The sequence below is a fragment of the Gobius niger genome, assembly GCF_951799975.1.
Source record: "Gobius niger genome assembly, chromosome: 16".
Classification (NCBI taxonomy): domain Eukaryota; kingdom Metazoa; phylum Chordata; class Actinopteri; order Gobiiformes; family Gobiidae; genus Gobius; species Gobius niger.
Genome location: NC_136867.1, coordinates 12206955 through 12278316, shown reverse-complemented (window position 1 = coordinate 12278316; position 71362 = coordinate 12206955). Strand labels below are relative to the sequence as shown.

Here is a 71362-nt window from a genome sequence, read left to right as displayed (position 1 = left end):
ATTGTACACTGATACATGCTGTTTTTCTCTCATGTCATGTTTCTGTCTTTCACAGTGCTTTATAATCCAAATCACGCATTTAGAGCTCCGCTTCTGCTTCCATTCCAGCGAAAGACCACTCCAATTGTACAAGTGCGTGATTAATTCAGCTCACTTTAAAATATTCTAATTATTATGCCGTAATCCATTTTACATGAAGCACTTACTCACGGGAGGACAAGTGCCCAGTCTTGGAAGTTATAATAAATGCACTCTGAGCAAAGTGACAGTCAGTATAAAACGCAATGAATCAAATCAATGGACAAAGGTCTACTGGGGTATTTGGGAGTCAGACAAGACACTATTAATTCTCGTACAGTAATGATTTCAACTGGTATGAATGGTGCGCCAACTCAAAATTAGTCATGCCTCTGCAGAACTGTGGCACTTAACACCAGAAGCTATAAGCTACACATGACCACTCTGGAGCAGGAGGCTATCACTCACCACGATAACAAGTGAATAGTTATGCCTTGTAATGAAGCTGAGATGGATTCCATTTTATCTGCGTGAGCGCATCAGCTTAAGGGGAAGACACACAGCATTGTCCATTAGTCACATCACTATGTTTAGGTAATGCTCAAATTCCTAAAGTGCAACTATGCAACACGGAGGGACCTTAAGTTAATGTTTTGAAAAAATAGATCAGCTTTTAATGGGACTGATCAAGTTTGCTCTACTTGTGGCAGAGAGCTTCAAACAACCAAGAATCTTTTCTGATTACAGAGTTAGAAATTGGGCTGTGTAAGCGCTATCAATCAGAGAGGGAGCCCAGAGAGCAAAAGTTACATGGTGTTGCTTTAATGTATCTGATATTTAGCTAAGGGACGCGAGTGCTGGTGTGGCTTACAGAGCTGTCAGAGAGCCTTTGAGCTGAGTCCACCTTTCTGTCAGGATCCATGGCTCATTGGCTCAGAGCAGCCCTCTCCTCTCTTCTCTCCTTCCTCGTCTCCAGCTGATGGGCGATCCGTGCACATAGGGCCTGGGTGATATCACTGCTCACGCTGGACAAAAACAACATGAGCCAGATATTATTCATTAACATTTTTGTACTTGGGCCAGCACCTCCTTGTCATCCCTGCAGATGCTTTTGCTGTCCATGGTGTGCAGAGGTACACAGTAATTACATACAAATATGCAAACCAATTCTTTAGGCAGCCTGTCGACCGATACAGTGAAGACCAGATATATTCGAATGGTGTTGCTAAGTTACTATGATAAAATGTTACGACTAACTTTGATTAAAAAAATAATAATAGTAATCATTAATAAGGCCACAGCTGGCCTTATCATTGTGAGATAAGGCCAGCTGTGGGTGTCCACAATAACACAAACTTGCTTCCTGAACAAGGGTACACGTAATCAGGAATGGACTGGCAAAGGCTGTTTTTCAAGCCTTCAGCTACAGTAACATTCTGAAATATTTATAATTGTTGACTTGGGATGTTTACCGAGGGCAAATCACTTGAAACAGAAGCAAATAGTACATGGCAAGCTCTATTTAAACAGTAACAAGATAACAGGGGCAAAGAGCCAAGGCAACATTGATTTTGGATGACTTATGCTGGCTTACATCATTATTACATTTGTTAGAATGACTCATTCTGAGATGGACATAGTTGTCCAGTGAGATGTGCACATGTGTTTATGAGAGAGGCCCTTTTGTTGATCTCTGCAGTAAAATCCCAATAAATAGGTAATAAAAAGTACGTTTTGCACTACAAATCACAAATTTGGATGATTATTCAAAGAATAAGTCCTCAAATATCTGGCCACCCAATGGCAGTGACATAATAATTGAAACAGACTTAACCTTCAAATGTCCCTCTAGACACAATCTGCTTCATTTCTCTCGGCTTGGAACAAGCACAAATTTCATATTTGCCAACAACTCTCATTGTCTACCCACAATCTCATTCACTTTCAGGTTCAACTTTTTCTTTCTAAGTGATAGAGCAGTGATTGATTTACTCAAGGGTCCAATTCTAATCCTGCTCTTTGCTCTCAATTCTTTCAGGACAAACCATACCAACTAAAAAATATGAATTATTATTGCAAGCCATCACCAAAACGTGTTGTATATTTTACTTTAGTCATTGGTCACATTTTGACCCCAGTGGTCAGTCTCTCTCCTTATTGTAATGTATGTCCTCTGGGGCCTTTGCACCAGCTGTCACTGGCACTTGCACAGTTGCACCCACTGTCAAAGGGCCTCCTGGTCTTGAATTCCAGAAATGTGCTTTAGAAATTTTGGATGTTTCACAGAACAGTGGCACTTCTAACCCAAGTTTTCAGTCAGCGGATAAAATTAGGTCAAACCCGAGAGCCATGTGAAATCATTTAATACAGTCCAGCGTATCAACAGGGCAGAGGTTTGTACAATAGACTGACTGTTGGATGGTCTCTCGCATAAAGTTTTATTAAACTGTGGAGCCCATTCTTCTTAACCACATGGATATAGGGTTAATAAGATATGAAAAACTTCTCCACTCATTATGTCTCCATAAACAAATACTAACTACAGTTGTTTGTGTGAGGGCAAGCTTGTCTGTGCTTTTCTTTTTTTTCTACGAGAAAAGGTGTTCCCCAAAGGCATGTTTTGGGAACACTCCCGAGTATATGGAGCCCAATAACAGAAATGCTTTAGCAGAGGCAACAGGCTAGTCCATTTAGATGCTAGTATCTAACATCTCCACTCAGAGTAGTATTTATCCAGTTTCAGAACTGATAAAGCATTCCAGATCATCACTCTTCTAGTTACACTGTATAAAGCATTAAGCAACTGATGAAAACAGTAAAAAAAAATATATAATTTGACTGCATAAACATCTGTCTATCTTCCTATTGGCAACTCAATCCTTGTCCTTTTAAATTGTTACATTGTTTTAGCAAAACCTTCCAGATAGGATGTTCTTCCTGAAACTGAAACCCCATTGTCTCTATCGTTCCTCCTTGGATCTTCAACGCTGTGTCTGACCTTGGGGTGGACAATGCCAATGGACACGGCTACAACCGAGTGGCCTTATCCATATGTTGCCTGGCTAGTTGGTTCTATTCTTAGAGCGCCCTGAACTTGATCCCACGCTTGATCTTCATGCTGGAAGATGAGCCGCCGTAACCATGCCACACGACCCCAGAAGGCTCTCCATGATTCGCCCAATGGTTTATAGCCCCACTCCCACCTGGAGAACGAGTACAGTTGCTGGGGGAATCATTGCCATTTGAATACCGACTCAAATGTATGATCCAAGAGGGCATCAATTAAATCCTGTTTTAATTATGCAAAGTATTCTTGTATGACTACCTGTCGGCTGAGAGATGAGGGCTCTTGTGTCTCTTACCACTACTACAGCTTCAGTCAGTGCAGTTTATATAAGTTAATTACAAAGAATGTGCAGGTCTGTTTCAGGGGGTCGTGATGGGTGAAGCCCTACCTGTTACACATGACCCTCTCCTTACTGTAACCTCAACTGCCGAGGCTCCAGTCAGATCAGTGAGCGGATCAGGTTTGCGTTGCATCAGGGGAATATACGTCTTCAGAGCATGTGTGTGACATTTTGCTGTCGTGTGGCATAACATGTTAGAGGCGTTAACGCTATGAGCTCTGAGTAAAGGGTGTCATCATCACTTTACAAGAAAAGCTGTAAATGTGTAAGCGTAATGCCATCAGCCTTCCGGGGTGCTAGAGGTAAACGATTCCTAATTCAAGATAATGTTTCTCAAGTTTCAGATTCAGTTCAGTACAGTGCTTTTCTTAACACGTCATATTTATTCACAAAACCACAGTACTTCCACAACTCTTGGTATTGCCCCAAAGCTCCAGCTCCAACCATTGCAGATTGTTGTGTTATTGGGCAAGACATTTCACAAATGTGTTAAATAGACACACACGAGTCCCGTGAACTGAATCCCGCGCTAACATGGGACGTGCAGCCTGACTGGACCATAAATAATGTCAGATTTGTGTTCTTGCAAGGGAACAGGTGTCACATTACATCTGAAATCAGACGGATCTCCCCTCCCTCAGATACACATCTCATTCACAGTTTAACAGAGATGATGGAATCTCTCACTTTTGGCAGACCTGGCTGTTTTTCTTGTCTGGATGGAAGAGCCGTTTTTTATCCGGTTCTTAGAGCGGAACATGTCAGCTCACGTTATCTACTCCTTATTTAGACAAAGCGTGAGTGAGGATATATCAGGCATCAATCAAATATAAACACAGCCTTTTTCTATGGGAGAACAGTAAAGTACAAAAAGCAGCTGTTCTCAGACCTATTTTATCCGACTAAACCTTTGGAAATCATAAAAAATACTCTCAAAATAACGTGCGACCACAAAGTTCCAAGCCCCTCCTCTTTGTATTGGTATGGGGCCACATGTTTTGTGCAGTTTAAAAATACTCATATTGGACAGCTGGACTTGACCAACCCTATAGGATAGACTTAGCTTTAAATTTAGTCTTGGCCTTGCCTGGAGCCTCTCAGGGTCTAGGTCTAAGCCTGGTTTTTATGTGTATGGTGCAGATGCCATGAATACGAATGTGGGCATTATGGAGATTGGACAGAGCTGACAGCGCAGACGTATTGTCCTGAACTCCTCCTTCAGACTCCACATGAAGACAACTGTTTGGTGCCACAGTGGAATGCAGGACATGTCCCGCTGGAATTCCCATTTGCTGCTTCATAACAGTCCACACTTCAACAAAGACTAAACAAGACGACTGTCTCCTGGCAAGGCCTCGTCCCATCAATTAAGTTATAAAACTGGAATATACACAGAAGACGACAGCTATGTAGTTAGTTAAGAGCTGCTATTTTAGTGGTGGCAGCAGTAGAATTAGTAATTAGCTGCGTTCACATTTGATGATGTCATGAACTTAGATAGAGGGCAGGGGCCAATGCAACTCTATGGGAGAGATATAAGTCTTGAAAGAAATCTCCAAACAAAAGATGTACCTCATCGGCATTTGCAAGTGATTGGATTTACAAACCTGCCATGTTATTTTTCCGGCAGAGAGACCTTTCAACTGGCCAACATGACGTTTTTGTCACCACTTTTGGACACCTTTATGAGAAGTCACGCGGCCTTAGTTCATTTGTGCTGACAGAGAAGACATTTAACTTTGTGACTGTTTTTGTTTCATGTGGAGACAACAACAAAAATCTTTGTTGACAGTTAATTTGACAGTTACCATAGTTACCACCATGGAATTTTCAGTGGCAGACTTCCTCAATGTTGTGATGTCACGTGTACAAACAGTATCATAAGAGATGCACTATGAAAGGCAAACAGTGTTGTATTTGTCATAGACATCACTTCCCCCTGTAGTGACACTTTTGACCAGTGCCTGTCAGAAGCAGTGGGTGACTTTGAACCAGGAACTTTGGTCAGCAGCAGCACCTAGCCTACATGGTTAGCCTCCTGCACCTGTTGTATATAACCGGTATTAACGTGAGTATTCGTCAAAGTGTGGTTCATGTTCCCCTATTAGGTCATGGAAGCTGCCACAGTCATTTTGACCAAGTCTGTAGTTTTTGCTGTAAGTAAATTTGTCCATCACACTGCATTGGGATCTGCTAATCAAAGTAAACATGGCCAATGCTCCTGAAGCGTCTCTTAAATCAATTTTCTCGATTTTCAGGACATCGGACCTACAACAAAGACCATCGAACAAAGGAAATAAGACACATTTACTGTCAATATCTTGTATTACTGCTTATATAACAAATCCTACTCCGTGCTCTTTCTTCACCACCTACTGTAGTAACACTTTACATAGAGTCAGATGATATCACTCCCTCTTTGGATTCCTATGCCACTGGCCCAGAAATTAAAAATAAAACTTTAGAGAGCCAGATTCAACACGTGTCGCCCTTTTAGTCACTTGCATGTGCGCTATATAAGAACTGTGCCCAGGTCAACTACAGTAGTCCCATTACCCTTGTGCCTGATCATTCCCGAAATGACATTCATGCTGGACGTATTTACAAATCTCAACGCTTGTTTTACTAGGCCACGGACACTATTTAATCAGGAAATCTTAGTACTCTGACATTTGACTACTGGTGAAACTAATAGTTACCAACAGGCTGAAAGATGGGGCATATAATCTGTGTACTTCCCCACAGTGAACTGGCTGAACTTGGGCAGATAAGAGATGGACTCATGGAGCGGGGTCAGTTTGTCCCCTTCTGCCTAAACTGAGGATGCAGCGTTTGTGGCTTCTCATGAAATTGTTGATTTTTCTTCCTGGAAACCGATTAGGATTCAAAGAAAATGGTGACACGCCTCATTGAATTTCACTGCGATCTTAACTTCACTCACCACTATCACAGCGCACAAACATTCGTCATCCCGAGTGGAAATGTGTGTTTTGCTAGCCCTGCCAAGATTCTTCATAGTACATTTACAGCTAATACTAACGCTAACAGCGATAAGTGCAATGTTATATAACATACAAATTATGAATTAGGAGTAGGCTGTAGACATTATGTGAATAAAAACTGGGAAACTGTTTTCACCACACACCACAAATGTTTGATTGTTTTTTTGTATTTTGTAAGAGTATTTTCCTTGCAATAAACCAGGACTATGGCTTTGACTGATGCTTTAAACTTCAAGCAACTACAAAAATAAACTATATACGTTGATATCAGCAGCAGTTCCGTGTGACAACTATGGTTATAATACAATACAATAAATCAATGAACAATGTATTGTCAAAGTCTGCAGTTACCCCCCATCAGCTGCCCCGTATAAAACCTTCTAACTCTGTGATTAGACGTCTAAAAACAAACATGTTCTGAAAGGTACACATTTCACTATTTTCAGTAAATGTTAATGCTCCCGACCACAAGATTTAAAATGTGCACAGCGAACAGGATCTTGATTTGAATACTACATTGCAAACTTAATTACAAGAGACTAGATTTTCCTATTTTTTCCTATAGATCATTCTTTTTGACATCATTTGTAGGGTGTCTTGCATCAGGCCGAGGTCGGGGCGCTGTGACATCATCAGGGTGTTACAAGGGGATTTTTGGAGGCGGCGTTTTCTGTTTGGAATTAAAATCTTCATGTTGTCAATGTCAAAATCACAATGTCTTGCAAACTTTACTGACTTACAATTGGTATATCAAAGCAACCGTACCCGATAATTCACTTTGTACAAATTTATATTACATTTATACAAACTATACACATTTGAATCCTCCTTTTGATGCACAAAAATTATGTCCAAGAAAATGTGTGAACTTGTAAATAAATAAAGGCGCATTGTGTCACATGACTTAAGTGGGCCAGGCAATAGCAATGAAAATGCAATGAGGAAAGGCAAGGTCCAACACAAAACTATAAAGCTTGCCATAACACACTAAATGTAATCACATTTTCATTTTGCTGTATCAAAACCATACCTTTTGCTCTTGTTCCAGACAGAGGATGAGGTCCAAAAGCAGCGGGGTGGAGGCCCCGGACAATGGTGTTCTGGGGGTTCCACAGAGCGATTCAGACATCGGGCAAGAAGAAGACCTTGGCCTGTCCGTGAAGAGTCTCAAGGCCAAAGTCCAGCCGAAGGAACCCGAGGACAGACTGGAGGTGATCTCAGAGAAAGAGGTGTGCCTTCTGGATAAGAGTGAAAGCAAAAAGAGCATTGTGGATCTCTCCAAGAAGGATCTACTCAGATTGCTGGGCATTATGGAGGGAGAAGTGCAGGTAAGCAAGAGAACAAAACAACTGCAATATTATTTTGAATCCTTTTAGGGTAGTTTTGACTATATGCATTTTTTCGTAGCAGAAGTACCACTTCCCTATGGGGAGTAAAATGTTTACTTATTTCAATCTGACCTTTTAAATTGATCAGAACAGTAACATGTGTTACTATATATCTAGATGTATTTACAATAACTAAGTAGACTTTTGTAGATTTTGAGATTTTGAGGCAATACAATAGCTTGCATGTAAGCACACTGACTCGACATCTCCATCTAGTGGATATAAGGGGTAATTTAAGGTAACAAAAGGGCAACACGTGTTTCAGCCAGCTCTCTAATTCTCAAAGAAATATTTGACATCTCTTGTTACAATATACATCAAATGCCAATATTCCGAGCTGCTGTGCGAATCATATGTTGAAATGTTTGATCTTGTGTTTACTCCCAGGCCAGAGAAGATGTACTCAGTATGCTGAAGTGCAAACAGACCAGCCCAGAGGCCCTGGAGTCTCGCTATGGCTCTGCTACCCCTGCTCCAGCTCTGCAGGCTTTGCAAAGAGACAGCATCGTCACTGGCACCAAGCATCACCAACCCAGCGTCTATCAGAAACCCATGGTGGAGGTCAGGAGGGAAATCATGAACGGGAAAGCAGTATGAGTTATCAGTATTTAACTCGCCATCTTTCCTCACTTTAGCTGGAGCGTCTGCAGGAGAAGCACCAAGAAACATACAGGAGGATGTTAGGTCAGCTGCTGCTCGCAGAAAAGTGCCACCGTCGCACTGTGCACGAGTTGAACACGGAGAAGCGCAAGCACGTAGATTACATGAACAAGAGTGACGACTTCACAAACCTCTTGGAGCAAGAGAGGGAGAGGTGAGAAGTGGAGGAGGATGGAGTTGCAAAGAATGAGGTTCTGTGATGCTTTGCAGAGAAAAAAAAAAAACATTTAATGTTAAAATTCTCAGATATGTCTTTTTTTTTTAAAACCGTTGTCTAATAAGCATTGTGTTCAGCTGAGCATCAGAAGCATGTATGCAGAAGCATATTCTGTCAGTTTAGTTGCTCTCTTGACGTATAACCTGGAGTGTTCTGCGCTGTGACTTTAACTTTATACATTCTGTAGACTGGAAAAGCATCTCGTGGACAATAACTCTGTGTCATAGGATTAGGAGTAGGCCTACCAGGTTGAAGTAAACTGAACCTCTATGAATTCTGGGAGCTGTGAGTGGCATGTGAGAATCTCCCATGACATCATGTGTAGAGTGACCATTCTGTGTGGTCAGTGCACTGTGCCCCATCAGAGAAAAGCCTGGTTACATCACAAGGGCCCCACTCAGATCAAACAAGCCAAACCTATAGTCTGTATTGATGTGTATGAGAGAGGGGCCCTAACCTACTAATTAAAGCATCCACAAATGAACGCTTTTAATTGGCCATTTCTAGCTGAAGAATGTACTCGAAGTATTTCCCACAAGGCATCTCCATCATTTCTGGCAGAGACCATTTATACTCAGCTTGAACAAAATTCAAAACAATCAAAGAAGAGTCACAATACAATATTTTCTCATACAAAGATTTCTTCTTTATTTAAATGTTCAATAAGCCAGCAGTTTTCCTATTTGCATACCTCTTTCTAGATCTTATTTAGCTCTTATCCTCCTACGGAGATCAACTGTAGCCCTCACTCAACCTTTGCTTCCTTGAACCCCTGACATCATCACTCTGACCTTTGCAATTTTAGACAGCCAATCCCTAGAATGGCAATGGCATGTGGCGATGCAAGTATGAATTTTGAGATCTGGAAGCCACCCCAGTACAGTATCCAGCCAAGGTGACGCTGATCATACTTGGCCAAAGGGACACTTGTAACATGAGCCATTATCATATCTACTGTGACACTGTGCCTTAAAAATAACTAGTGTATTTTAAACCTTTTACTTTGCAAGGCTGCTGCACGTCCTGTTTTAATTTTGGTTTGTTGTGTAACTTAAACTATTATGCAGTAGTAATATGTATGCTCCAACAAATCAAATTATAAGTTGGTCTAGTTAATGATTATTTTTTTTTATTTTTTTTATTATAATGTTTTATATTTAAAACTTTCTGTTTTAGTTACTAAACTGTTATATAAATGTCAACATCCCTGTGCTCTGTTTCTACGTGTAAGGCATTCTTGTAGTGGGCCACTTGTCAGTTTTACTTTGCACAATTGGAACAGCACTCGGTAGATCCGCCTCTTCAGTGTGCACAATGTAGAGCAGAGCATCTCTCCCTCATACTCACATGAACCGCTTTCATGGGTGAGCTGACATCATTGGTTTGAGGTCGAATAGTGAGGGACATGGATTTCTACTACAAGCGTCTGACCGAGGTTTTATGGCATATTTTGGACCATTTTTTATTCTAATGCTTTAAGACTAAGGTAAAATGTATCTATGTAAGGTGCGGGACTTATGCTTGTGATCGAGTATCTTGTTTCTTCTCTCTTGTAGTTGTACATGTTTCCTTCTTTCATGACTCAAACTAATTTGTTTAGTGCATTTTGCAATGCAAAAATGTCTAGGATGCCTTCTACACTGTTGGTAGTCAGTGGGAGTGTACAATTGCAATCTGCTTTGCATGCATTTGTTGAAGATGTGATGAGCATAAGCAGCATAGAAAGAAGCTGAAAGAAAAGAAAGTGGTGAGGGGGATTTAAACTTTTACTGGTGGCCTATTTTTATTGACATGGCATACTCAGGAAGTGTAGTGTGGAGTCTGAATATTTATTCTGTAAAGCACTACTTAGTGTATCATATTTACTTGAGGTGATTTGTGAAAGAAAACCTTTTATATTTACTAGGGCACTCACACAGCTCACTCTCCTGTAACATGGCAAAGCATTGCAATATAACTGCATATTTCTGTTCTTGCAGATTGAAGAGACTCTTGGAGACTGAGAAAGCCTACCAGGTAAAGAAGGAGAAGGAGCACTCCAAGCGCCTTGCTAAAGTAAGGGAGGAGCTGGTGAAGCTGAAATCTTTTGCCCTGATGCTGGTTAATGAGCGCCAACAAAACCTGGAGCAAATGGACCAACAGAGCCAGCGGGTTCAGGAGCTGAGCCAGCAGCTGGTGCAGGGCGAGCAAGCCCTGAAAGAAGCTAAAGACCGTACACATGAGGACGGACACCGGCTGCACAATCTAGAGACTGAACTGAAGGACAAATCTGCCAAGTTGGGCCAACAACACGAGGAGATGAGTGCCAAATTAGCAAGTCAAGAGGCAAACAGCCGGCAACTCAACGCCAAAATTCTGGGACTGACACACAAAGTGGAAGAACTAGAGGCACAAAACAGCACACTGAAGAAATACGAAGATGAACTAACTGAACTTAGAGACAAGCTTAGCAAAGGGGAAGGCGGCAACTGCAGTCTGACCACTGAGTTGGAGAATTTGCGAAAGCGGGTGATGGAGATGGAAGGGAAAGACGAGGAGATCTCCAGAACTGAAAATCAATGTAAAGTCCTAAGGAAAAGACTTCAGGAGGAGGAGTGCAATAGCAAAGACCTTAGGCAGGAGGTGGAGAAGCTACAGTGCAGAATGATGGAGCTGGAGAAACTTGAGACAGCTTTCACCACGAGCAAAGCCGAATGCTCTCAGTTACATACGGCACTGGAGAAGGAGAAAGGTCTCACCAAAGAACTCTCTGATGAGGTCGTTGCACTTCGCATACGTTTAAAAGAGTTAGAGTCTTCTGAACTTAAATTAGAAAAGTCAGAGCTAAGCCTTAAGGATGACTTGAGCAAGCTAAAATCACTGACTGTTGCCTTGATGGACGAACGCAAAAGTCTCCTGGAGAAAATGAAATGTGATGAAAAACAAAAGGAGGATCTGAACAACATGGTGGAGGCGGAGCAAGGCAAAGTCATGGACGTCACAGAGAAGCTCATTGAGGAGAGCAAAAAGCTGTTAAAATTGAAATCAGAGATGGAAACCAAAATGGAGTCTCTAAATAGTGACAGGGGAGAGTTGTCGACAAAACTAGCTCACGAAATTGATGTGAACAAAGATCTAAATGCAAAGATCAGCCAATTGAAAAAGAGAATAGAAGCTCTAGAAGCACAAAAATTGTCCGTAAAGAACTCTGTCATGAGTGACCTTGGGAAATTTCCGGACACACTTAAACAGGATAACAAAGTCAAAGAGCTGACGTTTGAGATTGAGCGACTGAAAAATCGTCTAAAGCAACTTGAGGTGGTGGAGGGAGATCTGATCAAGACAGAAGACCAGTATGACATGCTAGAGAAGAGGTTTCTAAATGAACAGGATAAGGCTAACGTTTTGTCCCAGCAGGTGGAGGAGATGAGGAGTCAGATAGCACGCAACAAAGCCATAGAAAAGGGAGAAGAAGACAGCCACGAGGAGGACCTTAGGCAGAAGTGTAGGAGTGAAGAGGTAAAGAACACAGAGCTACAGGCTGATGTTGTTGCTTTGAAGGAAAAAATCCATGAACTGATGCACAAGGAAGACCAACTCTCCCAGCTACAAGTGGATTATTCTGTTTTACAGCAGAGATTTTTAGAAGAGGAGGAGAAAGCCAAGAACATGGGCACAGAAGTTTTCCATCTGACCAAAGAACTAGAGGTCGTAAAGAGGCAAAGTCGTGCACTAAGACCTGCTATGAATGGGAGGAGAATGATGGATATTGCAACAACATCTACTGGAGTACAAACAGAAGCACTATCCAATGGGGTTGCAGATGAGGATACCCCAGCAGTGTTCATAAGAAAGTCTGTCCTGGAGGAGAATCACATTATGAGCAACCTTAGACAAAGGTGTTTGAGAAAACCCTCGGAAAAATCGATTGAACGCTCCCCTTCTTCTGGCAGTGACCTGAAGAAATCATGGATTCCCTGGATGCGGAAAAAGGATAGCGTTGCCCAGGATAGCAATACGGAAAAGTCAATGCACATTAATGGAGATGCGCTAGCCTCAGAGCTAACGATGACACAGAAGCAAGGTCAGCCTTTGCATATTAGAGTAACTCCAGACCACCAAAACAAGACTGCAACTCTTGAGATCAGCAGTCCAACCTCTGAAGATGCTTTTTCTAGTTCAACCCCCCTTAGTCCTAACCCATCCCATTCCCAACCCAGATCCCGCATAACTATCATTCCCACTGCAACTCCGGGGCATAGGAAGTCTGGTTTTGGTTGCCATGTTTCAGACAGAGCCAAATCTCCAGTGTCCATCACAACCATTTCTAGAGCTAAGTCGCCTGAAAGTAGCCGGTCATCTTCCTCAGCCTCCAGCAGGCCTTTGTCCCCTGTTTCTATAATGACGGTCAGCACTGTGGTCCCTGAAGGATCCCCCTCCCCAGAGCCACAGGAGATGACCATGGGACGGGCTGTCTTTAAAGTCACGCCTGAAAAGCAGATGGTTCCAATGCCCATAAGGAAAGGCCATAGCAACAACAGTAGCATCATCACCACAGAGGACAATAAAATACATATTCACCTTGGCAACAACCCAAAGATCAGGCAGGTGGCTTCAGCATCGGAGAACAAAGAGATGACCTTATCAACTGGGACAGTCCTGCGCTCACCTCGGCAGATCACCACCAGTACAGCCACTCGCAGCGCACAGAGCAAAGTGATGAGCAGCATTACCATCACCCCAGCCTCATCGGCCACTTCCAGACACACACCAAGCCCCGTAAGTATGATACACCTTGCTTTTCACACAAACATTATAAATCTATATACCATATAATTTAAACATTGAGTTACAGTTGGAGTCTGGAGATCTCATGTAAATCCTTGTTTCAATAAAATGAAATTAAAATCCTAATTCCAAAGCCTTGTGGAGCAGAGCTACCATAATCATGTGTAGCTATATCCACTTTCTGAGTCAAGTAGTCTTGCTGGTCAGGCTAAGAATTATCAGAATTATTGAAATGTATTGCTTTGCATGCAGTCTGTAGTTATGTTTACATAAACACAGACAATATTTGTGGCTTTAAAGTGAAATAATGACTATTAGTCATGAATGAATGTTGTTTGGTCGATGTGTGTGTTTTGAATGCTTGTATATAAAAACAATTTTATATACTGTACATTATTGATATACTGTACCTCTCCTCTGTCAAACAGGCTGCACAGGACACTCAGCTGTCCCGCACTGGGCTGACTCGCATCCCGATGTCTAAGAGCCTGAAGACGGGAAAGGCAGTGTTGGGGTCTCTGGGCATCTCCAGCGGAGTAAAAATGGAAAGTCAGACTATGAAAATAGAGGTTAAAAAGTCTGTAACTAGCACAACTCTGGAAAAAGGAGGAAGGTTTTGATATTTATATACATTTGCTATTAAAGCACTGGCCCCGACAACTTTGAATGAGGCCATAACGGTAGCCATGAAACACATAACTCTAGGCTAAAGATAATATTTGTCTTATGGATTTGGTTGATATGATGGTTGATACTTCAAGTTATGTTTTTTTCTTTACAGTGATTGCGGTGGTTTTATTTTTACTCTGTGCTGCTACTAACTGCATATAGCTTTGTGTTTCCTATGTAATGTGTTCATATGTTTTATAAGATTGTAAGACAAACAAGTATTTGTGTTAATAAATTATGGATTTTATGTAAAGGATTTGTACTGAAAATGTATTTTTGAATAAAAACTTTTTAAGTTATGTAAATAATAAATGAAAAATTGTTTAGTCCAATCTGTATATACCATTTTTTGAAAACAATAATGTATGCTAGTCACAAAAGCCAGAACTGTGCCTAGTGTTCAGATTAGAAACATTTTACATAAACATATATCGCTTAAATATCTCTACAATGCTATTTGTCTGGCAACAATTTAAAACAGTCTTATACTGGACATGGATCCATCAATTTTTTTGTCCTCAACACCACTCGATACGGACGGTCAATTGTTTGGGCGTAGGCTTTGCATTTTGCGCTGTGACGTAATACTCATATGCTTGAATCTGATTGGCTGGGAATCTTCCGGGTTCTTCTTGGGATGGGATTAACAACACGTAGAGAACAACATTACATAAAATAGGTTGATGTTTGGGCTAGAGGAGGACGACGCTGCCTCGCTGATACATTTTTACTTTTTTTGAATGTTGTTTCTACTTCTATTTGCACTTTCCAACAACGACGAAGTCTAGAGACGAACTAAAGTGGATTACTACGCCCGAATCAGATGATCACAGCCATGATGGCGTCAAGCTACAACGCGAAGGAGGAAGACGGACACCACTCGGGAGCTGCAGGTCACGCTGGAGCAGGCGCTGTCAAAAGTAGAAAACCGGACAATACTGCTTTTAAACAGCAGAGACTCCCAGCCTGGCAGCCCATCCTGACAGCGGGCACAGTGCTGCCTGCTTTCTTCGTGATCGGCCTCATCTTTATCCCCATTGGCATTGGCCTGTACGTCACTTCAAACAACATCAAAGAGTTCGAGGTAAACCTAAAACAATAACTGGATATTACGTTGTATTTTTCTACCATTACAATGTGATATTTGTAATGTGTATTTCTAATATGCCTAATCCTTTTAGCCCGGACACCTGTTGAAATGTATATTTTAATTCTAAAGCCGCCTTAATAGTAGCAACATTTGACTAAAACACGGCTATTCATGTGGCGTTACACCATCACTTAACAAAGTTCTTGTGTTATTATTTTGTTTCTGTGTCTATAAATGCATCCAAAACGGATGTAGTATTGCATTTATTACTAATGAGAATACATTTTTGTGCAGATTGACTACACTGGTGTTGACAGTAACAGTCCCTGTTATAGCTGTGCCCGGAATTTCAGCTGGAACAGCACTACACCATGCACATGCTCCCTGAACTTCACATTGGAGCAGCCATTTGAGGTGAGCCAGGACCTTCCTGACAATATGCGGTACAGATGAATAATAGATGCCCTCTCCATCAAAATTGATAGACCTGCACCTTTGTGTTCAGTGCAGCATGAGGGGAAAGATATCTCCCTGGTGCAACTCGGCCATTAGGATCTATTTATGTCCAAGAAATGGGGCATTAAACGTTTGGCAAGCGTTCATTACTATCGATTCTCCTTGTTTTAAAATATACCACACAAGTGCTTCCAGAAAGGCTGGATTCATGCTAAAAAAAAACTTCAGTCAACATACATCTTAAAAACCTTCTTTTATAAAAGATGATAAATAAAAATAAAATACCGAGACATAATTATCTACATAAAACTTAGATATGTGTATGTATTATAATGTAATGGGCCAAATTGTAGTTTATACTATGTTGGTGACAAATTACTTCCTTTCCTTACAGAGTAATGTATTTATGTACTACGGCCTGTCCAATTTCTACCAAAATCACAGACGATATGTCAAATCCAGGGATGACAGCCAGTTGAATGGAGATCTGTCCGCTTTAAAGGTAGATATATTCTCTTACACTTCGCAGTATATACAAATAAAACCCAAGTCATTGCAAACCATATATGGAATTCCGCTTTATTACAGGAACCAAGCAAAGAATGTGAACCATATCGCACAAGTGAGGGCTTTCCTATTGCCCCGTGTGGAGCCATTGCAAACAGCCTTTTTAATGGTAAGTGGTTTTGTTTTACTTTTGTCAGACCAAAAACTTAATTATGCTTTTTTAATTTTCTCTCCTTTTCAGATACTTTGGACTTGTATTATGTTGAATCCAATGGCACAAGAAATCTCGTTCCACTGGTAAAGAAGGGCATTGCTTGGTGGACGGACAAGCATGTGAAGTTTAGAAATCCCAATGGAAACTCCAACCTCACTCTTGCTTTCCAAGGTAATGCACCTGTGCTTTTTACTAGATGAAAGAACGCACTGTGTAGTAACTTGATCTGTGTTTGGACTCAGGAACTTCTAAACCAGTGAACTGGAGGAAGCCAGTGTTTGAGCTGGACCCATTAGACTCGGAGAACAATGGGTTCACCAATGAGGACTTCATAGTGTGGATGAGAACCGCCGCTTTGCCCACTTTCCGCAAACTCTACCGCATCATCCAGAAGAAGTCGAGCACAACCCCCACTCTCCCCAGTGGGAGATATATTCTCACCGTCACTTACAGTATCCTTTATCAACAAGAAGTGGGTGAAAATAATTTAACTGACACAAACCTGAGTGAATATAACAGTCATTGATGCAGTCTGTTAGAACTGAGAATTTAGAGAATCTGCACGACTGGTTTATTTTGTTGATACAGTAGATGTATGCAGGATCAAGGATGTCCATTTTGTATTTCACTCAATTTTTCACATTTTAAAATTTAAAGGGTGTTAAATCATGTTAAATGTAATTTTCTAACTTTTAATAGGATTGTTCCCTTCTTGAAAACATGCCAGGAGGACTATACTGCTTCACTCATGCTGGTTTGAGTAATCCTGCTAACTTTGGTCGTCTCTTCTTCAACATAACAAAGTTTTATCAGAATCATTTTGTGTGATAGGTAGAACCTGAAAGTGTCTTCACATACAAGACACAAAAGAGTTTTGCGTCTCACGTATTTCTTTTAAATCAAATTCTCTTAACCAACTCAACTCAGATTACCCTGTGCTCAGCTTTGACGGCCGCAAACGCATGATTCTGAGCACGATCTCTTGGATGGGGGGGAAGAATCCTTTCCTTGGAATTGCCTACATCACGGTTGGCTCCATCTGCTTCTTCCTGGGAGTAGTTCTACTCATCATTCACCACAAATATGACAACCGCAACACCAGCGCTGATATTCCTAGCTAAGTTGAAAGTGGCGCACTGTTCTGCATGCTTGGCTGGACCATTATAGGACCTTTATATTCAGCTGAATGTGGATACACTGGTTTCTGTAAATGTAAGACGTTTTTGGTGAACGCAGCTCAACTTAACTTTTGTAAATGCTATTTTCAGCTAAATAATGATGCTATGTTGGATGCTAAGAATGTTAATGCCTGCTTACTTTTCTCTCAGAAGGTGTAGATTTTATTTTTGAAACAACTCAGTCATTGAAGGATATTTGTATTTGAATTGTTTTTTTGTTAAATACTGTACTGTCCTGCTGATGGTTATGTCATATAAAAAAGTACCTCCCTGGGATTGACTAAGGACTAATGTCTACATACAGTCATACCCAAAGTGAACATAATCCAGTTAGGGACGCCTGCTTATAGCTGGAAAGCAGTACATACTATACTTGAGCTTGATGCAGCACGCTGGGTACATAGTAAAATGTATTACAATTCTATAATAATGTCAGGTTGAACTGAATGTTGACCAAAATACATGCACTTAAAGTGTCAGATTACACGTGCATGTCTGGAAGTTATTACAAAAGAACATTGAATAAAGGTTAATTTCCATCCATCCATTTTCTTCCGCTTTATCCAGGGCCGGGTCGCGGGAAAAAAAAAAGGTTAATTTATTTTAGTAATTCAAAGTGAGATGGATTGCATGAGTGGTGGCCAACCATGACAAATAAGACAGTTGGTTCAGAATGCCATGCTACTGTGTGCACAACATCTATGTTACACGTAATCTAATTTGACGTTGTTAGTTACATATTTCTTTAAGATAGACCCGGACTTCTACCCCATTACCTCCTGTGTTAGGTTGAACTGACCAGAACACTGTTTTACATTTGTGTATTTATAATTTTTAATTGAAAGATGTGTGATATTGGTTGACCTGTTCTGTTGATTAAAGCAATTATACACAGTAAACAGTTGAAAAGTGTTCTGATTATCTCAAAGACATACTACATACCATTGAAAGTATGCCATCCAAAGGTGTACTATGCATAAAATCATTTTAGAGTGGCCAGTGTGGCCACATGGGTGTAATGTAAGATACTAACCACACGAGGGCAGTATTTCTTCAGAAATAACAGCTTATTGCCAAGAAATATGAATTCCTACTTCTTATCCATCCATTCTTGTTTATTTCCGCCACTGATCCAGGATTGATTACTTCTTCTGCAACTAAACGCAACAACCAAATAGAGTTTCAAAGGTTGTGATTGGACAGCCATAAACCTGCCTCCTTGACAAAAAGCTGTTTGTGTGTGACTGGCGGATTCTTCTCCGGTACCCGCAGCCTGGAGCCCGTGTCCGTTTGGTTCCATCTCCAGGCAAAAATAGCAGCTGACTCTGTAGCACCTGAAGAAGCCCTGGTGTTTGTGAATCACTGGACTTGCAAAAACAAGGACGTTGACTCTCTGTGTCTCACAACTACATATGAACCTGTTATGACCAGACCGCTGTAATGTAATAGTGGTACAACTGAAAAAACAAACTCCTCTGTCTCTCATTTGGGCAAAATCTGGACTGTTTATAATACTGTACTTGCAACAACTCCCCAATTCTTTTTAAATAAGCTATGAACAAAAGAGACAATACAAATCATCATTCTTATTTACTTACGTTTATTTATCACTGCTCAAAGTGTTCTACAGGTGGCGCTGCACAGTCAGGGGGACACATCATGAGGACACGGCTGCAGCGCCGTCTCACCTCTGCCGGAGCTCCTCTTCGGGCAGGTCAGTGACATGTGACTTCCCACAAGAAAGGAAGACCGTGGTGCAGATGGTAGAGCGGGTCGTCTTGTGACCGGAGGGTCGGCGGTTCGAATTCCGCAGATGCACACCGTCATTGTGTCCTTGGGCAAGACACGTCACCCTCCTTGCCTCCGGTGTCTGTGTACACTGGTGAATGAATGAGAGAGTGAATGGGTGAGTGGTTCCTTGATGTAAAGGCGCTATATAAATGTGACCATTTACCATTTAGAGCGGGTGGTCTCGTGATCAGAAGGTGGGATTCCTGGCTCCTGAGCGTTGTGTCCTTGGGCATGTGGTCCACCTGGCCTCCAGTACCTGTGCACATCGGTGTATGAATGAGAGTGTGAACGGGTGAGCGGCTCCTTCTATATATATATACATATATAAACATACATATAATGTTGAGACAATTTACCATTTAGAAAGAGCAGCGGCCTCCTGAGAAATCACAGGTCACTCCTAGGTCGTGTGGTGTCGGGTCAGGACGTCCTCTGCTGGTGCGGCGATCACTCCCAGTTGTTTCCCCTGTAAACAAACAAAACAAAAACACACAACCCTACCGACGAATACACAGTCCTATTCACCTTTAATACTAATATATCAGTCATTAATGGAAGGCCCATTTGAAATTAACTTTTTATTGTAATATTTTTATGAAATGATAATAAGCTCCTTCTCTGTCACACATTTAAATATTGGTTTTGTTTCTTTTGACAAACCAAAAAAAGTGCAACGAGACAAGTCAATTTTTAATGTTAATACAGTTAACACAATACCAAACAAAAACATGAGAAACGGGGGAAGTAGGGAGTGTCCCACAAACTGCTGAGTTCATGGACAAACCCAAATCTCCTCCTTACAGTTCATTACAGTCAGCAAGTGTGAATGGACAGGCTCCAAACACACACTTACCTTACAGTACAGCAGTCAGTCATTCACCCACACACGCTCTCCACTCACACGTCTACACTGGGGGCAATGCGGGTCAAGTGTCTTGCCCAAGGACACAACGACAGTGTGCGCTGCCAGTATTAGAGATCGAACCACCAACCTTTGAATTAGAGGTCGAACTCTACCAGCTGAGCCACTGCTGCCCCATAACAACGTTCAGTTTACAACACACACACACAGCTAAGGCAGAAATCAGATCTGCAAGTTTTACTGAAAACACAGAGAAGCAGTCGCACCAACAACCCTCTGGTTATGGGGCGATCCTGTCTAACCCTGCTATGCCCAGAGTGGAAAAGGGCCGACACAGAGAGATGAAACTTTCTTCACTCATTTTGTCTTAAAGTGAACACAGTTATGACTATGAGTAGAATAAATAGTCATTTTTAAACAGCTACTTTTACATTTAGAAAACTAGAAACACAGATACTTACCACATTGTTTTTAGAGCACACACAAAATATTACTACGACTACTACAAGAAATAGTTTTTTTGTTGTTTTGTTTATAGAGCACACAAGAATACTATTACTACTACAACTACTACAACTACTACAACTACTACTACTACTACTACTACTACTACTACTAAAGAAATGTGTTTTTTGGTCTTTTTGTTTATAGAGCACACAAGAATACTACTACTACTATTACTACTACTACTATAGAAAAATAGTTTGGTGAACTTTTGGTGTTTTTAAGCACACACAGACACGACTAAGGTAAGGTTATATACAGGCAAGCGTAACGGCGTGGACGGTGGTAAATGTCGCCATTACGGATTTCCAGGTCTGGAATTCAGAGGCTAAAATTTAGTCCGAGTCTGAATCCGGGTCCTGGAGCAGGTGGGGGTGGAGGAAGTAGCGGGTGAAACCCCAGGACGTCCCAGCTGAAGTGGAGGGGCCGTCGGAGCCGTCTTCAGAGAAGGAGAGGCGAAGGCGCTTGGCGTCGTCTTCCTCGTCTTCATCATCTTCATCCCTGCTGCGCTTGGATCCGCCGAGGGGCAGGAAGTCCGGAGCAGGGCCTGAAGACAAAGCCGGGACGGGACGGGAGGGTGCAGGGAGAGAGAGCTGACCGAGGTCCTGACCGTGAAGCGCTTCCTCTTCCATCCTCTGCAGGGCGCTGAAGGCTGGAGACGGGCTCTCTGCTCGCTGCTGTGGGGCAGGGATCTGGGGAAGACCCACCGGCTCCACAGCTTGAGCAGGAGGGGCCCGGAGCTCCTCTCCAGGAACGCGCTGGTCTTCCTCTTCCTCTTCCATCCTCTGCAGGGCGCTGAAGGCTGGAGACGGGCTCTCTGCTCGCTGCTGTGGGGCAGGGATCTGGGGAAGACCCACCGGCTCCACAGCTTGAGCAGGAGGGGCCCGGAGCTCCTCTCCAGGAACGCGCTGGTCTTCATCTTCCTCTTCCTCTTCCTCTTCAAAACTTCCATAACCAGAGTCCCCGTCGTCCCAGTCCTCCTCTTCCTCCTCCTCCTCCTCCTCCTCTTCCTCTTCATCAGAAAGCAAAATCACCTGCAACAAAACAGGAGCCCAATGGACATGAACCTCACCTCCGTCGTCTGAGTCTGAGTCGACCGCCTCCTCTGGAGCGTCCCACGGGTCGTCCCACGGAGGGTACCACGGAGCGTCCACAGGGTCTGAAAAGTACAAACATGAGCAACTCGCACCAACCAGTGTTCATTTTGACAACATGTTTTTAGTTCTAGTCTTTGGATGGAAATGCAATTCAATTTTAGACACGATTAAGTCAAATAGTTCTCTTCAATTTCAGTCTAGTTTTAGTCGACGAAAATTGCAGGTAAAATTTTGTCGACCGAATCTAAGACAAACCTTTTATTTTTTATGATCATATTTAATCAAGGTCCTCGGCTTCAAGGAGCTTCTCCTCATGAACAAAGCACAGAGCTGTTCCTTTGGCACTGATTGTAAATGACATGAGGCTCTTTCAAATTGTCATTGGAAGTTTGGATGATTTTAGTTTCTTCTTTACATTTTTATTTACTATCTGGACATTTTAGTCATAGTTTTAGTCTCATTAACAACTTTTAACTTAGTTTTAGTCCAATTTTAGTTGACAAAAATATACATTGAATAAAATTATGACTAAATATTTTAGTCAACAAAATTAACACTGGCACCAACACATGTAATAACCAATTCATGTTAATAATTCAATATGACTGACCTCAGGCTGGCATCTCTTGTGTAAGTTTACAGGGCACCTGGTAATGCCATCCAAACCTAAAATCGAAAAGTTAACTCATATTAATCTACTTTTAAGCAAAGCAAATGCATTTCCGAGAAATAATCTAGAATGTTGGACTGGAAAGGTTTACATCAAACAACAATGATTTTCGATGCCCAGAAACTAAACTATCTCAGTTTTCCATTAAATTCCTTGATGACGTTTTACTTAGGACTCCTACTGATAAATGTAAACCATTTTTATCAGGTATTAACAATGCCCAAAATAGAAATCGTCGAGTGACAGTTACCAAGTACTCTCAAGACTGACCGTTCCGTTAGCTTGACCACTTTTGACAAAAAGACGTCGTGAAACTAAACTACCTCATGTTTCCAACAAATTCCTGGATAACTTTTTACTTAGGACTCCTACTGATAAATGTAAACCATTTTTATCAGGTATTAACAATGCCCAAAATAGAAATCGTCGAGTGAAAGTTACCAAGTACTCTCAAGACTGTCTGTTCCTTTAGCTTGACCACTTTTGACTACAACAAGACGTCGTGAAACTAAACTACCATATATTTCCAACCAATTCCTGGATAACTTTTTACTTAGGACTCCTACTGATAAATGTAAGCCATTTTTATCAGGTATTAACCATGCTCAAAAAAGAAATCGTCGAGTGAAAGTTACTAAACCTGACCAATTTCATTAGCTTTAACCTGACCACTTTTGACAAAAACATTAGCATTAGCAAAAGCCGCACTGCCCCCACACGGACAAAACGGGTACTAACATTGAAAATTCAAGCTATTTTTGCAATATTTGTTGATATAGAGTATTATAAAGACACTTACCACCAGGGAAGGGGTGCAGATTCGGAGCCATGATCGATCTCAGTTGAGCGTTTGTTCGTAAATCTGGGGGGAAAAACACATACAAGCACAGAAACAAGTGTTAGAAAGCGTTTTGAATGTGTCTATGAGCAAGAACTGACATAAACTTGGTGAGAAATGACGATACAGACCTCTCGAAGTCTCTCAATCGAGCGTCAAAGTGACAGTGAAAAATGACATTCCAGTTGCGGTTTATATAGCGCGCCTGTTGCCAGTGGCAACGACGCCAACGACGCCGACGCCATGACACAGACGTGAGATTTATTAAAATAATAATAATTATTATTATTATTATTATATTTTTTAAAACAAGATGGAGAGCATCTGTCTTCTTCATCCTGTCATTTAAATAAATAAATAAAAATATTTCAATTTTAGACCAATACCAACAGTCCATTCCAGCAACAGCACTGCATAAAATCAAAATGCAGACTTGCATGCATAGGGTATGGCGGGTGGACAAATATGGGCAAAAAGGGGCGAGGGAGGAATGAGCTCTGCTCCATTGTACTAAGAGGTGGTCCCAGGTCTTATTGTACTTTGGAGACTGATTGTGCTCACTAAAGTTGCATGATCTGTTAGCAGATTGTGCCATTGATTGGCGTTGGTCATCTTTGGCCAAGCAACTTTTTAACTGGGTTGTTGGCCAGAGTAGGCTGGCTAAAATATTGACTCAAGTAACTTTGCTTTGAGACAACAGTAGTGACAAAAGTACTTGGGGAAAATGCTACTTTGGTATTGTGAGTAGCCTATTTGTGTCTGATTTATTATAATTGAAACAGGAAATGATCGATGAATGCATCGCCGGCAGTAAGTCTGACCTGTTCCCGGTGCGTGTTGGTCTCTGCCAGGGCTGCCCTTTGTCACCGGTTCTGTTAATTAACTTTATGTACAGAATTTCTAGGCGCAGCCAGGGGCCGCAGGGTGTCCTATTTGGGAGCCTCAGGATCTCATCTCTGCTTTTTGCAGACGATGTTGTTCTGTTGGCTTCAACAAATCAGGACCTTCAGCACGCTCTGGGGCGGTTTGCAGCCGAGTGTTTAGCGGCCAGGATGAGGGTCAGCACCTCGAGGCCATGGTTCTCCACTGGAAAAAGGTGTCTTCCCCTCTACAGGTCGGTGGGGAGTCCTTGCCTCAAGTGGAGGAGTCTCTGGGTCTTGTTCACGAGTGAGAGACGGATGGAGCGTGAGATCGATAGACGGATCGGTGCGGCGTCAGCAGTGATGCGGTCGCTGTATCGGTCTGTCGTGGTGAAGAGGGAGCTGAGTCGAGGGAGCTCTCGATTTACCGATCGATCTACGTTCCCACCCTCACCTATGGTCATGAGATTTGGGTAATGACCAAAAGGACAAGATCGCGGATACAAGCGGCCGAAATGAGCTTCCTTCAAAGGGTGGCTGGGCGCACCCTTCGAGATCGGGTGAGGAGCTCAGTTACCCGGGAGGAGCTCGGAGTAGAGTCGCTTTTCCTTCACGTTGAAAGGAGCCAGCTGAGGTGGCTAGGGCATCTGTTCCAGATGCCTCCTGGTTGGCTCCCGCGGGAGGTGTTCCAGGCATGTAGTGGGAAGAGGCCTCGTGGAAGGCCCAAGGCACGCTGGTGGGACTATGTCTCCGAGCTGGCCTGGTGTCGCCTCGGGGTCCCCCCAGAACAGCTGGAGGAGGTGTGTGTGGATCGGGAAGTCTGGGCATCTCTGCTGAGACTGCTGCCCCCGCGACCCGGCCCTGGATAAAGCGGAAGAAAATGGATGGATGGAAATGATGTAGCCTAAAAATCCTAGTATTTCCACAGGAAATGCTAGGGGAGAACGGGATAGTGTGGGACAGCGGGCAATGTGAGACACCCCTTGTATGTAAGGCCATTATATTTTCAAGCTTTCAAGATTTTCAAGATTAGCCTGAATTGCTAGAATTGCTTGTTCTTTCTAAAATGGTGGCTATGGGGTAAAGTGAGACAAATGCTATGGGGTAAAGTGAGTCCAGGTGGGTCCAGCCTGTGTCCTGAGTCCCAAGCTCTTCTAACTGGTTCTGATGGTCCTATGTTCTGGGCCCCAGACAGGGGCGGACTGGGACTGAAAAACAGCCCTGGACTCTGGCCAGCCTGGCCCAAATAAGCGCAAATGTGACACTTCCACAAATACATATGTTAACCTCTTACCCCCCGCCTTAACCGAGAGCATTTTCTCCAGTTCGGCTTTACCCAAATCAAAAGGCTTCTTAACTGGAGAGCAACACTGTAACGTCTCATTTGAAAGCTAAAATCTAGAAAAGTGATGGTAACTTTTTGTCACGTTGTCGCTGCCTTTTTGTTATGTTTTTGATGCTTTTTGCGGCGTTTTCATTCCTTTTTTTTTCATGTTGTTTTTTCATCGCTCTTTTCATTGCTTTGTCGTCAAGTTTTCGTCACATTTTGTTGTGTTTTTGTCACTTTTTTGTTGCTTTTCCAGCACATTTACTTTTTTGGATGCTTTTCTTTTAAGCTTTTAGATTTGGGTAAAGCTCGGTTACGCCCGGGGGTAAGGGTAAGGTAAAGTGAGAGGCCAGACCGGTGGCCCTAGAGCCAGTGGCCCTTCTGTGCTCTTCCAGAATGGACATATGGCCAGTCCGCCCCTGGCCCCAGACTTTGTACTAGCTAGTTCTGATTATGGGTCCATGTTCTGATAACCGAGGCTGTGTGTAGGCTATAGCTGCTTCTGATCGCCCTTCACTCTGACCCCCAGACACCAGCTGTTCTGACACCCACATTGTGAATGTTAGTTAATACATTTTGAGTCAAATTATGTTGTATTTGAATTACTTTTAAAGTAGCCTACTTTGGATCACTTTCAAGTGTTTAAAAAAATAGTTTATTTGACCCCGAGATTGTGAACTATAGCAACAATAGCACCTACAATATTGTCCTGTTCTGACCTCCAGACACTAACTGTTCTGACCCCCACACTGTGATTGTTTATTAAAATATTTTGAATGAATGATGTTGTATTTGATTGACTTTTAAAGTAGCCAACTTTTGATCACTTTCAAACATTTAAAAAAAATTACTTATTTGACCAATCCCCATGATTCTGTTACTAGTCCAACATTAGTTTGGGAATGTGTGGTTGTCAGTCTAGCTTTTATTGTTACAACATTATGGTATTTCTAAAGTGGTTCACTTTACCCCGTTGATCTGTCTCACAATCATATTTTCATTGCCCTTTGACCTGAAAACATGCTCATCATTTCCATAGCTGGGCAACATCCTGAATTAATGGGAAATGTGTTAATTTTACTGATATAAAATTTTAGCTCAGCTCGAGGGGAGCAAATGTGAAAACTGTATCACACTACCCCGCTCTCCCCTAGAACTTCTTCCTCCTGCGCAGCTCCCTCCGCTCCACAACGGTCTTTCACCATCTTCTCCTTTGTCCCTACCTTGTTTCCTGTAGCACCTCTTGTGATGCCATCATTGTGCTGCAGGTGTGGGGGGGCTCTCGGTGCCACTTCAGTGTTTCAGAAGAAGAAATGTGTAGGTCTCATATGCCCTTAGCTCATATAAACCAAAATAATTTACCTGAAGAATAAAGTATATAAACACAAACTACATCTATTTTATGTGTCAAAGTGAAGTTTTTTGGAATGAGTAACTATCATTTTTGCTCATGTAAAAGTACACACACTTCATTAAAATATTACTCAAGTAGAAGTAGAAAGTAGGCCTACCATATTTTAAAACTACTCAGGGCAATGACTTGAAGAAGTACCTTGAGTACTACTGGCTTTTGATATGGGCTATAACACCATGTGAGCAACAAGCTATTTTGAAATGGATGGATTGCGACTTTGAATGGTTACAATCATCATGTAGGCTATATATATATATATGTTTTTACATTGAATATTTTAGCCATACATCAATGACGAAGCACATCTGCCTCCACAGTGTGTAACCTGATGTGTTAAGATAAGATAAGACACACAACGAAGAAATTCACTTCAATCAGCTCTAAAGAAACACTCAGTGGGTGTAAAATAGGCAGGAAATATGCAATAAAGTAATAGTAGACGTATTACTTGATAAATCCTGTGAGTTTTGATCCCCAATTTCTGCACACTAAGTATAATTAACAATATTTGAACATAATTATCATTGCCGAGTGTAACCATCATGTCAATTTCATACTGTAGCCTACTTTCAATCCAACACTAGGTGGCGCCAAAGTAAAACAAACTGAGCCATTTAGTGAACGGAGAGGAATCAGAAACTGCTGGAATGGATCATCATCGGAAACAAATATGACTTTGGCTAAATTACACTAGAAAACTATGTCAAATATCTTGTTTCTTTCCCTCACTTTATTATTACTACAAACTAGTTTAACTGATTTGGGAAATGTGTGATTTTGGGGGAAAAGCGTGTCAAATTTTCGACATTTTGGTTCTTTGGCGTTCCAGGTCTCGCAAGCTGCTGGCCATTTGACAAAGACCTAGAGAATGTAGTCTAATAAAACTGCAGCTCATTTCCAAAGATGGCATGGCTGGTTTTTTTTTCTTTTTTTTTTTTTTTTTTGGCATAGCAGGCCAGGGGGGCGCATCCACTGACAGGAAAAGGGTTCGCACATGCCACGGTAAATTGAGAGCTTGGGATCTGCCCCCTATTAAGTAGCCGCCGGTGGAAAGATTCTTCCCACTTGCAAAGAGGCTTTTCCTTCTTGGACATCTGTGGCGGAGCTTCCAGTAGCAGTGAGTGAGGCAGAGAGGGGTCCCGCCGCAGCTCCTGACACCACACCACTCTGCACCAGGGGCAGGCACCGAGCAGCAAGCGAACCACTCTGCTCCGTTCATTTTAGGGGGTACCGGTGAGTAGAGTGTCTAAATTTATTCTTTTCTTTTTTGGGGGAGATTGTAATTTCTACTTCATCTTGTTCTCCCTGTTACACATTTTATTTAGCCAACTTTGAATGGAAACTTTTTGTAGATTGATTTCATTATTCAGCCTAAATTATTTCCCCATCTTCAATCTTGCTATGGCGAATCGCATTTAATAGTAAAGAAGTGTTATAGTTGTTAGAGGGAAATGTATTTTTAAGCCTAAAATCTTCGTCTGGATTTATAATGAGTTATGCACTGTGAGAAAGAGAGGGGGACATGGGCTCCTCTAGTTCTCCTTTTGTGCGCTAGGCGGAGCACTCAGTCTACTGTATTATAGATAGAAATTGCTCTTTGAATGAGGTTGAATGGAAAAAGTTACAGTGGGATGGCATTTACAAAAAGCCCAAACTCTGGCAATATTTAGCAGTTGAATATAATTGTCAAGTTTAAGCAGATGGCAGATTTTGAAGCATTTTTTTTTTCATCATGCTTGTAATCCTTCACAGTGTGATCATGCTCTAATGATGCTCCAAAAGGGATGAAGGAAATAGGATAGAGGATGATTGTGAAAGATTGCTTTGGGAAGCAAGGTCACTAATTATGTCAATTTTATTGTAAAGGTTTTTTGTGGTTATGCTTTACTTTTCATTGGCATCAGCTGGCCGCAAGGTGTGGTATGTGTTATGTAAGTCTGTCTGAGGTCTGGAGTTTCTTTAATGTGGCAACAACGGTATTTAATAATCTGGTCTAACTGAGTGCAGATCTTTTGGTGGGACACATTCAGAGGCGTTGCCTGTTAGCTCTTGTTGGTGCTGAAGTGGCTTATTGTCTTGTCTCGTGCCTTTCATGTAGCTCCAGTTGATCCCGTGGCACTCGGGCCGGTGTTTAGACTCTAAAGCCACAGCAGGGCCCTAACACATCTCTCTTTTATCCTCAGACTGATTGATGCACTGCTGACGATATAAAGGGCTAAACATGAAGATAAGGCTGTCACTAGCCACAGCTGCCTTCTTTGCAGCTCTGCTCTCCTCCATAGACGCTCAAGGTAAATGAAACCACCTGGCCTCTGCACACACACACACACATCCACACACCCACACTTCCTTCTGCCTTTCCCCTGTCTCTCATCTGCTGTTTTTCAACTCATCAGGTGTTCGATGTTGTCTTTAGAGAAACTGAAAATATTTGTATGCGGTAAGAAAATAAAAGTGTTTTCATGTGTGTAATTATTGTGACTGATATAGATTAAAAAAAACAGATCTTATCACAAGGAAACCACATATGGGTAGTTAAAATATTATGTACATGCTATATACCTATAAAATATTTAGAAAAAACGATGAAGTAAACCAAGCATTAATGCACTCATTTTGTTTATTTGACTGTTGTTCCACAATAAGAACAGGCTACTGATGTATTACAGTCACTAGAGCCTCTGTCCAAAATGTTTCCTTGTCGGTAACGCATTGGTGTTTTCGAGTAAAACTAGATGATGTGTTCGTCACTTATACGGTGTAATATGTTTTGTGTTTTTCTACATGTCACCAGAGCTATTTGGAAATGTATATTGTTTAACACCTGATTGTCACCTGAGCTGTGGCGCGGTGACTGAATTTGCAAACTTTCAAAGCTAAAATCATGGAAAATGACCAGTAATAAATGTGGAAGCCTTTTGATTTTTCTTCCTTGAGCGCGCTTTGGCAAGATGCGACTGCCTCTCACGTATCTCCACTGCTGGAAATGGAAAGATGAAATACGAGAGAAGCAAATTAATAGTCAGACAGCACAAAGACAAAGAGCCTTTCTACTGCCTCTTGTGGGCTTGAGCAAAAGCGCTGAGTTGCAATACGTATGGAAAGTAATATGCCGTAATGTTTAATGTCAGCACATGTTGTGGAATTACTTTGGCATCTCTCCTGCCTCTTTGGGAGGGTTGGTGTTCTTTCCTCCTCCTCTGGTCTCTCCTCTGGCAGTCGATCAGGCCTGGACTGCTGTTGGCTGCTGTGCTGGAGACTTAGGCTCTAACTCAACAGTAGCCAGGCCCTGGAGCTGGAGGGGACCTTTATTAGCAACTGATGGAGCAGAGGCCAATAAGACCTGTTCAAAAACATCATAAAAGCAACATACCAACGATTACAATGTGGACAAACCATAAAAGTACCAACTTGAATCCCCAATCTGTCACCTTCAATAACTGGATGTAGTTTCTCATAAAGTGTTTCAAACCGTGTGCTCTTTGAGTCGGACGTGTGGAAAGAGACTGGGAATGCAGTCCATCGGGACTCCTTGAGTTGATATGCCAGGTTGGTGATTCTCCAATCCCACTAATAGAGTTTGTGGTGGGCTGTTGTTTGTCGTCTGCCTGTGCACTCATTGTGTCAAAAACAATGGCTTCTTCCAGAAGTACTATTTTACAGTGATATTCTTCTCTCCTCAGCTGTGCCTGCTTTAGAGCACAGTCATTCTCACTGATACCTTAAACACCTCTGCATGTTATCTACTCTGTTATTATTCTCTTTGAGATAACATAGATTTACATACGCATTAACTATCAGTCCTGAATAGAGCATCTCTACAACAAAAGAAGAAATATAGCAGCTTTTATGTTTTGTCTTTGTATCACACAAAGTTCTTTCTCACAATAAACTAAATAATAGCTCAAAGATATAAGTTAAAGTTATTGAAAAACCTCCATTAACACTTTCCCTGTCACTCTAACACTGTTGACTTTCATCAGAAATGTTGATACCAGCATGTTCAGTCCTGGGATTCACAATGGTCAGAAGAATATCATTTTAAAATATATTGTCCGCTCTGTGTCTGTGTGGTCTCAACTGTACATGGAAACTACTGGAATCAGTCAAAGTTGTTGAGCCAAACAACTTTCTCATGTACATGATGCATGATGTTGTGATCAATTGCTCAGTGAAAACCTGTTTTTTTTTTGTCATATGGACTTTTCTTTATATCCTTTTATGCGTGAATAGTCATGTTCTGTCATGTCTCTGTATGCATTATCCTGTACCCATGAAAAAAGTACACAAGAGTCTACAGTGACACATTGTGTATTATTTTTACAATATAATGTTTGCACTGGATGTTTGTCATTCCCCTATGTGAGGAGTGTTAACAATTTAAATAACCAGCTGGTAATCCTCTGTGAAATATGTTTATATACGATGTATATAGAACATATCCTGTTCACTTTTGTCTGGATGTAAAAGGCAGCTTCCCCTTGTATAATCAGTCCAGTGAAAGTGAAGTCACTATTTATGCGATGCAGAGATCCACCTCATGGTAAACAGACTGGTTCTGTGAAGGGGCATGTGACTGTATTGACTGCACTCAGCATGTGTTGGATGGTTCACTCATTGTTTGCTCTTTGGTACGGTCTGTTTGGACTTATGCACATGTTGCATTGTGCCGGTGCTTGAGCTGCAGACCAACAAAGTCAAGCAACTCAAACAAATGCCATTTTATCCCAAAATGGCTTCTCACACTTCACTGTTGTCATGTGTTCTCACAAATACATGTACTTAACCTACCCAACAACAAGAGCAGTTCACTTCTACAATGAAGTGTTTGTTGTTGGCCTCAATGTTTCATTGAAAACATCACAAATATATGACTTTGAATATGTGTCTGAGATTCTAAACTGCCATGTTTTATCTTGCAGTGGAGCCTCCATCAAACATGAAATTTAAAATTCTAAATGAGAACACGGTGGAAATGACATGGACAAGACCCTCATCAACAATAGAGGGCTTTAGAATACAGGTTGTATCAGATGCAGGTAAGCTACTTAAGCAACTCGCATTTCATTACCTCAACTTTTATATCAAATTAAAGTATGTTTGTATGATCATTTCTTTTCTCCTTCAAGATGAGCCAGTCCGGGATTTTAACCTTGATGCATATGCCACTATGACCTCGCTCACAAACCTGACTCCTGACTTGGATTACTCTGTCTCTATAAACTCATTTTATGGGTCAGAAGAAAGCATACCAATCTTTGGCCAAGTCACCAGTAAGTTCACCTCTCATGGGTCTGCAGTTTTGATGCACAGGGTCTTAATAACTTTGTCACTGAGACTTTAGGTTTTCCCCCAGTTTTTGCGTAGTATAGTGGGGTCATCAGATATCACGTATTGAATGTCATCAATATTGTTTTGTTAATACAATAGTAATTAATATACTGTGTGCTATAATAAATGTTTTCCTTGTCTCTACTTAGTCCAGTCTGGTAACACCAGTGACCGTGTCAGAAAGCCACAGTCTGATGCTCTGAGTAAGTATATTTACCGTAGTGTCAACTCCAATCTATCCCTGTCTTCCATGTGGTTTTCAAATTGCCTTTTTCATTTACCTTTCCCCCACATGACTGTCATCTTAATATTTTTTTCCCTGTGTGGAATCATTTGCTCAGACTAGCATTATACGTCCTGCCATAGCAGACAGAGCCCAACAGTGCAAAAGCCACATATGGTTTTCTTTAATTAGAACCAGGTTGTGCATCAAGAAAGGGGTTTCGAGCTTGTTACTGTTTTGCGTCATAGAAAAAAAGAGAGAAAAAAAAGGAGGGCTGAGTATTGACGTATGGGCTCGCCACGTATACATATGTCAGTTACGGAAGAGTTAAAAGACCCTTAAAAGAGACTGGCTTTAAATCAGTTTTCCCTTTTAGTTGTTGGTGGTCCATGTGTTTCAGGGAATATTCAATTTCAATTTTTACCTCAACTGTCCCTTGAAATGGAACTTTTCCTAATGCAGCCAGAGCCTCCCTAAACCCTAAATTAAGGGTAAACAGTCACATTTTGGTCGAAAACCTCACATTAGAGCTATAATATTTACTGGTACGTCATGTTTTTTCATGTATAGAATATCTTTAGGGAATAAAGATTGAGGTTCATCCCCATAATCCCGGACTATTACCATGATAGACTCATCCGCAAGCCAAGTTCATGATTTAAAAAAAACCCATAGGATTAGGAATCTGAAAAATGAGGTGGAACTTCTGCTCAATGTTTAGTCTATAAAGCCAGAATTAAACGCCTCTGCCTGCCCAAATGACAAAACCGGACCACTGTTTGGCTTGGGGAATATATTTCCTTTGATGCGAGAATGTGGGTCTCTGGTCCAAATATCTGTCACAAATTTGATTTTATTTAGACAGACGGATCAAGGAACGGAGCAGTAGAAAACCTCTTCCCAGCAAACAAATCTGTGTTGGAAGTCACTTAGAATAAATCCAACCTGCTTCTTTATTTATCATATTTGCCATTAATTTTGTCGACTCCTCTGTTCCGCCGTAATACTCCAACATATTACTTTTGCTAACTGAAACTGAACAAAATTTGCTAAAAGTTCTATTGAGCCCTCTACAGTATATGAATGTTTTGTTTGCCTAAATTTGTACAACTCTTTCTCCGTAGAGTGTTCTATCAGCGCCATCGCAGATTTGGTGTTCCTGGTGGATGGCTCATGGAGCGTGGGAAGGGAGAACTTCCAGCACATCCGCGCTTTCATCGGCGCCCTGGCTGGAGCCTTTGACATCGGGGTGGACAAGACACGAGTCGCCGTGGTCCAATACAGCACAGACACGCGCACCGAGTTCACCCTCACCCAGTACACCAGAAGAGGGGAAGTGCTCCAGGCCATAAGCTCCCTGCCGTACAAGGGCGGAAACACGATGACAGGTAAAACGTTGGATTTTATACTCTGCGTCTGTGCCTATCCTTGAGTACTTCCCTGACATGCAATCTTGGATTTGATTGACTTATATAATAGCTGAGGTTTTTGGTTTCGCCCAGAGATGCATTATGCTAAATTAATGGCATCAGTGGCTAAAAAGTAACTCTGAGTTATTTCTGCAAATGCAACAGTTAGCAGCATATAGTGTCAAATTTCAAGTGATCTGATCAATTGTTTTGTATATGATCTGTTTCTGTATAGGCGAGGCCATTGAATATCTACTCAATAACATCTTCACCGAGGCGGCTGGATCCCGAGATGGCTTCCCAAAAGTGGCCATGATCATAACCGACGGAAAGTCCCAGGACCCTGTGGAGGAGCATGCTAGAAGACTTAGGAACATCGGAGTGGAAACATTTGTCCTAGGTATGTTTTATTATTCTCTGTTCTGTTCGATAGTTCTTCCATTTGAAAGTCACGGAAAATATGTTATTTTCCTTTCGAGTTGTTCTCTGCAAGGTCGATTTTAACTCAAAGTCGTGTAGCTTTCCAGAACTGTTAAAAAACAGGCTTTTGAACGGCATCTGTATCAAAAAAAAAAAGTGAAAAACATATGGGTTGTCATTGATGTGTGTTCTTTCCAATGCGTTTCGTTTAAGGCATCAAAGGAGCAGATGAGGATGAGCTGAAGGAAATAGCTTCCACACCTCACAGCAAACACGTGTACAATGTGCCGAATTTCAACCAGATCCAAAACGTGCAGAAGAAAATCATCTCCGAGGTGTGCTCCGGGGTGGATGAGCAGCTCAGCGCTCTGGTCAGTGGAGAAGAACGTGAGTGGAAATTACTCGTATTGCAGTAACAAGTTGTTCCTTCCAAGGCTGCAACGTGATATGCCAAACAATGTGTGGTGTTGTCCAACATGATCTAAACCACAAATAAAAAACAGGACTAAACAAGGGCTAAACTAAATTAATTTCTAAGTCCTTATAATGGTCTTTTCGTCTCAGTGGTCGAGCCTCCCTCCAACCTCCTGGTGACTGAAATAGCGTCCAAGTCGATGCGGGTGACTTGGGACCAATCCCCTGGGGACATCACAGGGTACAAGCTCACCCTGATTCCCATGGTGCCTGGGATGAAGCGGCAGGAGCTGTACATCAGTCACACTCAGACGTCCATCAACGTCCGCGACCTCTCCCCCGAGACCGATTATGAGGTCAGCCTGTTCGCCCTCAAAGGTCTGACCCCCAGTGAACCCCTCATCGCAATGGAGAAAACTCAGCCTGTCAAAGTGTCAACAGGCAAGTCTCGTTCCACTGCTCTTCTGCAATTACGTATTGAATATTTCAAGCAGATATACTATGTTAAATAGATCAGATTAAACCGATGTGTGTATGATATGCTCAACATTGCTTTATCAGGAAGTTTTGGAGGTATTTTTATTACTACTTTTGAATTCTACCTAAGAAACATTACTGCAGCGTAACAATACTCCAAATGAACCACAATTGTTGACTATCCCTTCAACATTTATAGTTGCCTTCATGTGATTTCTGCCTCTTCTTTCAGAATGTTCTCTGGGAGTGGACGTCCAGGCTGACGTGGTCCTCCTCGTAGACGGCTCGTACAGTATTGGATTACAAAACTTTGCCAAGGTCCGTGCCTTTTTGGAGGTTCTCGTCACGTCTTTTGACATCGGACCCAACAAAGTTCAGATCAGCTTGGTGCAGTACAGCCGCGACCCACACACCGAGTTCGCCCTCAACACTCACCATGACCTGAGCGCCGTGGTCAAAGCTGTGCGCACCTTCCCCTACCGCGGGGGCTCCACCAACACCGGCAAGGCCATGAAATATGTCAAAGAGAAGATCTTTATCGACTCCCGCGGGGCCAGGACAAACGTTCCCCGCGTCATGGTGCTTATCACGGATGGAAAGTCCTCGGATTCTTTTAAGGACGCTGCCACCAAATTGAGGAATTCCGATGTAGAGATTTTTGCTGTGGGCGTAAAGGATGCTGTACGGTCCGAGCTGGAGGCCATCGCTAATCCCCCATCGGACTCTCACGTCTTCGAGGTGGAGGACTTTGATGCTTTCCAGAGGATTTCCAAAGAGCTGACTCAGTCCATCTGCCTGCGGATCGAACAGGAGCTGCTCAACATCATCAAGAAGAGTGAGTAGAAAAATGCATGTCTTTATAAAACCAACTGTTGATTTGTAAGAAATACAGATATGATGGCAATGTAGATTCAGTTTTCTGGTTTCTTGCTCTTACTGTTGCATGAAGAGTATTTCATTTTGCAATCATCCAATCTTTTTAAGAGTAGTTTGAATTTTGTGGTGCACTCGTCTGAGCTGTATTACGATGAAACATGTCACAAGTACAAAAGAACCAACCCTCTTCCACGTTTTGTAGGTCTTCTAGCACCTACCGACTTGCAGTTCTCTGATGTAACATCCAGGAGTTTCCGTACGACCTGGACAGCCCCGGAAGCCAAAGTGCTGTCCTACCTGCTGCGTTTCCGAAAGGCCGAAGACGTCACCGGAGATTTTGTTTCTATGGCTGTGCCCAGCGATACCACTTCGGCCGTTCTGCCCCACCTCACTCCCGTCACCGCCTATGAAGTCTTAGTGTTTGCCCAGTATGACAAAGGTGACAGTTTCCCATTGAGCGGGCAAGAAACAACATTAGAAGGTATGAGCGCTGTCCATTGGGAACACCATTGTTTTTTTGTTTTATACATGTGCTAATCGTTATCATATTTTTCAGAGCAAGGCACCGTCTCAAACATCCAAATCACAGAGGAGACGACCAACAGTTTCCGAGTGTCTTGGGACGCTGCACCCGGTGCGGTTATTAGGTACCACATCGCCTATGTCCCGGTGCGAGGGGATTATGCCTTATCAAACGCCCAGACTATTGGACCAGAGACCACCATTGTTCTTCAAGGACTACTTCCTGCCACTACCTACAGAGTGGCTGTATCTGCTGAATATGTTGGCGGTGTGGGAGAAGAGATGAAGGAACAGGGCACAACCAAAGAAGGTAAAAATGGCTACTCACTAGGCAAAACATTATGACCACGGACAGGAGTTTTGATATACAAAGATCATTTCCCCATTTTTTTTTCTTCCTACTAGGTCGTGAGGTTATATAGTCTGTTTATTAAAGCAGGGGGAAAAAAGGCCAAATGGTCATGTCCAGACAATTGGGTCAAACATTGTAGCCCTTTAGTTTAGTGGGTGCAAGTCATGTCTATCCCTGCTCTTCAACCCATTTCACCCAAAAATCATTTAACAAAAGGAAAACTATCGCTCTTGTAAGGTGTTCCCAGTCTAAAGTCATCATGAAAGTCATAAGTGAAATGGTGGATGTCGATTTAGGGCAGCACATTTAAGCAAGTGGTCATAATGTTATGCCTGATCGTTGTGTAATACTCAACCTGGCTCTTTCATGAAACACTAATATACCTTTTACGTTAAAGTGAGAGGATCACCTCGTAACCTGCGCGTGTTCGATGAAACCATAACGACCATGAACGCGGCGTGGGAGGCGGCCCCGGGAAATGTCCTCCAGTACCAGATTGCATACAAACCCGCCGACGGTGGCGACAGGACGGAAATATCTGTCAAAGGAGACACTACCCAGGCCACGCTAAAGGACCTTACACCCTCCACGGAGTACGAACTGTTTGTCACCGCAGTCTACGGCTCAGGCGGCGGTGACCCTCTGCTGGGCACGGGAACCACTTTGGATGGTAAAGTTTGACACATTTGAAGCTTGTGCATCATGTTTTTGCGGTCATGCGTAGGATGTGGCAGTTTTCTCATGCAATTACATACATGAGAAGGAAGTTTAGATCTGAATTTGCAAGGGTGGTGGCGCAGTATAGGTTGCGGTTAAAGAGACGAGAATGCGGTAGTTGATGTAATTGTTGGCACTGGCTATAGGGTAGCTTGGTTTGCCGCCCATGAAGGCAGTGTTAAATGGGTGGGGGAGGCTTGTAAACCGGAGAGCGAGAGAGGGAGGAATGGGCTGGAACAGGAGTTGAGAGCCATATGTCTGACTGGTACATACGTCCATGATTACCGCAGCTGGTTGGACTGAACGCGTGTACGAACTGAAGGTGTTATGAGACTTAACAGTGGCAAGTTCAAAGCACTTTTTGGTTTGCATCAGAGTTGAGCTTTTTCAGTGTCACATAGAAAAGAAGTTCCAAGATGCAGTGAAATGTTAAGATTGTGCTTACGGGTAATGTTTGCTCATGGTTTCTTGTCGTCTTGAGTTGGGCTGCAGTTGATATAGGAAAAGCAATTTGATAACTGCCTGTGATCATGGCTAAAACGGAACTTTTGCACATTTCTAAGTTATAGTTGCAGAAATCAGAAAGAAGTGATTATTGTTGTACAGTAATATGAATCATGTGTTCATTGGCTATGGTGGAGAACTGTTTGCAAGTGCATGTGAAGTGAATGACATTTTCCCCATTGACCAAATGTTTCTGAGCTGCAGTAGTTTCCACCAGTGCTGTCATCAAACTGATCAAAGAAAAAAGGGCTCCCTGACAAAGCAGTTTGTTTAGTCACAACGTCGAAATTGTCATGACATCAGCACGTCCAAACATTGATCTCATTGTTTTCTTTGCAACTCGCTTTTGAGTGACCCTCTCTGGGAAGACTGTGTAGGCGCGGACTGACGCAGTGGTTTAAACAAAGTCATTCATTGTGGCACCGACGAGGGCGGCCAATACAGAAGCCTACATGAGGATGAGTTATAACTCTCTGACCAGGCTGACCGTCATGGCAAATGCTTAGATAATCATCCCACATCTGGTTATTAGACACAAACACGAAAAATATTTACTTTACTGGGCTGGAACTTTGGCAAAGGGCTTTGAAGAAAAATAGTGATGCACAGCGGGAACTGTCTGCTCATCTGCCTGCTGGGTGTGGTGGAGACAGGCAGGGCACGGTGTGGGTTGGGGTGAAACAGAAATGCTTTCTCTAAACACAAGGATAACATTTGTTTGTGCAAATGAAAAGGAAATCACCCATTACACTATACTTGATATGCTAAATATGGATAACACGAGAAGCAGTATGCGCCTAGAAGAAGTGATGCAATGCTTTAGGCTTGCTGGTCAAAATTATAGCTAAATTGTAGCTGTAAAACAAGCAGTTTTGTGGCACCTCCATCGTGGCCTGAATGAATGCTCTCTTTTAACAGTGTGATCAGTGGCAGTTGGATTGTTAGATTATTTTGAGGGGATTTAGGACCCTGACATTATAAATTTCCTATTACAGCAGACTCTTGTGATTTGCATAATTGCGTTTCTCCCATATTAAAATAACAGCACATTTGTAATACATTGTGCAGACCATGTTGAAAGACTTTTCTCCCACAATCTCACCTTTGGGATTTTTTAGTTGCTGTGCCAGTGTCCTTGCTGCCAGAAGGTTTTCTCAGGTCTGGGCTTGATACATGTCTTTTGGAGGCGCATGGCGCGTTGCATGTCTTGTGCATGTGTGCCGGACTTCCTGCAGTGGCCCCTCCGTCTGCAGAAGTCATTACTGAAAGCTCCATGTTGGCCTCAGTTCACACAAAGCACAAAAAGAGTCACTTAAGTTCATCCTTTTTGGCCAAGATAACCCTTTTGATGGAACAATCTGGGTACTTATAAGTGGTTATTTTATATCCACACTGCTCCGAAGCTTGGAACTTTTCATTAAGCCGCGGCCATCACTCTTCATATCTGGCCCTGAGGCGCAGATTGCAGGGGCTGGCAACTATGGATATTATTTCTGTTGAGATCATTTTCCAATTCATCTGCCTCGGATGGTTTCTGCAAAAGGCTCATCGGCTGACAAACCCACTCTCGTTCAACGCACTTCTAACATTGTACAGATCGCTGCTGTATTTCATCCTGTGTCGTTCGGCGTTTGCTGGTGATTGATGAGTTGTAGAGAGACCACCCTGCAGCCACACATTTCTTCCAGTGATTATTCTGTCATTAGCTGCGTGCATATCGGGGGCTTAGGGGAGCTTGAGGTTGCGCGGGAGGCAGCGCTCGGACCCAACGTACGCGCTGACTACTTCAAATAAAAGGCTACTGCTGTTATTCCACACTTCACCTATGCACCGGCCTCTGGGGAAAACAAGAAGTGACGGACAGAGCTAAGCGGCGTCTGCGATGGTGGCGAGCACTGAGCAAGACTCCTTCTTTTTTTCTTTTTTTCTCTCTCCAGCTTTTCCCCAATTTCAGTGGAAAATAGAAGTGTTGCGGAGGGGGCGAGGGTGATATGTGATTAGTTTTCCAGAGGTCTTTGATTATGAAAGGAAAGTCATGTTGTTCTAAGGGACCTATAGGGATTCGAGTGCAGACAGATGAGTGATTTCTGCTGCTTTATCGCCGTCTGCGCACGTCTCAGTTACTTCCTCAATATCCACGCACGCTATCTGTAGTTCAGATCAACACCATCTGCACGTAGTCATATCATATCAACATCGACATTTTTTCTGCACCAGTGTCAGACAACACAAATGTAATAGTTGTTCTCAAGCTGTGGCTTACGTGCTGCCGCTGGTGCTCAGAATTCTGATTTAAGGTTAAGATGTTAGTACTTTGTCCCATCTTTTGACCGATCTTTTAATCATCAACCTGTCAGGAGGGCTGCGTGTCCACATCCTCAGCCTTGAGCTTGGACAGGGCTGCTTAATTGGAAGTTTTCGCCTATTGTTAGTGTTTTGGGTTGATGAGAGAAAGCTGGAGAACTCGAAAGGGGACCCACCCAGACAGAGGAGGTAACTCCACATGGTCCTGAAATCCAAACCTGTGATCTTCTTACTGTGTGGCAAGAGAACAAAGAGAACAAAGAGCACAGTGGCTGATTGTTGTTTAGTTTTTGTTTAGACTGTGTTGTTCCTGTTAAGTCCTGGTTTCCTTTCTAAGTCTAGTCCTATTTTAGATACAGAATAGTCTCTGTCTCGTGCTGGATTGGTGCTCGTTCAGCCTGGTTTCATCGATTAATTCTTGCTTAGCTAGCTTGGTTTTAATGGCTTAGATAGTAATTTCCAGTAATAGTAGTATTAGTGGTGGTTGGGTAATAGAGGTAGTAATGTAGTATATTATTGTGAAACACACATTTGTATTCTATTATATGTTCTGTACTTTTATGATCATTGTAGCCCTGGCCCAATATGAACTTAATTGCGGCCGTTGCTAGGGCTGAACATTGGGGATGACTGACGTTATTTTGATCTCCCTCTCCAGAACTCGGCTCCCCCAGAGACTTGGTGACCTCGGACGTGACAGACACCAGTTTCGCGGTTTCCTGGGCTGCAGCTCCCGGGAAGGTCCGTCAGTATCGGGTCACGTGGAAGTCCCTGTATTCGGATGAGAGCGGAGAGAAGACGCTGCAGGGGAGACTCACCGAGACCGTGCTGGAGGGATTGACCCCAGAGACGCGCTACCAAGTCTCTGTCTACGCTGTGTACGGCCATGGAGAGGGCCAGCCGCTGGTGGGGGAGGAGACCACAGACAGTGAGTTCTGGCTTTCAGTCTTGTCATCTGGTTCTGGTGTAGCTATTGAATACAATTAGTCATTTTGTGTTATTATATCCAATACCAAAAATCGTTTGTGTTGCTTATGTAGCACATGTGTGGGACAAATGCACATTTTCCCTTATTTAAGAGTTTTCTATCAGTTTAAATCTGCTACAAGGGATACCACATTGCCTTTCTTTTCATTCGAAGTGACAGAAAGATTGATACCATGCCTTAGTTTGACTGTTGTGCTGCCTGGAAAAGCACAGTGGGTAGCACTGAAGAAACATTTCCATTTTGGAACTTGTTGTAATCACCGATTTTTATTGTGATTGGCAACCAGAGTGATTTGTGCCATACAGCGGCTTGTATTTTGTTACTTTCTTTTGGAACTTTATTGCTTTTCCTTTGGTCGAAGCATGTTGTGTTTATGTGCCATGGTAAAAAAAGGAGCCCCGTACAAAATGCTTGATCTCACTTAAAAATCTGCCAGCTGTGATTGTCTTTAAATCTAACTTTTGTTCTTCTCTCCTATTTCCAATGCAGTCTCAGCCAATGCCCGCACCATAGCTGTGTCAGAAGAGACCGAGAAAAGCATGAAAGTGACATGGCAGCCCGCACCTGGGAATGTGCTCAACTACCGTGTTACCTACAAACCCAAGGCGGGAGGACGCCAGCTGGCCGCCAAGGCTCCCGGTGGCAATACCTCCACCGTGCTCAGACGCCTCACCCCCCTCACCACATACGAAATACAAGTGGTCCCAGTCTACCGGTCCGGAGAGGGCAAAGCAAGGCAGGGCGAGGGAACCACATGTACGTTGTTCTTGCATTCTTGATCATGGATGGAGATATTATAACTGTATAATAATTCATACATTAAAGAGTCCGTTTAGAAGGACTAAGGGGTGTGACCTCTTGATATTTTTACTTTCATGCCAGAAAGGTCATTGTAAACCTCACTTATCAACAATAACTAGTCCTCGCAGTAAAATATATATCTTTTTTATGGCAGTGTCACCTTACAAAGCCCCAAGAAACCTTCAGACATCAGAGCCCACCAGGACCAGTTTCCGTGTAACCTGGGACCATGCCCCTGGAGATGTTAAAGGCTATAAAGTCGTTTTCCATCCATTAGGAGAAGACATTGACTTGGGTGAACTTATGGTTGGCCCCTATGACAACACAGTAGTGCTGGAGGAGCTGAGGTCAGTTTGTGAGATACATTGTAATAGCCATAAGAAGTTGTTTTGCGATGTTTCATCTTTTTCTCTCTTTTTTTGCTCTATAGGGCTCTGACTACATATTCAGTGAATGTTTTTGGCATGTTTGAGGGAGGAGAGAGCATGCCATTAGCTGGGAAGGAGACAACCACTCTGTCTGATGGACCAGAGCTTCCTCCATACTCTGGAGGTACAACTTACAGCGTAACAATGCACTATATGTTTACAGAATTGTTTATATTTATTTAGATTACTACACTTTTTATTAGTAACCTGTCATAACAATATAATTGCAACATGCCAAGTTAAAACAGGACCAAAACATGGCTAAAATTGAACATTACAAAAATCATGACTGAAATTTTACTTTAACTTAAAGGGGCTAGATGCAAGTTAGCTATTTTATACTCACTACTGCCACCTCAGGTCATGCGTGTAACTGCACCTTCTATATTAAGCTCGTGCAACACCTTTTTTAGTGACAGTGCAGGATTTTAGAGGCAGTTGTGGTAAATATGTCTGGGCTCATTCTACACCTTAGGACATTGTTGAAACACGTAGGGGGAGGAAAATACTTCATTTTAACATTTTTAAACTCTGTGTAGTTTAAGTTTAGCCTGTTAACTAAGCAGGTGTAAATCCAAGCCAGTTATACGTTATAATATGTTATAGCTTCTTGTCATTATGGAGATCACATCATCTAATATCGTGATATGTATTTTGCAGCCCTACTGCCCCCCCCCCTTGAAATCAGAATATGTTTGCTTCTTTGTCTCTTAGCAACCGCAGTTAACGCCACAAATCACCAATCACTTAGCAAATGACTACGTACCTTGTAAAAATCAAAGTTTCTCTAAAAGCCTTCAGTCCGAGAGCGCATTGTCTCGTAAAGCCGTTCTAATGGGAATTCCATCTGCCTGACTTTCTCAGTGGCAGTGTCACACCGGGCATTGCTTTTGATTCTCTGGCCAAGCGCAGCCAGTGCACACTTAATCCACGCAAATAAAGTAAATGCTTGGGGACATAGGATATTTTACTGCTTAAGTACACAACAGGAACTAATCGTGAGAAGAGGTTTAAGAAAAGAAACTAGAAAGGCCAGGCCGACTGCTCTGCTGCTGTACTGGTCCTAATAAGGAGAGGCTATCTTTTGAAGAGATAAAAGGAAAGATGAATTTTTCAGATAAATTTTCCTAGATCCCCTTTGTAATTCAAGTCACTTTTATCTGGTGCAAAAGATTATTCCAATACACTGGATAGACTAAATACCATAAATATTTGGGACAGCGCTGAAGACATGAGTTACAGACCGCATAAGCCTCTTCTTCACGCACACACATAGCAGGCATAGCTTTGCTGCGCCTCTTCTATTGTCTTTGACAGCTCTATTGATTTATTGTGTTACACTTGTGGTTTTTGGCTCTCATCAAACCTTTGTGTAAATCAAGCCCCATGTAACCTGCTCTCAGCTGCAGACAGTGGCAGTTAGTGCAACATCTGCAGACCCTCTTTTTAGGTGCCAATAATGCCTTTCCAGGTTTTGGGAAAAAAATGGATGCAAGTCCAGGAATTGTCAGAAGTGGCTTAGTTTTCTTGAGTCAATAACTCTGCCAACCTGCCAATGGAATAACTCAAGGATCATCGAATGGCCTACAGACTGTCAAGAAGACTTCAATAATTTACAGCTTGTGTCGATGTTTTATGATGTTTCTCCTCATCTATCTTCTGATTCTGAAATCTTCTCAACTTTTTTTTCCTTTCCACATACATTTTGTCAACATAATTTTGAGTGCACAGTTTTCAAAGGCCTGAGAATGATTTAAACATTTTGACCAAATCTAACTAAACTAATAATGTGCACAGATGTTCAGTGCAGGACCACTGCACAGGCTGACATTGTGCTCTTGGTGGATGGCTCTTGGAGTATTGGGCGACTCAACTTCAAGACCATTCGTGCCTTTATTGCTCGTATGGTGGGAGTGTTTGACATCAGCCCTGAGAGAGTCCAGATAGGTCAGTGTATTTCTACATAAGAAGTATGCAAAGAGTTTAATTAATATTAATGCAAGGGAAATCTATATTTGTAAAGGTCTTGCCCAGTACAGTGGAGACCCGAAAACCGAATGGCATTTGGATGCGCACAGAACTCGCGAGTCACTCCTGGATGCTGTGGCTAACCTTCCTTATAAAGGAGGCAACACCCTCACTGGTACGTACATAATTACAAACAAAACATTCCTCTTTCATTTGAAGAGATAGTTGATCCTTCCGGTGAAGCAAAGATTCAAGCCAAAGATACAGAGATAGATCTTGGGTCATTTTGCAGGTTTGGCCCTCAACTACATTCTGCAGAACAATTTCAAGGAGAACGTCGGAATGAGACCAAAAGCAAGAAAAATTGGTGTGTTGATCACTGATGGCAAGTCTCAAGATGATGTCAATTTCAACTCTCAAAGCCTGCGTGATCAGGGTGTGGAGCTCTATGCTATTGGTAAGTGAAACATGATACTCCCTTACTATTTTACTTTCCTTTTCAATTTAACTACTAAAAATGATTGATTGATGTTAAAGGTGTGAAGAACGCTGATGAAAACGAGCTGAGGTCCATTGCTACCGACCCAGATGATATTCACATGTACAACGTGGCTGACTTCTCCTTCCTGTTGGACATTGTGGACGGCCTGACAGAAAACCTCTGTAACAGTGTCAAGGGGCCAGGTACCTTTCAACATTTTAACATCGGTGTTAACAGTGTTTCACTGTTTAAAAAGTCTATTAATGTATTTGTATGGATAACAACTCAAAGTAATTCAGCCCTAACTTCTGAATTTACACACCTGGATTCATCGTCCTGCGGAGCAAATGAGAGTGAAGGCAGTTTCAATAAAGCAAAAAAATTAGATTAGGCAATTTGAGTGCTGACATCATCAGAGGATGTATTGGACATTTAAAAAAGCGTTTCTACCTAAATCATATATTTCTGTTGAGCCTTAAGGTTTACCATTTCATTAATTTCTCCCCTGTAAAAGGAGGTGCACCTGACTCCCCCACTAACCTGGTGACCTCTGAGGTGACCCACCGGTCGTTCCGTGCCTCCTGGACTGGTCCTGAAGGCCCAGTGGAGAAGTACCGCGTGGAGTACATGACTGTGTCCGGACGCCCACAAGAGGTACACCACGTCACAACACGCAACAGCATCCTATTTTCTGCAGTAGATCAGAGCCTAAATTGATCCTGACTGATTTGGAGTCCAGTGGGAAACTCCCAACTAAAGTCTATTTCCAGCCAGTTGTTTACGTTGGCCTCTTGCTCTATGGGTGTCTAATTACATCACAAACTGACTCCGGGGCAGGGAAACAAAAACATTCAGCTCTCACTAGGGGATTAGAAAGTAGAGAATTAATTCTATTCTGATAGCTCTTTTGGCTTCTAATAAACTGGAGGCAGATTGCAGTTTTTGGCGTTTGTGTCTGAATAAATGTTTGCTTTAGACTACAGATGTTTTCTTTAATAGTAAACCAATTTCTGATTTTGTTGTGGCTGATGCCTGTGGAATTGGAGGCCATGCTACATTTCCGATAAATGGAAATCCGATTTAATCCTTGACTTAAGACAACCCCAGACATGCATGTTTTCCCCAATAGACCTGCACGATTTGGCAAAAATATCTAATTATGATTTTCCTGACAATTATTGTGATTTGATTCGCGATTTATTATGAAAAATACAAAATTAAGTGCACATTTAAACATGCCCCGAAGCATCAACATCAATGAGAAGACTGATATTTGATCTGAAGGCTAATGCAAGTAAAGAACAGGGCTCAAAACTACAGCTTTAGCAGGTTTTACTGTGTTAAGAAGGTATTTCAGAAAAGATTGTTTTGTTGCTTGCAGAGGACTTTGTTGTGATGAATCTCGCATTGCTCTTCCCTGAAACATCCAGCCTCCACGTACACCTATTCACACTATATTATATATAAGAGTTCTGGATCTTATGTTATCAATTGAACATTACTGTAGAAATCTGTCATTTTGTGGGGAAACATTGTGCATAGACTAACATCAGCTACAAGCGTTATAAAAAAGTAGAGAAAAGAGCCGGGGAACAACTTTGTTAGCTGCCAGATCACTACTGGTAATTACATTTAAAGAAGAACTAAGTAACTTGTTTACCTTAATAAATCATTTCCAGTTCCTCTGGGGGTAATACAAGTGTTAATGGGATGATTGGGGGGTCTTTCATCTCTCCCGGTGTCTCTGTCCAGAAAACCACAATTGCAACAATCCAACATTCCTGCCTCCGGCCCGGAGGTGCAATACACACTAATAGAATCACGAAGAAGAAGCTAACAGGCTCACGGGCAAAGCTGTGGGCTAGCGCCACTTAAACAGTATTTACAGCCATGTTTGAGTGAAAAAGTTATTATATTTGATCTCCCTTTGTCTTTTTTGTCAGCGTAGTATATACTCTCATGGACAGTTAATCAGTAAAAAAACGCAACATGCTATGACACATGCAGTGGCACTTATGGCCTCTCGGGACATGAGTTACTTAGTACTGCTTTAACACACTAGTGTCCTAATGGGTTTATGGAAATGATCCCCATTGGTTATAGTTATGCCTCCCTTTTCCCAGAAACACTTACCAGTTCAGACATCACAATCCTGAGCCCTGATGAAGTGTGTTGTAAATATGTCCACTACTGCCTAACTGCTTCACATGAATCTTTACTCACAATACTTACTGTGTGTGCTGTGTTTTGTAGGTGTTCGTGGACGGCACAGAGACCACTACAGTTCTCCAGGGCCTTAACCCTTTGACACAGTACCTGGTGAATGTCTATGCCATTGTGGGAGAGGACAGCAGCGAGCCCCTGAAAGGAACTGAAACCACATGTAAGCCCCTGTCTCACTCGGCCTTTCATGACGCTGTAAATTATTTGCTTTTAGACGAGTCACCAGTAAACAGTTGCATGAATGGTGAAAAACTGGCTGCGAGAATGTAAACCAACAGCTGAATAATGGACCGCTTTGAAATAAACTATGTAAACACACAAAATGTACTTAGCAGTTATTTAATCGTACTTTGGTGCGGATGTTTCCATTTGAGCTATGACTAATATTTAGTCACATCAAATGACTCTGTCTAGTCTGGGTCTTTTTATTTACAATTCCAGCTTTCAGGTAGATTTAAATGTTTTCAAAAATGTGGCTGCAAAAGTTAATGTGCTTCGGTTTGCCTTTCGGGACTCCCTAAAGCCAGCATTTTGTAGCTAAATCACATTGCCACTACCTATGTATCAACAACAGTTAACAAATCCAAACCTTGTTCCAAGTTTACACTTTTATTTTGTTTCCGAAAGAAGGGACATGTCTTGAAACAGCTTCTTCTTTTTAACAATTGTTTAAATTTTACAATCTGTTTAAATATAGCCCCATTCCTAACATTAACCCTGCATCAAATACAAACTCAAGCCTTAACAAGTTTTACAATTACGACAAGTGTATTTGCTTTTCAGTGCCGCTGACTGCTGTGAGGAACATGGACATTTATGACGAGCAGACCACCACCATGCGTGTTCGATGGGAGGCGGCCGAGGGAGCCACTGGGTACATGCTGCTTTACAGTGCCATCAACGCGACGCGGCCCACCACAGAGCTGGAGGTAAGAGCTTTCCTCTGCTGGTCACAGGCAAACGGCGCTTAACACCAGAAGTGAGAAGATAATTCAGAGTTGTGACAGCAGCTGATGAAACCCAGATGTGTCAAGCAGAAACAATCGACAACGGCGCTAGTGTTGGGCTCATTATTCACTAGAGGAGGCAACAGGGAAATAAGTGGGACATACTGATGGTCACAAAGGAGTGGGTTAGCAGCTCTGAGCTCACTCCGTCAAGGGAATGTCATCATTTGTTCATGAGGTGTCAAATCCATGAGGGTCAAAGCTGAGTTTAGCAGATGTTTGGAGAAATTGTAATATTATTCATCCAAATGTCACTAAATGTCACTCTCGTCTCTCCCATGGCCTCATTGTAGCTGAGAGTTGGAGGCGATAAAACGGATGTCCAGCTGCAGAGGTTACTGCCCAACACAGCCTATACCCTGTCCCTGTTCGCTTTGCACGGGGAGGCAGCCAGCGAGCCCCTAACCAAGCAGGGAGTCACCTGTACGTACAATATATGCAAAATCCCGTCATAGATATAATGATGCCTGCACATATTCTACAATAATTTATCAGCATGCACATGTATAGTATCTTTGTAATGGTGTTCTTTTCCCCGTTAGTGCCTCTGCCTCCAGCTGGTGAGCTGAAAGTGCGGGACGTCACCCACAGCACCATGAGGCTGATTTGGGACGCTGCTCCTGGTGCGGTCCGCAGATACACCATCACCTACACTCCTGAGGATGGAGACCCTAAAGAAGTAAGTCTGACCTTTTACTCTGTGTCACTCATCTTATGTCGATACTAATATGAACTATTGTGACTCTTCCTGGCCATCTGGATTAGGTTCTACATCCTCTTGTTGTATAAGGAGTTGTTCCGAGTTCTTTCTTTGCCAGCAATTGTACTACAGCTAATATTTAAAATGTGTGGAGAGGATGTGCTCAAAGATCTTTAGAATCCATGACATGCCTCTGAGCAACAACATCCATGTGCTTTTGATATACATTTATTGCTTCAATTTATTGCCTTTAAATAATTGTTTCAATTTGACTCGTAAAACGGAATGCTTTTAACAAGTAATTTCCCTTTCACCAGTTTCCTGAAGCTGTTGTTGTAAACATTGCTTTTCTGTTTTTCAGCTTGAAGTGGATGGAAGTGTTACTAGCAAAGTGCTAGATAACCTGATGTCTCAGACAGAGTATGCATTGGCTGTTACCCCAATTTATGATGAGGGGGCAAGTCCACCAATGTTAGGATCGGGAATTACAGGTGAGAGTCAAAACAGTACATAAAGTAAAACATTGATTGCTGTTTTTGTTGTTGTTGATAACACATTTAATTTCTTTGAATCCAAAGAACCTGTCCCTGCACCAAAGAACCTGCGTTTCTCAGAAGTCACTCAGACCAGCTTCAAAGCGCACTGGGAGCACGGAGCTCCAGATGTAGCTTTGTATCGTATTGGATGGACAAAGAAGGGGGAAAACAACTTCCAATATGTGAGTAAAGAATTCTGATTTCCTCAGTAATGCTCCATTAAATTGTGGGTTTTAAATACCATTTCTGATTGATGGCAGGACATTCTGAACAATGATCAAACCACTCATCTTCTGGAGAACCTGGAGCCAGACACTCCGTATGACGTGTCCGTTACTGCCATCTATCCTGACGAGTCCGAGAGCGAGGACCTGCTGGGCACTGAGAGAACATGTAAGAATCCTCTTCACTTGACTTTAACAACAGGCTTTGGTTAATTTGCTAGAATTTCTTCGTAGGACCTTTACTAAGAGTTGGCCCAATAATTGTTCTCCCAATAATTGTTGTCATTTTGTGTTGAAATTATATGTATTATATATTTCTATTTTTGCCTTGTAGTGAAGAAAGGAGCTGTTCCGAGCAGTGAGTATATGTGGTTAAAGCAAGATGAACTTTTTTTTAAGGAAATGGACGCATGTTTTATTGTTTTGCCTTGACACCAGTAATGCGTTGGACAATCATCATCTCATCATGAACCCAGCCACTGTGGTGGCTCTGTGTCCCTGTCGACACAGCTTGTTTGTCTTTGTCATCGTCCTTGTCATTTATTGCAAAGCTATTTGTGAATATGTTTTGCCAACTTAAATGGCTGAAGTTGGAATTCATTCATGCATGTTTGCAATATGAGCAAATGAATCCACAGTGTAAAAGCTAGTTATGTCATCTGCTCATCCCTCCATCCGTCATCCATCCATCATCTCCATTGCAATGTTGGATGCATTTTTCATTCCATCATCTAATCATTCATTCATCATCCATCCATGTTAGAAAAGATCAAATGAAGATTTATCTTTTCTACTACCACTTTAAAGTTGCCGTCCTCGATAAATCCAGTTCTGTAACATTAGCATCTAGGCTTGATGTTAACGTTTTGCTCACGGGCCTAATTTCACCTCTATCTTGCGCAATAAATGCAGGCAAATTTATTTTTATTTTTACCCTCTAGTGATCTAGTGTGCAGGCAAAATACAGTCAGGGCCCAAGAGTCCCCTGAAACATATATTTTCACATCTCAAAGGGAAAAATAACATACCATGGGATCAGAAGAAATAATTTAAAATATAAGCACTTAAAATTCAGCTGGCCAAAGTGCGAGTAGAGTAAAAGTGCTTTAGCCAATACCCAAATTAGAAATCTGACTTCATGACTAGTGTTAATGTCAAATGTGATTAGCATCTTTGTCTAAAACATTACATTTATCAAAGACGCTCTCTTTAAAGTGGAAATACCATCACTAAGAACTGCTTTGTTCATGACCATATCACGTCAAAGTGTGGATTTTAAGTTGGCTGTCTATGTCCTTGTACATTTACAGCTCCAAACGCTCCTCCAACAAACTTGGTCGTGTTTAATGAGACGACGACCACTCTAAACGCCAGGTGGAACCCCGCCCCCGGCCGCGTCCAGAACTACAAGATCACCTTTGTCCCCACAGCTGGCGGCAGGAGCCAGACAGTGAGTCCAATTAACACAATATACCAAAACAACTTTGTTAAGCTGATATTGATTTTAGGCTTTGTTCTGCAACTAACAATTCATTTTGAGCCTGTTGCTGTTTAGTTATAGCGTCAGCTGGTGTTTATACAACACTACTATTAAAAGCAGTCTCTTTGTGTCTAATAGTTTTCTTCCACTTCTGGTAGTGCATTTAGCCTTATTCTGGGTTTAACATTTTGAAATCTCAGTGTAGCTCTACTGGTCAAATAAAGGTAAAAAAAAAGAAAAAAAACACACTAAATGTTGGAAATGGTTTTCATTATTATCTGATTTTTTGGCCATTGCTTAAAAATAACTTCACAAACAGCACCACTGACAGCAGAAGAGTAATCACTTTTTTGAGATCTGCCAAATAGACTTTTAAGATAATGTTGGCTTGTGACAGTGACAGAGCAGACTTGTGATTTTGAAGAATTTTTCCTCAACGTGGAATTCTGCCGCTGGGTCAGTGTGTCCTCATATAATGAGAGAGTGCTGTGTCATATATTACAGAGCAGATTGTCTTTAGGAGGCAACACAGACGTGACTTGGCGAATGCAGTGCAACCATTGGCTATTATTAAAGTTTTTAAAGCAACAATTGTCAAATTACAATAGGCTTTTTAAGGACATGTCTTTTGTTCCGTGGTTGTTTCTTTGGGCTTTTGTGGTCACATAGCTATAGTTATAAATTTCCCTTGCTGAACTATTTTTTTATAGTATGTTTGTCAAAACCCCAACCTTATACAACATTGCCAATCATATTACAATGTATCAAGATACTGTTATTTAGACAAATCTGTCTTTTATTGCTAGTACACATGTTGTGTACAAGTATTGCTTTTTGCTATTATATTGGCCAGAACACAGTAAAAAGGCAGTGAGTGATGAAACTTTAGATGATAAGCGGATGTCGGCACTCAAGCTTGTGAATGGTTATCCATTCTCTCTCACAAGCTTCTTTGAATTATGCCCCATTCTTTGCTTAGGCCAAAAGCATTGTAGTAAATCCATCACCTGCTATGAGTGTTATGACAAGAAATCCAACTGCTTCAGCCATCAAAGAGCAAGTTTACTTTGGCCAGTGCATAGACAGTTTGTCCAAAGCCCCTCAAAACAGCACTCAGATACGATGTTGACAGCTCAGAAGCTTCTCATCTGACATACTATTTTCATAAGCACTCCAAGAATTGGAAAACATTTTGTATCACTCTAATCGGCATGGTAACTTTATTTTCATATCCTTTTTCACTAGACCCAGGTTGGAGGAAAGAAGACGACTGTGCTGCTTCCCAAGCTCACCCCTGACACTGAGTACTCCATCAGCGTGGTGGCGGTCTATGCCAGAGGAGTCAGTGGAGAGCTCAACGGCCTGGGCAAGACAAGTAAGTGCTACTCATGTGCAGATGTTGTAGCAATATCTGCCATATTGAATGCTACAATCTCACTGTCCTATTTTAGAACCTTTGGGTGGAGTGAGGAACCTACGTGTCACAGATCCCACCACCAGCACCCTGAATGTCCTGTGGGAGGCAGCCGAGGGTCCAGTGCGCCAGTATCGAGTCTACTATGTCCCAGAAGCCGGAGGAGAAGAAGAAATGGTTTGCAAAATTACTCATTTCAAAATGAACCCTTGTTGAACTGAAAGCTACAGTGGTATATCTCAACATTCCTGCGTCTCTAGGTCCAGGTGTCAGGCAGCACTTACAGCACAGTCCTGAAGAACCTCCAGCAAGATACAGTCTACAAAGCAACTGTTGTTCCTATCTACTCAGCGGGAGAGGGCCAACGCATGTCTGAGAATGGCAAAACATGTAAGCAAATTTTAAATGTGCTTCTATGCTTTTGGAGGTTCTTGTCTCCAAGTTTTTTTTTTTACCTATGTAAAGCATACTTGTTTTCAGAGGGTAATTCTTGTCCATCCAGAGTGCACTCTGTGGCCCTTCTTTTACTTTATGCCACCATTTACTGCGACAACCAGCTAAAGCCGATTTTTACAACTTTTATGACCAGTGAGACCTATCAAATCCCACTGTATTCCCATTTGCAGAACAGTTTCTCACCGGGTTCACACTGACATTATTACACATACGAAAGTGTAATACAAAAAAGTGAGCTCAAGCATTTCTCTTCGCTTGACCTTTGTATTAGCATGTCAAGCTCGGATTTTCCATCTTCCTCCACCAATGTAAACCACTAGCCACTGCGAGGAATGAATCAGCATTTTGTGGGGTGATTGTGTAGGAAGGAATTTCATCAGCTTTGCAACGCTATAATGGTGTCTTCTCTGTCTTTACTGTAATATTGTCCATTTATAGGCTGGAATGAAGGCCGGTGGTTAGGATAATGATGGGGAGGGAGGGAGGGGGCAACGGGGTGGAGGGAATATGTTGAGTAATTGGCTTTCCTTTGAGGAAAAAGAAGCAGGGTGCACAAGGGGGCTTCGAAATGAATAGAGTGCATTATGTGTTTAATGGTTCTCAACTTACTCCAAGGTCACATTCACGGTTGTTGCTGGTTTCCCTTTGGAAGTCATCATTTCTTATGTAACAAATTTATTAACAATTCAAGTCGTGTGTATGTCTTGCCATTAGTGCAGTTTGCTCAGAGCGTTTGGCCGACCTTGACTTTTAAAAGGGCAGAATCCAGGTTGTTTCTATTGTGATGTTCCCAGTAGTTACAAGGTTATAAGAAGTGGCAGCACAAAGCGTCTAAACATCTGCTTTTGAGAAGTACCCCATACTTCCATGAACCTTTATGGAGCGGAGGGGAAGTGTCCTGTAGGTTGTATTGTTAAAGCCGTCTTAAACTGGTTTGCGCTTCATGCTGGGCACTTTTGTTACTAAAACATTCTCATTAGTCGCTAGTGGCATCTTCTGCAAACTGTCTAGACTCTAGACTTTACAATGAGGGGATGCATGACGACTTTGAGTCACCCTCGCCTCACAATTTTCATGTTCACATTTCATGCGTCTTAGGCCTTACTCTAGGTACTCCGACTTCCCACATCAACCTACCCAAAACACAATGGGCCAGATCTTGTGGCGGCGCACGGGGCGGCGCAGGCTCTTGGCGAATTATTTTCCGAGTGGCGGCGCTATATGTGCCATTCGCCTCCGCCACCTGTGAGGGGGCGTCACAAGAGGAGGTGACTGCACTGATGGAAACACGGCTGACATTCACTTCCTCGTTTACATTGCGCTGTCTTGCGTTCTTTCTTAAGCCTTAGGCTCTCACAGGTCAAACTAAAAACTTTATTTACCCCATCGTGAGCTAAACCATGTTCACGTCTCCAGAGAAAAAGAGCTACAGCGTCCGCTGTGGCGCGGATCGGCCCGCGCTTGGCGTGAACGTGAAGCAAAACAAAAGCACATGTTCACCCCCCACTCCCACACAACCACTCTCCTGGACGCGGAGTCGATCTGGTTGGAGGAAAATGTGTGTGTCTCAACCCACTTAAATGAGCCAAGTCTGGAGTGGCAAGATCACAAAGTGCGCTCCTACTGAGCGCAAAATGTCACGCTATCGTCTCCGTTTTGATGCACAAGATCAGGCCCCATAGGTTAAATTCCCCCACTTGGAAGTCCTGACTAAAACAATTTGGAGATAGTGTTGGCCCAGCGGCACTGAAGAGTGGGTCAAATGCAGAGGACAACATTCCTGTTGGGAACTACTAATTTATGTATTTACTAGTTTATTTGAACAGGAATGAAGTATACCATAAATTATCTACTATCTTGTAATGCTTTTTTGTGTGTTTCTCTTAGTGGCAAGAGGCCCAGTCAGGAACATCCAGGTTTTCAACCCTACCACCAACACTCTGAATGTGCGCTGGGAGGCAGCCACAGGACCAGTCCAGCAGTACCGGGTGGTCTACACGCCTGTGAACGGTGCCAGGCCAACTGAATCTGTAAGTCCAAATATTTGACCTTAAAAAGACACACCCATCATCATTTGCTTCTGCAGTATGTTCTTCAGGGTGATTTTTTGTGTGTGTTGTAGGATAGTTGTATTAGCAGTAGCAGTGTGATCTTGAAAGTGTTAAATGGGTGAAACAAATGTCACTGTAGTAGAGCCTTTCTTTGGAACTGCTAAATTTGTTTATTCTTCTTCACACAAACAGTTTTCCTTCCTTTGTATACCACTACACTAGTCACACTCCAGTAAGGGTTATGGCCAGGTCATGGCTATTGAAGCAGTTTGCCTTGTTCCTAAACCAACTAATTAGGCTTCTTAGAGTGCGAGGTCTCAATGTTATCAGCTGTCTTTATTGTGAGCAAGGCTTGTTCAGCTGTTCCAGTTGTCAGAACTCACACATTCTACAACATGGGGTTGTTAAGTAGAAATGAGGCGGTAAACATCATAATAAGCAGCTGCCATTAGTGAACTGTGTGTCTGTTGTAGGTTGTAGTACCAGGCACCACCACCACTACCATGCTCCAGCAGCTGGTCCCAGACACAGACTACAACGTAGGAGTGGTGGCCCTCTATGCGGACGGAGAAGGACCTGCTGTCAGTGATGCTGGAAAGACACGTAAGCAAAACTCAATGGCAGCATAGATTTTGTGGTTGATGTCCAAAAACATGCTTGTGTCGGCTGAATTGAACTTAAACGTTAGAATGCACATGGTCTGCCTATATATCTATGAGACAGCCTTCTGATTAAAATGTAAGCTTCCAGTCAAAGCAGTAGTTCTTAAACCTCCCTGGATGTTTTAGCTCTCCTTAGTACCACCTGAAAAAGCCCAAGTAGTCCCGCTTGTGGTACGTTACGTTTGAGAACCACTGCTCTTGTCGATCTAGTCCATTTACATGTTGGAGGAGAATGACTACATCAAAGGATTAATTGTTTTAAGCGCTTTTCTGCACAGAATATAATCACTTTTATATAATCTTTTTCTTCCAAAGTTCCCCGAAGTGGTCCCAGAAACCTCCAAGTGTACGACCCCACCACCAGCACTCTGTCTGTGTCCTGGGAGCATGCTGCAGGTCCTGTTATGCAGTACCGCATCACCTACGCACAGAAGACAGGAGATCCCATTGAGGAATTTGTAAGCCCCTCCTATCAAATTAAAATAATCGTCCTATATTTCAGGTTTACCTTGACTTGTTTTGTAATCTCTCGTAACTGTTGTGTAGACGACAGTGCCAGGAAACAGAAACAATGTGGTGCTCCAAAACCTTGACCCAGACACCCCTTATGACATTAAAGTGACTGCGATCTACGCTGACGGCCCAGGAGGAGAGCTGGAGGGAGAGGGACGCACAGGTACATATACAGTATGATTCAGTCAAAACAGTCTTTTGTCTTGAAAACCTGACATTTCACTAAGCATGCTGACAGACGCATACCTCCCCATAATCCACTGCAGATTATTTAAATAAACTAGCCCATTGATTAAGGTCCTGAACTGTTTTTGCAAAAATGGAAGAAGTTCCATTCCTGACTCTTCCCAGTGCCAGAAAGCGGCTTTTACGTCTGCCAGAGAATTACAATCTGGCTATCGTCCAGTAAGGAGGATTGTATACTTGCAGCGCTTGACGGGGTCTTGCCTAATATTGCCTTTCATATCATGCGTAATACCTTTCCACTCCGGGAGCTAGCTTAATTTTAGGGTTTCTGTTCGCTCTGATGTGGTTGAATTCATCATTCCACTCTTAATTCAGAAGCCATTAACAGTAATGCGTTTTAATGCTATAAATACAGTGCTGACAGCTCACATTTGGCTCACGCTGGAAGTAACGCTATCCGCTGCTCCCAGTCAGGAACTTATACAGCTGTGTCTTTATCCACAGTGGGCATGCTGGGCCCGAGGAACCTGCGCGTTTCTGACGAGTGGTACACACGCTTTAGGGTGTCCTGGGACCCGGCCCCCTCCAGAGTGACGGGATACAAGATCATCTACAAGCCTGAGGGTAAAAATACGGTTTTATCTGAACTTAATACGTTTGACCAAATGGAAATCATGAAATGGATGATTCAACTTTCAGGTTCTACTGAGACCCAGGAGGTGTTTGTTGGGGATGTGACAACCCACCAACTGCACAATCTCAACCCTGGAACCACCTATGACCTCCAAGTGCTGGCGCAGTACAGCACAGGAGTGAGTGCACCTCTTGATGGACAGGGCACAACATGTAAGCAGATGCGTGAAGTGATTGTTTAAATGTTTATGTTCATAAGAAGATGAAAAATCATTCAACCTTGTTTGTTTTTTTAGTGTACCTGAATGTAACAGACTTGACTACCTACAATGTTGGCTACGATTCTTTCTGCCTCCGTTGGGCTCCTCACCGAGCTGCTACTTCATACAGGCTTAAAGTTGATCCATTTGACAGTAAGTTTGCTAGTTTTTTTTATTGCAAGCAAAATGGTATAATATCTACATTTTAATTATTCCCGTCTGTGTTTAGCTTCCAAAGGCGGTGCCCAGGAAATCACCGTCAGAGGCTCAGAAAGCACCCACTGTTTCGATGGACTCACTCCTGACACTCTGTACAACGCCACTGTTTACACCCAGACCCCCAACCTGGAGGGCCCGGGAGTCAGTGTGAAGGAGAGGACACGTAAGATGACAGTGGTTTATTAGGAGCTTGTTCTCCTTTTAACCAGTTGTTGAACTTGAGATATTTTTGCATATTTTCAGTGGTAAAGCCAACTGAGGTGCCCACAGAACCCCCTACCCCTCCTGCCCCTGCTACTGTCCCACCAGCTCTGGATGGTAAGGAATTGTTCAAAGGACCAAAGTACCCATTTCACCATGATTATACAGTAGAATACATTCTTACGCTTCATTATTCTGTAGTCTGCAAGGGTGCGAAGGCCGACCTTGTGTTCCTGATTGATGGTTCTTGGAGTATTGGAGATGAAAGCTTTGCCAAAGTGATCCAGTTTGTCACAAGCATGACAGGAGCATTTGAAGAGATCAGTCCTAAAGGCATGCAGGTCTGTCACTGTGGATTGCAAATTACTTTTTAGTTTATAATTGAAAGGTGAAGTTTTAACATGTCTTTTGCCTTTTTATCAACAGGTTTCATTTGTGCAATACAGCGATGACGCTAAGACCGAGTTCAAACTTAACACCTATCACGATAAGGGCATAGTGCTGTCAGCTTTGCAGAATGTGCGCTACAGAGGAGGAAACACCAAAACTGGTAAATCAACTGTTTGTATAAACAAAAATGTATTTCTATAATTGATATGATTTTATAAAAACACATTTTCCTCTTCCCTTCAGGTGTCTCTCTGAAACACGTCTATGAGAAGGTCTTCACTTCAGACAGTGGCATGAGGAGGAATGTTCCCAAGGTTCTGGTGGTGGTCACAGATGGAAGATCTCAGGACGATGTCAAGAAGAGCGCAGAGAAACTGCAGCATTCTGGTATGTGTGGGTCTCCTACTCATTTTCATACAAATGTCATTTGAACTGGGAATTGGAGCTTTATATCGGAAATTTAGTTCTTAATAGTGCTAATGTTGAACTAGTCTTAGAACATGTGTCTATGTGTTTTCACCTTCCAGGCTACAGCGTGTTTGTGGTGGGTGTGGCCGATGTGGACATATCTGAGTTGAGGCTCATTGGCAGCAAACCAAGTGAAAGACATGTCTTTGTGGTGGACGACTATGATGCTTTTGCCAAGATCCAGGATAACCTCATCACCTTTATTTGTGAAACAGCCACTTCCAGTAAGACCCCAGTTATTAAAATCATTATATCACGAATACAGTATATTCCTGATGCTAGTATACAGTTTAATCACTTTTCTCATCAGTTTCCTAAAGCTCTAAAATGTCCTCTCCTGTTTCAGCTTGCCCTCTGATTTACATCAACGGCTTCACCACACCTGGTAAGCACACATCATTGTCTTCAAACAGAACACTTACAAATCCTCGCTAAATCTGCTTGGCATTGTACCACCCGCTCTACAATTGTATGTGTGTTTTTCCAGCACTTCCGCTTGTCTGCGCTCACAACTCCACGTCTGTTTTGATCTCCTTTCAGGCTTCAGGATGCTGGAGGCTTTCAACATCACAGACCGTACTTTCGCCGGAATGAATGGCGTTTCCATGGAGACCGGGTCCTTCAACAGCTACATCGCCTACCGACTTCACAAAGATTCCTTCCTAAACCAGCCCACCAAGTAAGTTACTAAATGGTGTTTTTGTGTGTCAAATATGGGGTGTGTGAGCATTGTTATGTGGATATTCCCAGCCTATTGGCCCCTATCTCCTGCGCGCTGTAATCCCTCTCAGCCCTCAGTTGTTAGTCATAATAGTGTTTAATAGAGTCCTCAATGGTGTTTCCTTGTTGCGCCTTGGAAACGAGCCCACCTTTCCATTTGTTGCTGCAGCAAGTGTGGATTACGAGGTGATGGAGGGAAATGAATTTACAGCCAAATGAAAATCCCATAACCAACAAATCGATTTTAGTAAGTCCATATCAGTTTGGGCCAACTTAAGGAGTGTTGAGCGGGAGTTATCCAAATGTCTTTCCCAATATTTTAAAATGATGCATGCTTCGTTTATGCAGCTTTTCTTTTATGTGCGCAAATGGACCCACTTCAAACTACAGCTAATGGGGCAAAGGAATACATCAAATTCTTTCAATATGCGAGCAATCTTTTCAAGGCTAAATGGAAATGATGCCAACATTTTCAGATTCGGTAAGGCCGTGCTAGAAGCTGAAGGGTGGTTGCGGGGGCTGTGTTTTGCATTGATGCCTGTGACCTGCTGGATGGGATTTCAAAGCAGACGTGCGTATGTTCTCTGTCCAACAGGGAGATCCATCCGGACGGTCTTCCCCCAGCGTACACCATCGTCCTGCTCTTCCGGCTGCTCCCCGACACCGGATCCGAGCCGTTTGACATCTGGCAGATTTCCGACAAGAACAACAATCCGGAGGTCGGCCTGACTGTCAACCGTAAGTGTCTGCAGAGAGGAAGCTGTCAGTAAACACATGGCGCACCTGTAGACTGTGAGCGAGTGTAGCCTGCTCCCTTTTGAAGCAAGTTACCTGAGTTTCCTTGACATTGCAAAATAGATTTAGAAATGTAGATGAAATACGGTCTATATCAAATCCTCCAAAACATCCATGCATGCAATTGCTACCATGATTCTTAAAAATGTATTTCAAAGCTACTTACACTTGCAGTCTCTTTGAAAAACGGGCAACACACGTGCCTAAAGCATGTCACCAATTACAGTCATGAACCTAATCCTTCCGAGCCCTCATTATCCCTCCGCCTTTCTTGAAACATGTGCTCTCCATAGTGTCCGCCCGTGCCTTTGCGTGCCACCACGCTGTACCATAATGTCAGGGATTCATCAAAGTCTCGTCTGCTTTCAGCTTCAAGCAAAACAATCACGTTCTACAACAAGGACACCCGAGGAGAAATCCAGAAAGCCGTTTTCAATGAGGACCAAGTCAAGAGGGTTTTCCACGGCAGTTTCCACAAGGTAAACATCGCATGCTTAAAATTTACGTGCGTTGTAGATGTCCTGCATGGGGTTTTGTGGTCATCCATATGTTCTCAGATTGCATGCATTATTGAGGCTTTGCCGTCCCTATACGATGTTTCCAATTCCAAATCCCTTTTCTGTTGGACCTCAATGATTATTTTTCTTCCTCAAACCACTTTTAAATGCGATCCTTGACAGACCATGGACAGTCGACGCATGAAATATAATTTTAAAGCTTAAAATTGTTCAAAGAGACATTAATGGAAAATCCAATGGCCGCAGCATAATGTGCCAAATGTTATCCATGAAGGCCTGGCCACATCTGAGCGTCAACATCACCTGGTGGTTGTTAGGCACATTCCAAAGAGGATTTTGCTAGTCAGGACATTTTATTGAATTGTATTTTGTAATCCGAGAGATCTTGATTCAGTATTGCTCACTGTTCCCAAGATATGCTTTGAGAGGCACAGGAGTAAATGTTTTTTTGTTTTGTTTCAAGACATCCACAACGCATTAGACTCATAAATTGGAGTAACCTGATGTCAGTCTAAACAATTTTACAGTAAACCAGGCTCAGGCGCCAAAATGCCCTGAAATATCTAATGAGGAGCACTCATTGTGCCGTCAGAAGCATGGATGAACTGAGATTGGAAAGACAATTAAGATATTTGATTTGTAGATCTGGTAATTGCGCTCTAATTAACTTACAGCACATCTATCTCTCCCTCATTTAAAACCACGAGATGTTCTTCACGCAAACCTCAAACTGCCGCTCATTGCGATGACATTGTCTCACTTAATGCCTCGGTATTGTTTTGTTTTTCTTTTGTGGTTTACCGAGTGCATTTTACATTTTGCAGGCCAAGGCAAGCAAAAACACTTGAAGTCTGCTGGAGTGTTTGAATGAGACATCAAACTCAAAGCAGCAGCAAACGCAAGCCATGTTTTGGTGCGCTCCACCGATGCCTAGCACAGTATCTGCAGGCGAACAATGAGCTATATTACATTATAGTGGTGGCCTGAAGTGACTTTGTAATTTGAACCACGGTGTCTGATGTGTCGTCTGTTGCTCCCTGAAAGTGGTGAAACATGCTCATAAAGTTATCCCTGTCAAGAATAGAAATGCGTTGGGAAAGTAAAAAGGGCCTTTAAGGTGATCAACATGGCCAACCTTTCTTTCACTACATCTGACCACATCCTCACTTTTGAGCCTAGTTTCTGATGCTAGTATTACTGACTATTGGCGAACGCTTCCGAGCTTACTGTAACAGCCCCCAGAATTGGACCGTTTAGCATCTCCGCAGCTAATTGCAGGGTAACAGTAGGAATGAATGGGTCCGTGGGGGGGGGGGGAGGGGGCAAGAGCGATGGATTAGAATGACATCACCGTTGTTCCCGTTGGACAGTGGCCTGATTTATGTGTGTGCGAAGCGCCTTTGTGCAGACAGGAGTCAGAATGTGCCGTGAGTGGCTCGGCTTGCGGTTGTTAGAAGTTGCCGTTGTATGAACTGGTGAGGCTGCAGTGGTCCACCTAGCTGCTTATTTACAGGACCGCTGAGTAAGTGTCCCTGCCAAGTGGTGGTGTGTGTTTTTATGTCCGTGGTAGACCAACATTAAGTCCATGGCTTGTACATCATTTGAACGCGCATTTCCAGGGCTTGTCATAAAAAAAGCCTTGTGTTACTTGTTGCTACAGGGGATAAAGAATATTTGGGCTGCACTTTACTTGGTTATAGGGTAATAGGTACATGGTAATAAGATGATGACTAGGGATAACAGGGCGTTCTTCAGTACGTTTGCATACAAAGCGCTGAATCTTACTATGCCTCCCCTGCTGGGAGACAGTGACCGGTACTGAACATGTGCGAAAGTGGTCAGAAATGGCTTTGACAGATGTAGCTGCCTCCCACACTCCAAGGGTGAGTTACCATCGGGGGACCCTTCCTGTTAAGTCATGGGGAGGATTTTCCACGAGAGTCAGCAGGCATCATTGTGTTCAGGTTGCAATGTACTGTACACATCCCACACGAAATACTTTGTTGTAATCTGAAATCCTGCTCCGAGCCCAAGTGCCCCATTTGAAGTTTGTGGTTGAGGGAGTTGTGGCAGCAGATGCAGACTGCTCCTTTAGTGAGACAGGAAGGTGATTAGAGGTCTCTAAACATGTATAATTAGGGACTTATTGGCCCAACGTGTGCTTCTTTGCAACAGTACGGTCTCATTGGCTTTGTCTTTATTCCTTTTCTTCATTTGAATCTGTAATGTGATTAATTCCATGACCTTTACCTTTGCCTTGTCCAGTTACATTAGTTGATTAAACTGCCACTGAATCAAGGGAGAGTCACACATCGAACATATTTTGACCTAATAGCCTTTGATGTCCTGTGTTGACACATGGGAGCAGTATTGATCTGATATGTTGTAAACTTTGATGAATATCGCCTCAGTAGATCTGCAACATCTTTCCAGGTCAACGAGTCCAACTGTTTTTACTAAACCCCTTTTTTCCAGTGACTTAAGTATTGTGTTTGGTAATGTACAAACATGCTTATTATCGGCTAACCTAGAAATGTTATTTTGGTAAATAATTGAGGTAATATATCCATGCCATCATCCTGGGATAAATGACACCCACTCCCCACAGCCCACCACCACTTTGCTCTGTTGCCAAGGAAGTCAACTGTAATTTTGTGATTGGTTGCCAAGACCTAGGCCCACTCTGTGGTTGGTATGGCTTTGTACGGAGAATGGTAGCTGGCTTTTTTCTAACATAAAGAAAGCTTTCTGATGGTTGAGCAAGGGAAAATTTGCAACTGTGAAGGAAAAGTATGGAAAGTGTAGCACTTTTGATGGCACACCGCAAATGATATCATTTCAAGATGTGAATGAGGCGCCTTGGACAGGAAACCATCAAATCTGGCACTTTGTCATTTGGCCTTACTCAATCACTCACCACAGCTCTGTGCCAATGCAAGCTTTTTGGTGTCTGTTTACTTTCTTTAAAGTTCATTCATCTTTAGAGACATCAGAAAGTTGATGAATGCCAAATCTCTTACCACACTGGGATAATATCCGTGTGATTAAACACAAGTGGACATAGACTAAACTACGGACAAGTACACAAGTATACAATTGTCAAACAGTGTCCTTCTTAATAAACACTATCGTCTGTAATTTTTGGCATCCACATAACAATTAAAAAAAACAGAGACATGTTTTTAAAGAGATTGTGTTGAAATGTAAAGTAGAAGTGTCCATAAACTTCTGATTAAGCGCTGGTTCTTTTGCACAGAAAGTGCCCATACATGGACTCAGACTCAAAAATCTAGTTTAGGTGAGTGACAAAAAAATAAAAATACTTAGAAGTACTTTGTCTTTTTATGTCTTTTCTGTTTAGCTCCACATCAGCGTTTCTCCAGAGAAAGTCAAGATGAATGTGGACTGCCAAGAGGTGGCAGAGAAGCCCATCAAAGAGGCCAACAACATCACTCTGGAAGGCTATGAAGTGCTTGGCAAGATGGTCAAGTCTGGAGGAGGAAAGAGGCAGTCAGCAACAGTGAGTGAAAATAAGCTGTTAAAGTTCTGGGAATAGCACATTCTGAAAGATCATCTCTGAGTGGTAAATAGCCCAATTCTCTTGTGTTGAGATGCACGATTAAGTTTTACAAGTTCTCTGTGACTTTTGTATCTTTATAGGCACATCTGAGCGCTCATTGTTGTCTGTTTTGGGACAATAGCTCTTTTATTCCAAAGTGCTTTATGTAATGTTTTTCCTCACTTCTACTTGTCTCACAGTTCCAGCTCCAGATGTTTGACATTGTCTGCAGCCTGAGTTGGATCAGCCGAGACAAATGCTGCGACCTGCCAGCCACAGTAAGATTCCATTTAAGATTTAATTTAGACCATGATAGTTTATTTTTGCTAATATTTTCACTTTTGTTTCTAATTAGCATGTTTTGGTTATTAGGATTAGGGAGATAAGTGTTGCTTGTGCTGCCAAATAAATGGAGGTCACATATGGAAGGCCATAAAAGCAAATGTCAAATCAATTTGCGAAGCCCGACAAGAAGCCATGTTATTGTGGTCACTCCCTGAGGAAATTGCTGAGAAGAAAGACCGGTCAACTCTCTATTGGATGCTTGGATATGAGCCAACTAGAAATAGCAAAATATCAGAAATAGCAAATTAGATTTCAGCAGTTGCAATAATAACAGTAAAGCATCAATTGACTATAAAGAAGATTCCCTAGATTTATATGTCTGACATTTTGTATTTGTTTTTAATTAACATGCACTTCTGTGTTTCAGAGAGACGAGGCCAAATGTCCATCTCTGCCCCACTCCTGCACATGCACACAAGACAGTATTGGCCCGCAAGGGCCTCCTGGACCATCGGTAAAACAGCCATATACTCTACAATTATGCCCATTTATCTGTCTTCACCTCACTCTAGTCAGTCTCCCTGTGCCAGCCACTGATATTAATGATATATAATTTTCTACCAATCAACATAGAGGTGTAATTACTTAAATATTTTCCAGCTAAGGATGAAAGTAGTGCTGGTTCAGGGAAAGTGTCAACAGATATACAGTATGTTTGTAGGGAAAACAACAGTGAAGCCTGAGGCTTGGTAACCCCGCTGTGCCACAGAGGGTTTTATATGGCTTTGGTTTTAATGCTCTGGAATCCACTCCCAACAGTTTACTTACACTCAACTTTCTTTACACATCTAGGGAAGTCCAGGTACTAAGGGACCACGAGGAGACAGAGGAGACTCAGGTCCTGCTGTAAGTTCAAACTCATATCACTTTCATTGTGATACCACATAATGCATCATTATGTGGTATCAAATCTAGATGAGTGTGGAAATGTTGGCCTGCAATATAAGCTTTAACTATGAGATAAAGACAAAACAACTTGATTCAAATCGGCCTTTTGTCAAGGACTTTATAGACCTACTTGTTACTGTTCTTTGCATCCGTTTGGATTAAGTCTGTCTGCAGGGATTCATGATTCATGACTTCATTCATGACTATAATTTGTGTCTGTAAACGGGGCAGGGTTCGATGGGTCCACGAGGTGAAGCAGGACTTCCAGGCACAATGGGACCACCGGGTCCACAGGGGCCAAACGGACTGTCTCTACCAGGTGAACCGGTGAGTCTGACTTGTTTGTTTTACACTGTTAGAAATAGTAACTGAATGTTGCAGTCCTACATGCCGATGGTGAACCGGGCAGTAAGTAAGTAAGTAGTAAGTAAAAAGTCACTACATGTGCGAGAGACAGATACAGCTTAAGACTGGTGTCTTGATATGAATTCACAGTTTATAGAAAACTTATGGCTAAAGTATTTTTGGGTACAGATCTAGTGGAAGGTATTTACAACTATAGTCAAAACATCTCAGGCCAAGCAATTCAAGCATTTTCTTACCTGCAGATGTTCTTGTCAAAACAATAAAATCAATCACAATCAAACACTAAAATGATTCTGAAGGCAGACTTTTCCCTTCTAATCCTACAGGGACGTCAAGGACCAAAGGGAGATCCGGGAGCGCCAGGGATGCCTGGTCTACAAGTAAGAACATTTTCCTCTCGTTTCTGTGGTTTATGAACAGGAAGCAGCAGACTGTCCATGGAGAGCAGTGCTACTGGAGCCTGAATCCACTCCACATGATTAGAGTGAAACCACATTCAAAGTGGGAGGCTTCTCCTGCCATCCCCCGAGAGCCCCTCTCTACCATCAGCCACTGATTGACAAACAGTAGAAAGCCAGCCTTAGTGAAATTATTACAAAGCCTGGATTCGTGTTACCAAAGAGGATGTGTAGACTGGAAAATGTCCATCCTTTGTATCTGAACTCATTTTGAAACTTGAAAGACTTTACATCTGTTAAACAACTTGATGTAATAGCTATCATGCACAGCCTCCTGTGGTCCAATGGCTATAATCAGATAAACAATGATTTTACTCTTCATCACGCCTTAGAGGGCATTAGTGGGCTGTCAATACAGGGTCTGGCTGAACACTTATATATTCACTTATTTATTTATTCACTCCTAAAAGTCAACCTCTTGCCTGTCCCATGCCTGCATAGTTGTTGTAGTAGTAGTAGTAGTAGTTATACAATGCACTCACAGTAGGGGCCAGAGGAAGTTGAAGTAACCTTAGTTTCTTATTTAACACCACGTTTTAAGGACTTGGATTAACATTGTGTCACTATTGGCATTTGATGAAGTGTTTGTTATTTTGCAGGGTTCTCCAGGGCCACGCGGTCCTCTGGGCCCAGTTGGGCCGAGCGGCGCACGGGTGAGTTTTACCTCCCGGCCTAAGTAATTTACAGGCTTTATTCAAAACTGCACATCAACCTAACACTTACTTAAGCTCTTGTTTGCCCTCCGGTCACGCACTTAGCTCTATGCCTGCTACTAATGTCATTTTTAACACTCTCACCGAAAGTTCTCACTTGCGTCAGGCAGAATAATTACAAGTTCTTGTCAGGTAAAATGACAAACTCAAGACAGAAAGCAATTTTGAGCCACGACAGTGATGTATAGCATGAGCAGCGTCCCCTGTGTGTTGTAAGCCATTTGTGATTGTATGTTGTTTCTCCATAGGGCCCACCAGGAAAGGAGGGACAGTCTGGCCCCCGAGGTCCATCAGGGCCCATGGTGAGTGTGTGTTTATCTTGTTCTTTTATTACACAGCCAAATAAATATCCGTGGCTTCGGGCTTTATTTCCTGACACATCTACAGTAATTAGTGCTGTTTCTCTGCTGGAAGTCAGTAAAGTAAATCAGTGTCTATAGCCCTCCGCTCAGGAGAAATGGTTGTGTTTCTAATTTTCCTTCTGCGGTTTTGGGACGTATGAATCTACTTAATGTATCCATCTTGCCAAGAAAGCTGATGCCAGTATAGAACTGACTTGCACCATAGCATCCTGCCTCTCCAGCAGCCATTACCAGTGGCTGTGTGTGTTTATGTTCCATCCCTGTAGCTTTGGGTCTGAATGTGCGTTTCCAGCCCCTTTGGTGTTCTTGGCTTATTTTGCCACATGCACTACAGATGTCAAAGCGTGAATCCTTTCTTCAAGCCTGTTACACAACTCTTAACAAGAACGAGAAGAGAGATCTTGTAATTATGATTAGTGCATGTGTGTGAAGTAAATCAAGTTAAACAACACTGGTTATTTTTTAGGGAAACCCTGGAAACCCTGGTGTACCTGGAATTACTGGAAAACCTGGAAAACCAGGAGATACAGGAAGCCCAGTAAGGACATATATTTAAGAAATGACCCAGAAGCCTGTCTGTTTTAATTTACGCTGTCATTAATTCTTAATTATAGGGTGCTGCTGGCATTAAAGGAGAGAAAGGAGAGAGGGTATGTACACTCATCTATGCACAGCTTCACAGTTCTGTTATCAGTTGTTAACTATCTTCATGTTTTCTAGGGTGACTTTGCATCTCAAAACATGATGCGATCAATTGCCAGACAAGTCTGTGAACAGCTCGTCAACAGTGAGTACTGTTTCTTTCTCAACACAAAGCAATCCAGTGCTTTTCCAGTTTCTAATTGTATGTACTATTTCTTTAGGTCAGATGAGCCGTATTGACCACTTGATCAACCAGATTCCATCTGGATACAACAGTCGCACTTCAGGACCACCAGGTCCAGCTGGCCCTCCAGGAGAGCCGGGAAACAGAGGAGAGGCAGGACAGCCAGGACGACCTGGTTTCCCAGGAACTCCAGGTTTACCTGGAAACCAAGGCGAAAGAGGTACAGCTTTAGTGACTGACAACACTCCTGAACTCCTAAGCTCACTGTGTTTTCTAATATAGGTATGGCAGGAGAGAAAGGAGAGAGAGGGCCTCCAGGAACTGGCATCAGAGGACAAAGAGGCGCCAATGGGCCACCAGGTAAAAAAGGGATATATTTTATTTTCGCAACACTATTAGAGTCCAAACCAAGCCAACTTGAGTACAACGGCTTGTTATTTTGGGCTGATCCCTGCTCTGCAGCTGCGGCAGGCCTCCTGCTGTTGTGACAGTAACAATAGTGCTGTCCTCTCGAATGACAAAATGATCCACCAACACGAAGAACACAGTAGAGCTGATGCCTTTAGCGAATACCATAATCATTTGAGACAATTGTTTGATTCATGATGAAATTCATGTTGTTTTCTGTAAATCTCTCACCACATCATAAAACTCCTTTCCCAGAGGAAAATGCATTTTCATCGATGGCTTGAATCTTGTGTCATTGTCTCGCCCACTCGACCAAACAGTGACTGTTCTGTTTCTGTGAATGAAGTGAGAAAGGCCAGTGGGAGGAAGTCCTCTGGTGACTCACCATTGTGTGTGTGAGAATCAAATTGCTGCACAATGAGCTTTCATTGGTGGCTTCATTGACAACACATGGGCCCACTTAAATCACCGCGAGTAGAGGGAGAGTGGGGGAAAATTCCATCCTGAATTTTTAAGGTCTAGACGGACGGGGCCAGGGGGTAACTCCACAACACCAGACCATATCTTTTTTGTTAAGCTTTTTAATTGTGCCACTGAAGAAGTGGAATTGCCGTGCCTTGGAGTATTACCCCACAATTTTCCCAAAAAATGCCTGGCTGATCTTGGTCACTTTCCCCTCTCACAGGTCCACCAGGCGAGTCCAGGACAGGATCCCCAGGTTCTCCTGGTTCTTCCGGGGCTCGTGGTCCTCCAGGTCGTCAGGGAACGCCTGGAGTGAGGGGCCCACCCGGACCCTCTGGATACTGCGACTCCTCTCAATGTGTTGGCATTCCTTACAATGGGCAAGGATACACAGGTACATACTGACCACTGTTTAGGCCTGGCATGGTGCTACTCATATGAAACAAGACTAAATGTATGCTCGCCAACTCACTACTTAAAATGTATGGAGTTATGGAATACACTGTCCCAGAAAATTGGAATTATCATCTAAACGAAAATTCATATTCTCATTTCTCCATACATTTGAGACATTTTAGATCCAGCATGCAAAACAATCTATTGGTGTATGATAGCATTAAATGCTCATAACATTGTTCAACAGAAATACTCACCCTTCTTTGACCTATTTCCAGGTATGGCATAGTAAACCTTAAGTCGCCTGTGACGCTTTCTATTTGAAGTCCTGTTTCTGAGATGTTTGCCCAGATTCTAAAAGAGGGCATACTCACCATGGACATACTGACACTTTAAAAAAAAAAAAAAAGGCAAAAAGCGATTTAACAACGGAGCAGACTGACTAACACCATCTCTCAGATGCGAGTAGTGACAACCTGCAGGCCTGTTTGCATCTTGAACTACAAACATGGAGGAAAGCAAGACAGAGACAAAACATTTCTGCGAAAGGAAGGAGCATGTTCAACTAACAGAGAGGATTTCATTAAGAAAACAGTGTTGATGTTACGGTGATATGTGTAAATAACTAATGTGTGCCTTGTAAATGATGTATGATCCAGGAATTACACTAAAACATCAAGTTAGCGTTTGTATTTTGAAGCTTTCCGCCTCTTAACCTTTCGCTTACTCACCAGCGGCATAACTTACATCAGCTCTGATCCAGCATGTACCTTATTAAGTCTGTTGGCCATGTCAGTACTATTTTTGGTTTACAATTTGTTCTTTGTAGCCTTACTTTTTAGTATGTATTGTTTTTAATGTCAACACAGCTCAGCCTTTTGTAAGAACCAAAGAAATGTGGAAATGCTTTTACATATGGGGGACATTTTGTGGGAGTTCCATAGTGCAATATAATTTAATTTGTGCATATGAAAACTTGTAGATACAGATTTTGTTTGATTTGGCCCAAATTTGTTTTAGCTACCCGCTTCCAGTCGGCGCCTGACGTAGTGCCTTTACCTGTGGAGCCCGCCGCTGAATTTGAGACAATAGATTCGTCTGATTACTCACAAAGGAGAAAGAGATCGCTACACCGGGGTAACGCAAAGAGCCTAGCGTCGTAGCTCTTTTTTTGTTGGTCCAAGTTCTCAAAGGGAAATGTGTAAAAATAAAAGGGTTGAAGAAACAATCTAGTACTTACGGGTTTGATACCCCTGGCTATATTGAACATATATATATTTTTTTGACATGAGAAAGTTACATACAAATCTGCAACCTGTGTGCCAATGTGTTCATATATGTGTCAGCTTGTAATATAAAAGCAACTGTTCATTCATCGTCGTCATGTACTGCACTAAACCAGCACAAAGTATGCTAATAGTACAGAATGTATGTTTATGGACATTTTCAAATATTCCATCCACCAAAGACTGTTTTTTTTTTTTTTTACATTTTCCGAATGTGTTCCATGGTCAGCCATAACACTTGTTCATGTAGCTTCTGTTACCAAAGATGGGCTTGCATGTGTATATTTACTGAGGATTTCCAAGTCCATATGTAATTGTTGTGTTTTGTTTTCTTTTTTTTGTTTTTTTTTTAACAGTGCAGTACAATTTGGTTTGCGACACTATCCAATAGCTGTTCTCATGTTTCGACTGCACATTTTGTGAATTCCACACAGCCTTATTTTCTTATTTATTTCAGAAACAGAAGAGGCATTTTTCAATAAAACT

General features: G+C 42.4%; 3 protein-coding genes and 1 long non-coding RNA gene across 4 annotated transcripts in view; 3 read left to right on the top strand and 1 right to left on the bottom strand.

Annotated features, from left to right (window-relative positions):
* LOC306975417 (filamin-A-interacting protein 1-like) overlaps positions 1–14272 on the top strand; it is a 14685-nt gene extending 413 nt beyond the window's left edge. The window contains exons 2-6 of the mRNA XM_079572948.1: positions 7476–7755; positions 8203–8376; positions 8451–8629; positions 10672–13450; positions 13888–14272. Of these exons, the coding sequence (XP_079429074.1) occupies positions 7483–7755; positions 8203–8376; positions 8451–8629; positions 10672–13450; positions 13888–14079 (3597 nt within the window). The 5' untranslated portion in view covers positions 7476–7482 and the 3' untranslated portion in view covers positions 14080–14272. The remainder of the gene's footprint in view (positions 1–7475; positions 7756–8202; positions 8377–8450; positions 8630–10671; positions 13451–13887) is intronic.
* A 472-nt stretch (positions 14273–14744) lies between these two features.
* LOC306976125 (cell cycle control protein 50A-like) lies at positions 14745–18274 on the top strand. Its single transcript, XM_079574007.1, has 8 exons — positions 14745–15212; positions 15513–15632; positions 16069–16176; positions 16263–16350; positions 16423–16566; positions 16638–16847; positions 17323–18101; positions 18166–18274. The coding sequence occupies exons 1-7, from the start codon at positions 14952–14954 to the stop codon at positions 17514–17516; spliced, it is 1125 nt and encodes a 374-aa protein (XP_079430133.1). The 5' UTR covers positions 14745–14951; the 3' UTR covers positions 17517–18101; positions 18166–18274.
* An 890-nt stretch (positions 18275–19164) lies between these two features.
* LOC306976234 lies at positions 19165–19855 on the bottom strand. Its single transcript, XR_013793758.1, has 3 exons — positions 19721–19855; positions 19528–19620; positions 19165–19452 (listed from the first exon to the last, which is right to left on the bottom strand). It is a non-coding gene; the product is annotated as an uncharacterized lncRNA (long non-coding RNA).
* Positions 19856–28016: 8161 nt separating this feature from the next.
* Positions 28017–70520, top strand: col12a1a (collagen, type XII, alpha 1a). The gene is made up of 66 exons (XM_079573989.1): positions 28017–28169; positions 29120–29227; positions 31859–31975; positions 32066–32209; positions 32417–32470; positions 33615–33878; positions 34135–34299; positions 34533–34706; positions 34884–35174; positions 35443–36045; positions 36289–36567; positions 36643–36918; positions 37358–37630; positions 41144–41413; positions 41963–42229; positions 42429–42621; positions 42705–42826; positions 44500–44649; positions 44726–44845; positions 44963–45127; positions 45208–45354; positions 45666–45805; positions 47405–47534; positions 48158–48303; positions 48675–48804; positions 48924–49060; positions 49443–49572; positions 49660–49799; positions 49878–50010; positions 50176–50199; positions 51152–51291; positions 52567–52696; positions 52773–52912; positions 52996–53125; positions 55079–55221; positions 55716–55845; positions 56220–56362; positions 56451–56580; positions 57108–57227; positions 57303–57449; positions 57533–57649; positions 57726–57878; positions 57959–58033; positions 58118–58257; positions 58343–58466; positions 58550–58693; positions 58834–58998; positions 59121–59159; positions 59315–59453; positions 60090–60232; positions 60659–60768; positions 64169–64327; positions 64567–64644; positions 65079–65165; positions 65504–65557; positions 65831–65926; positions 66292–66345; positions 67023–67076; positions 67385–67438; positions 67965–68036; positions 68113–68148; positions 68219–68285; positions 68362–68544; positions 68607–68684; positions 69418–69588; positions 69869–70520. Exons 2-66 carry the CDS (start codon positions 29158–29160, stop codon positions 69877–69879), a joined length of 9210 nt encoding a protein of 3069 aa, XP_079430115.1. The 5' UTR covers positions 28017–28169; positions 29120–29157; the 3' UTR covers positions 69880–70520.
* Positions 70521–71362: the final 842 nt, after the last annotated feature.

Excerpts from the sequence above, each read along its gene's own strand:
- col12a1a (XM_079573989.1), top strand. The coding sequence starts at position 29,158 with ATGAAGATAAGGCTGTCACTAGCCACAGCTGCCTTCTTTGCAGCTCTG. Across the intron at positions 36,046-36,288 it reads GCTCAACATCATCAAGAAGA|GTCTTCTAGCACCTACCGAC; the intron begins GTGAGTAGAAAA and ends CACGTTTTGTAG. Across the intron at positions 68,037-68,112 it reads CAGGAGATACAGGAAGCCCA|GGTGCTGCTGGCATTAAAGG; the intron begins GTAAGGACATAT and ends TCTTAATTATAG.
- LOC306976125 (XM_079574007.1), top strand. The coding sequence starts at position 14,952 with ATGATCACAGCCATGATGGCGTCAAGCTACAACGCGAAGGAGGAAGAC. Across the intron at positions 15,633-16,068 it reads CATTGGAGCAGCCATTTGAG|AGTAATGTATTTATGTACTA; the intron begins GTGAGCCAGGAC and ends CTTTCCTTACAG. Across the intron at positions 16,351-16,422 it reads TGCAAACAGCCTTTTTAATG|ATACTTTGGACTTGTATTAT; the intron begins GTAAGTGGTTTT and ends TCTCCTTTTCAG.